This window comes from Triticum urartu, chromosome 2 (assembly GCF_003073215.2).
Source record: "Triticum urartu cultivar G1812 chromosome 2, Tu2.1, whole genome shotgun sequence".
Taxonomy (NCBI): Eukaryota; Viridiplantae; Streptophyta; class Magnoliopsida; order Poales; family Poaceae; genus Triticum; species Triticum urartu.
This window is the reverse complement of record NC_053023.1, coordinates 17,469,819-17,539,640: the sequence shown is the minus strand read 5'-3', so window position 1 is coordinate 17,539,640 and position 69,822 is coordinate 17,469,819. Positions and strand designations below refer to the sequence as shown.

The 69,822-nt window shown below is 47.9% G+C and overlaps 5 protein-coding genes and 1 pseudogene across 5 annotated transcripts; 5 read left to right on the top strand and 1 right to left on the bottom strand.

Annotated features, from left to right (window-relative positions):
- The first annotated feature begins 9,782 nt into the window (after positions 1–9,782).
- Positions 9,783–17,284, top strand: LOC125535198 (protein SUPPRESSOR OF npr1-1, CONSTITUTIVE 1-like). Its single transcript, XM_048698239.1, has 5 exons — positions 9,783–10,053; positions 10,134–10,447; positions 10,525–12,579; positions 13,800–16,066; positions 16,888–17,284. The coding sequence occupies exons 2-5, from the start codon at positions 10,178–10,180 to the stop codon at positions 16,937–16,939; spliced, it is 4,644 nt and encodes a 1,547-aa protein (XP_048554196.1). The 5' UTR covers positions 9,783–10,053; positions 10,134–10,177; the 3' UTR covers positions 16,940–17,284.
- Positions 17,285–28,009: 10,725 nt separating this feature from the next.
- Positions 28,010–31,606, top strand: LOC125535196 (phosphoglycerate mutase-like protein 1). Its single transcript, XM_048698238.1, has 10 exons — positions 28,010–28,432; positions 29,423–29,484; positions 29,577–29,684; positions 29,803–29,882; positions 29,979–30,141; positions 30,244–30,318; positions 30,410–30,498; positions 30,751–30,870; positions 30,963–31,007; positions 31,090–31,606. The coding sequence occupies exons 1-10, from the start codon at positions 28,339–28,341 to the stop codon at positions 31,268–31,270; spliced, it is 1,017 nt and encodes a 338-aa protein (XP_048554195.1). The 5' UTR covers positions 28,010–28,338; the 3' UTR covers positions 31,271–31,606.
- Positions 31,607–33,299: 1,693 nt separating this feature from the next.
- LOC125535193 (phosphoglycerate mutase-like protein 1) lies at positions 33,300–50,323 on the top strand. The gene is made up of 10 exons (XM_048698236.1): positions 33,300–33,601; positions 34,651–34,712; positions 34,807–34,914; positions 35,884–35,963; positions 36,883–37,045; positions 37,273–37,347; positions 37,440–37,528; positions 38,096–38,215; positions 49,831–49,875; positions 49,964–50,323. Exons 1-10 carry the CDS (start codon positions 33,415–33,417, stop codon positions 50,076–50,078), a joined length of 1,044 nt encoding a protein of 347 aa, XP_048554193.1. The 5' UTR covers positions 33,300–33,414; the 3' UTR covers positions 50,079–50,323.
- Positions 50,324–53,240: 2,917 nt separating this feature from the next.
- On the top strand, positions 53,241–57,818 carry LOC125535194 (phosphoglycerate mutase-like protein 1). Its single transcript, XM_048698237.1, has 10 exons — positions 53,241–53,400; positions 53,992–54,053; positions 54,175–54,282; positions 55,254–55,333; positions 55,429–55,591; positions 55,937–56,011; positions 56,104–56,192; positions 56,990–57,109; positions 57,363–57,407; positions 57,493–57,818. The coding sequence occupies exons 2-10, from the start codon at positions 53,994–53,996 to the stop codon at positions 57,605–57,607; spliced, it is 855 nt and encodes a 284-aa protein (XP_048554194.1). The 5' UTR covers positions 53,241–53,400; positions 53,992–53,993; the 3' UTR covers positions 57,608–57,818.
- A 116-nt stretch (positions 57,819–57,934) lies between these two features.
- Positions 57,935–62,031, top strand: LOC125535192 (annotated as a pseudogene).
- A 3,134-nt stretch (positions 62,032–65,165) lies between these two features.
- Positions 65,166–69,154, bottom strand: LOC125534771. Its single transcript, XM_048697881.1, has 3 exons — positions 68,803–69,154; positions 68,395–68,570; positions 65,166–65,301 (listed from the first exon to the last, which is right to left on the bottom strand). The coding sequence occupies exons 1-3, from the start codon at positions 68,872–68,874 to the stop codon at positions 65,166–65,168; spliced, it is 384 nt and encodes a 127-aa protein (XP_048553838.1). The 5' UTR covers positions 68,875–69,154.
- Positions 69,155–69,822: the final 668 nt, after the last annotated feature.

The following is a 69,822-nucleotide window of genomic DNA, read 5'->3' as shown; positions in this document are numbered from 1 at the left end:
AGACAAAACCCGAACCCGAGGAAATAAATATAACTTAACTCCGGAAACGGCAAGAGTTGAAGTACAAATAGGGAAAGTTACATCCGGGGTGTTACATCATATGTCCACTATGTAACCATAATATGTGTCCTTTCCCCTCTTGGTTGCTGCATCAAAGCGGACACCGCTATTTTGGTTGGTGCTCTTTTGATCTTGGGCGATCGTGTAAAATGTATTCCCATTTATCTCGTATCCTTTGTAAGTCAATACAGTCGAAGATGGTCCCCTGGACAACGAGTACAACTCATCACAAACAGTGTTGTCACCTCTGAGACATGTTTCCAACCAACTGCATAAAGTCCTGATGTGTTCACATGTAATCCAGTCGTCGCACTGCTCCGGGTGTTTGGAGCGCAGACTATTCTTGTGTTCATCGACATACGGGGTCACCAAGGTAGAGTTCTGTAGAACTGTGTAGTGTGCTTGAGACCAAGAATGCATGTCCCTGCATATTATTGAGTCCCCTCCAAGCGTGCCTTTTCCATTCAGTCTCCCCTCATACCGCGATTTAGGGAGACCTATCTTCTTAAGGCCAGGAATGAAGTCAACACAAAACCCAATGACATCCTCTGTTTGATGGCCCATGGAGATGCTTCCTTCTGGCCTAGCGCGGTTACGGACATATTTCTTTAGGACTCCCATGAACCTCTCAAAGGGGTACATATTGTGTAGAAATACGGGGCCCAGAATGACAATCTCGTCAACTAGATGAACTAGGACGTGCGTCATGATATTGAAGAAGGATGGTGGGAACACCAGCTCGAAACTGACAAGACATTGCGCCACATCACTCCTTAGCCTTGGTATGATTTCTGGATCGATTACCTTCTGAGAGATTGCATTGAGGAATGCACATAGCTTCACAATGGCTAATCGGACGTTGTCCGGTAGAAGCCCCCTCAATGCAACCGGAAGCAGTTGCATCATAATCACGTGGCAGTCATGAGAATTTAGGTTTTGGAACTTTTTCTCTGGCATATTTATTATTCCCTTTATATTCAACGAGAAGCCAGTCGGGACCTTCATACTAAGCAGGCATTCAAAGAAGATTTCCTTCTCTTCTTTGGTAAGAGCGTAGCTGGCAGGACCTTCATACTGCTTTGGAGGCATGACGCCTTTTTCGTGCAAACGTTGCAGGTCCTCCCGTGCCTCAGCTGTATCTTTTGTCTTCCCGTACACGCCCAAGAAGCCTAGCAGGTTCATGCAAAGGTTCTTCGTCACGTGCATCACGTCGATCGAAGAGCGGACCTCTAGGTCTTTCCGGTAGGGTAGGTCCCAAAATATAGATTTCTTCTTCCACATGGGTGCGTGTCCCTCAGCGTCATTCGGAACAGCTAGTCCGCCGGGACCCTTTCCAAAGATTACATGTAAATCATTGACCATAGCAAGTACGTGATCACCGGTACGCATGGCGGGCTTCTTCCGGTGATCTGCCTCGCCTTTGAAATGCTTGCCTTTCTTTCGACATTGATGGTTGGTCGGAAGAAATCGACGATGGCCCAGGTACACATTCTTCCTGCATTTGTCCAGGTATATACTTTCGGTGTCAGCTAAACAGTGTGTGCATACATGGTATTCCTTGTTTGTCTGTCCTGAAAGATTACTGAGAGCGGGCCAATCGTTGATGGTTATAAACAGCAACGCGTGCAGGTTAAATTCCTCATGTTTGTGCTCATCCCACGTGCGTACACCGTTTCCATTCCATAGCTGTAAAAGTTCTTCAACTAATGGCCTTAGGTACACATCAATGTCGTTGCCGGGTTGCTTAGGGCCTTGGATGAGAACTGGCATCATAATGAACTTCCGCTTCATGCACATCCAAGGAGGAAGGTTATACATACATAGAGTCACGGGCCAGGTGTTGTGATTGCTGCTCTGCTCCCCAAAAGGATTAATGCCATCCGCGCTTAAACCAAACCATACGTTCCTTGGGTCACCTGCAAACTCAGCCCAGTACTGTCTCTCGATTTTTCTCCACATCGACCCGTCAGCGGGTGCTCTCAACTTCCCGTCTTTCTTACGGCCCTCACTGTGCCATCGCATCAACTTGGCATGCTCTTTGTTTCCGAACAGTCGTTTCAACCGTGGTATTATAGGAGCATACCACATCACCTTCGTAGGAACCCTCTTCCTGCGGGGCTCGCCGTCAACATCACCCGGGTCATCTCGTCTGATCTTATACCGCAATGCACCGCATATCGGGCATGCGTTCAAATCCTTGTACGCACCGCGGTAGAGGATGCAGTCATTAGGGCATGCATGTATCTTCTGCACCTCCAATCCTAGAGGGCATACGACCTTCTTTGTTGCGTACGTACTGTCGGGTAATTCGTTATCCTTTGGAAGCTTCTTCTTCAATATTTTCAGTAGCTTCTCAAATCCTTTATCAGGCACAACATTCTCTGCCTTCCACTGCAGCAATTCTAGTACGGTACCGAGCTTTGTGTTGCCATCTTCGCAATTGGGGTACAACCCTTTTGTGATCCTCTAACATGCGATCGAACTTCAGCTTCTCCTTTTGACTTTCGCATTGCGTCCTCGCATCGACAATGACCTAGCGGAGATCATCATCATTGGGCACATCGTCTGGTTCCTCTTGATCTTCAGCACCTTCCCCCATTGCAGCATCATCAGGCACATCGTCTGGTTCCTCTTGATCTTCAGCAGCTTCCCCCGTTGCAGCATCACCGTATTTAGGGGGCACATAGTTGTCATTGTCCTCTTCTTCTTCGCCGTCTTCCATCATAACCCCTATTTCTCCGTGCCTCGTCCAAACATTATAGTGTGGCATGAAACCCTTGTAAAGCAGGTGGGTGTGAAGGATTTTCTGGTCAGAGTAAGACTTCATATTCCCACATTTAGGGCATGGACAACACATAAAACCATTCTGCTTATTTGCCTCAGCCACTTCAAGAAAATCATGCACGCCCTTAATGTACTCGGAGGTGTGTCTATCACCGTACATCCATTGCCGGTTCATCTGCGTGCATTATATATAATTATGTGTGTCAAAAGTAAGAAAATTACACAAGTATCTATGTAAAGTAAGAATTTTTTTCTTTCAGAAAGAAGATAAGAACAAGAGGCTCACCACGGTGGTGTCGGCGACAAGATCGGCGCGGGCGATCGACGGCGGTGAAGACGGGGACGGGGCGTGATGGACCGCTAATATAAACCTAGACAAATCTCGAGAAAAATGGAGCTCGAAGGTCGAGCTTCGAGAGGAGAAAGCTTAACTAGTGTGGCTCGGGCATTTCATCGAACACCTCATGTGCATAGGAGGTGAGCTAGAGCACCCAAATGCCCTCCCCCTCGTCGGCCAGCAAAAAACAGAGCACTGTGGAGTGCTCTGCTGCGGCGATGGGGTATATATAGGCAACTCATTTGTCCCGGTTCGTGGCTGGAACCGGGACTAAAGCTCCCCCTTCTGTCCCGGTTCGAGCCACGAACCGGGACCAATGGCTATGGGCCAGGAGCGAGGCCCATTGGTCCCAATTTTTTCCTAGAACCGGGACAAATGGGTCCACACGAACCGGGACCAATGCCCACGAGGCCCCGGCCGGCCCCCTGGGCTCACGAACCGAGACGAATGCCCCCCATGGGTCCTGGTTCGTGCAGAACCGGGACTAATGGGCTGGCCAGGCCCGAACGAAAGCCCTGTTTTCTACTAGTGTGAAGGAGCAAAGCCATGCCCAGCAAGATCGAGAGGTTGCAGACGAAGAGGTCAAACCCGTTGGGAAATGGGTGGTTGTGCGCTTCTTCGCGTGGGATAAGGGAGAGAGATAAGCGACATGTCGGTGTTGGAGATATGCCCTAGAGGCAATCATGTATGATGATATTTCCTATGTTTTTATGAATAAAGATATTCTTTGGACATTATCAATGATGTGTATCAACAAGTACGTGACTTGTTTGTGGGACTATGCATTGTATGATGACTGTCCTAAAAGGTCCCCGGTCAAAAGGGTTGTGTGGACACGTAGCCGAATAGACTAGCATATGACACGGTCGATGGCTTGGTCTCACTAGCCATGGAGCATTGGATGCTAACCGGATAATATGGACTCGGAAGGATTTGGTCGTGAGTCGAGATAAGGTCCGAGTCGGACAGACCCAACTATGAGACACAGCGATATGTCATTTGTGAGTCTCTAGTACAAATACATTCTATGTCCTAAGACCTGAGCTAGCGCATGTACTCGCGATGGTGATAGACTTGCTTTGGGCCAACCAAACGCTACTCCGTGACTGGGTAGTGATAAAGGTAGGTTCCGGGCTTGTCCAAACCCATGCTGCAAGACATGGTCAAGCAAGATGAGATTTGCCCCTCCGATCAGGAGAGAGATACTCTGGGACCTCGTGTGATCCGACCAAGATAAGCATGGCCATGCGACAAGGATTATGAGATAATTAGGTTTGTGGTCGGCATCACTGGAACAAGAAAAAGGTCGTGCTACCACAAGGATGACAGACTCGCCTTGAGCCCAACAATATATGGCCAAATTTCGTGTTTCGACCCTTTTGTGGTATAAAATCGAGATCTGACCCCGGTTGGGAAATTTTTTGGGATCTGACCCTTTCGCTACCGCCAGGGTCCCTGGCGGTAGGGTGCGACGGAGGGCGACGGCGACCATTTACCCGAGCTGACGTGGATAAGTAGCCTACCGCCAGGGTCCCTGGCGGTAGCCTGTCTAACCCTACCGCTAGGTCCCCTGGCCGTAGGGTGTGGCTAGGTTTTTCCCTCGCAAAGTTTCTGTAACGAAATATGAAAATGCCCTGGCGGTAGGTTCGCCCTACCGCCAGGGGGTTTGGCGGTAAGCTTGTGACCCTACCGCCAGGGTCCTTGGCGGTGGAGTCCTGTGTTTTATGGTTTCCAAGTTTAATTGTTTGCTTTTTTCAAAAAATAGTATCACATCGATTGTTTTATGGTTTACGGTTTAGGTTTTCACACATTAATAAAACCTGGGTGATTGTTTTATGGTTTAGGTTTTTACAAGTTTTAGTAATTGTTTCTTTTGTAAAGTTTTATCACATAGTTTCACAAAGAAAGAAAAATATGAGCTCACATATTAATAAAGGTTCCACATAGCAAATAGCAAATAGTAAACTTGTCCACATAGTTTGACAACCCCAACTAACGCAAGTAGTTTCGCAATAAGCTTTCGCAAAGCCAACAAATGGTGCAACAAGTTCTTAAGACAAGTTTATAGAGCGGGTAAACATCTTCCCTTCGTATGTTAGGCCTGGCCGTGGAGATAGATACGGCAGCGGATCCACCGGTTCAGGCGGAGGCGGAACGCTGGTCGGCATCCGACCGTTCAAGCACTCCCACATTGCCTTGCCCGCTGGAGTTTTCGCCTCCGCCCTTCCCCAGCTCATGATATCGAACGCTGATGCACTTGGGGGTGGCATCCTGGCTCTCTCCTCCGCATTGCTTTCAAAGTAGATTCTCCGCTCTAAATTGCGCAGCTCCCAATTGGAGTGCTGCTTGGCAGCTTCAATGGTCCCTTCCCGACGGACAGTGGAGATAGTTGGATCTACCTCCATCTCTGCAATCACTCTCTTCCACTCCTTCACACTCTGCGACCAACACTTGACATCATCGTTGATCCGCTCTGCCCTCTCCTGCCACCGCACTGCCCTCATCGCCTCTTGGACCTCGTCTGAGACAGATCCCACCGGCTGCAGCATCTCGAGGAAGGACTCGTACACGTACGGGAGCGGCATCTCTGACGGGTCGTGTTGGAGATGAATGGGCGATGGTTGCGCCATGGTTGCAGACCTAAACATATGGATGCATAACAAAAGTTCATCATTAACTAAATAAAATACATATATCAAAATGGGTCAAATGCAATATCATATCATATTTCTCCAACCAAATCCACTACTTGCATCATATAAATTTTGCTTACTCCAATATTCATCATATCATAAATTTTGTTAACAAAAAAATTGAGAAGTTGAGGGTTCAACATTTGTTCTCCAACTATATCCACTACTTGCATCATAGCATATCAACATGCATCATCATATCACAATAAATTCATCCAACATGCACCATATAAAAAAAATCCTCCCAAAATAATATGAACTAGGGTTCGTCTTCACATAACCATACCAACTAGTGACTAGAGTTCATATCTAACACAATATAACATATATAATCAACCTAAATCAATCCTAGGATTCAAATTTTTTAAATCTAGTTCATAAAGGGGATTGATTTGAATCAAGTAATGCGACGAATCGGAACTTATTTGACTAAAACTAATTGGAGGGATCGAAGGAGCTTACTTTTCTTTCTTCGGGGCCATCTCGATCCGCAAAAACGGTGAAGAAACGACGAAGATCAGAGGTGGGGAGTGGAGGAGATGAGAGAGGGGGCAGGAGGAACAACTCTGTTCTTGGGCGGCTGGGTGGGGGAGAAGGGGGTGGGTCGGCCGGCCCGCGACTTATAACTGCCCACACCCTACCGCCAGGGCCTCTGGCGGTAGGATCACACAGGCTATCGCCAGGACCAGCGGCGGTAGGATGGGACGGAGGGGGGACGGAGGCCGTTACCGGTGCTGACGTGGATAAGTTTCCTACCATCAGAGGTTCTGACGGTAAGCTGTAGAAACCTACCGCCGGGCCTCGTGGCGGTAGGAAAAAGGATCAAATCTCGAAAAAAAATCAAACGGGGGTCAGATCTCGATTTTATACCACAAAAGGGTCAAAACACGAAATTTAGCCACAATATATATTGTGTGGCAAAAGGAATAGAAGTGTGATGTACAGGTTCACCAACCTGCTTCATTGTCTACTTGGTGGTCGGTACGCCTTGCTAGAGGCCGCTACCAGCTGAGCAGGTCGGGGGTGATCCGACCTGTGACCAAGCCGACTTGAACTTAGGGATCACGCGCTTAAGGGAAGTAACCTGTGAGGCCCGATCCGACTCCACAAGTCAGATATGATCCTACTCGGACTCGGATCCCGGCCGAACATATTTTGGGCTTTAGGTTTCGTGCGAGGCCAAAGTGTTGAACCCGCGCCGGATGCCTATATATAGTGGAGGTGCGGCACACTCGTGCGATTGATCGCTTCGGTGCCATCACTAGGGCTTTGCATGTGTTGGGAATAGCCACCTCCACTCGCCGTCGGGTTGTCTGATCGGACCTAACAGTCCACCGCACGACGTTCCTCCTGCACGCACGGATACGTTAGATGCGGTGCACTTGCGCCGCTCGGGAAAACCTGTTCGTGGGATCCGATCGGCTACGTGGGAGATTGACGAGGAGGAGACGACTCCGGAGACGCGCTGCCCCAACTCTATTTTCGCTGCACGGCACTGCACATCTAGTGATAACGATATGTGATCCATCTCCGTAACATGTTCTTAGTTGTTTTGCGTGTAGGAAAATTTAATTTGCAATCTACGCACCCTATCGTAGAACCCAACGATCGTGCCCAGCACAGGGGACACGTTTGAATCACTCAAGGCGGCTTACAAATCAGACTAGCCACAATGAGTAGTAACATAGACTAGTAACATGTGAATGTTACTAGTCTATGTTACTACTTCTATAGTGGAGAGTAACATATATGTGTGGTAACATGCAACATTTTATTTATTAGGCTATAGACTCATTTTGCCTTGATATGCGTGATGTTACCCATACTACTAGTAACTAGCTATGTTACCACTTTTCTCCATTTCTTCATTTATTGCTTGTCACATCATCTATTTTATCTAGATATGTGTGATGTTATTATTTATGTTACTCCCACTGTGAGTAGTCTCAGACAAAAAAGCATTTTCCATAGGGCGATGCTAGGCCCGGTCAACTGACCCAAATTTTGGTCGCTTGCCATGCATGCGTGTGTTGGATCAAAACGCCATGCGCTGTGATCGTCTGCCTCGTCTCGACCGACCAAGTCAACAAAAAAATCCCTTCAAAAAAGTCGTGCCACATCGACGATCGCCGGTGACCGTTGCCGCCCTCGCCCATCCTCGGCACCATGGTCAGCATTGAGGAAGTGTCGGTTCTAGCACAACCGTGGCTGCCAGTCGGCAGCGGTTGCAGCGTCTCTCATCGAGCGGTCCCACCATCACTGGTTGGGGGCCCATTGCCATCAAGTGGCTGCAGCCTCCTGGCGAGATAGTTCCAGCATCGTCGTCCACTAACACTGCAAGTGGTGACCATCGCAGCTCCAGGGAGTAGCATATCCGCCTCGCCACACCGGTACTAGCATATCCACACCGGTTCCAACATATGAACGCGTTGGTTCCAGCATCGATCTCGCTCTGCCGGTCCACGTTTGCAGCATCCCCAGCCGACAGATCCGTCACCTCGTGGCTCCATCGGACCGCGGTTCCAGCCCCACCGGTCCACGATTGCAACATCCAGCCGCAGGGCGTCGCCTCGCAAGTCCACTAGACCATGGTTCCAGGCTCTTCTGGGCCATAGTTGTAGCTCCCTCGTGGCTGTTCCAGCACGCCACGCCAGTGGCCGCATCTCCCCTTGTCATGGTTTGCAGCACGACCATTCGTCGGTTGTAGCACAAATGGTTGCCTGTTGTAGCACAGCTAGTCGCCGCTCATAGCACGACTCGCTGGAGCGCGCGATGACCATGACAGAGGAGGGCGGCGGGGGTGGGTACCACACGGCCATGGTGTCATTGTGGCGACAGGCTGTCCGCTTGCCGGTGTTGAAACCCTTGATTCCAGCATCCTCTATGGCCGTCGTCGCAGCTCACCGTCCCGGTGGCCGGCAAGGGGCGTAGCGCACGGTCCCTGCCGCTCCGATGCTGACGGCTTCGCCTGCCAGTCAAGCAGGGGTGTGCATGCGTGCAGCACACGGCCGTGTGCGGGGGGTGATGATGGGCATCGCCGGTGAGCTACCAGTTGTGAGGCGCAAGACGAGCAGGAGGGAGATGCCGGGGGAGATGAATGGCTGAGACGCTTTGTGTGTGTAACATGATAAAAGCAGAACTGGTAAAGCGGTGCGTGGGCCTAAACATGTGTCCAATGCGGGGCTGCGAGGCACACGATCGAAAATGATCAGACGGCGCGTGTGTGACCGGCTAGCATGTCGCCCGGACATAAACATTTCCTTTTTCCATATGACATTGTTATCCAATATTTTTTAAACGAAAAAAATAAATCATGAATGCTCGGATTTTAAGCATGGCAACTTAGTGTCAAGAACGCTCTTATATTATAGGACGAATGGAGTAGCGTTTTTATCCGCAAAAAAAGGAGTAGCATTTTAGTTACCAATTTACGGTCGCAAGGTACAGGTGACACCAAGATTATTCATAGAGCAAGAATAATAAGTTCTGCTCAACAAGCTATAAGACTTGCCATGTCACAAAATCCCTACATGAAAGAGAGAGAGAGAGAAAGAGAAGTGAGGAGAGAGAGCAGAGCCGGCGCTTCAGTAGTTGCCCGCCTATATGCACGTTACGCGGCACAAATAGCGGGCTTGCAGCCTGAGCTGCTAGCTGTAAACTGGCGCTTTGCCTTTCCTCCCAATCCCAGCATGCAACATTAATCGTTAAATCCAATCCAACAGCCAACCTATAGCTATCTTACTACATGGTCTAATAAAGCTCCCAGATTCGATGGAAAAGAAAAAGGTAAAGGAACGTGCCAGCGAGGAGCCATAAAGTGATCCACCTACCTTCATGTACAACTAGTACGTTCCCAGATAAAAAGAAAGAATGGTTATTGCGACGAGTAGTAGAACGTAGGGTCTCTTTTCGATTCACCTTCCCGTCCGTGACCCCCGTCTGGCCCTACCATGTGTCGCCCCTTGTGTTCACCACACCCAAACCCCAACCACGCCGACGAACCATCAGGCCAGAGCAGATCTCGCGTCATAGGCCGGAGGCCGCCTGGTCGATCTCCGCTCCGCTGGACGCCTTAGCGCCACCGTCCGCCGAAACTGAGATTCGGCGGTGCCGCGCGGTTCCTGTCCCGGTCAGCCGCCGAGTTTGTCCACGGGAGAAGCAACAAAACCAAACCAGTTGGTGAGCCATTGATTTTCACAGTTTGTCATTCTTCTCACCTAGCTGATTTCTACCCACTCTCTGACGGAGCACCACCACAGAGCCTCCGCTCCAGACAGATAAGAGCAAGAAGAAGGAAGCGGCCATGGCCCAGGCCATCGTCCACAGGTCACTTACAAAGCTCAGATCCGCCATTGGAGATGAGAATAACATGATGTGCTCCAAGTTCGACGGTGACCTGCGGGAAATGGTGGGGGTGCTGGAGGACATAGAGCCGGTGTTGGAGGACGTCGAGATTCAGTCGTTATGGAACAAGGACTCGCGGGAGCGGGTGTGGTTGAGAAGGGTGAGGAACGCCTCCTACGGCATCTCCGACATGGTCGACGAGTTGAAGGACACGAGGCCTCCTGGCAAGGCATGCACTCGTACCTCTATCCTTCATACCTTTAATTTTTACTTGCTCGATTGACTTCACGTTGATTAATCCCGCAGGTGGCATGTATTTCCATGGTACTCAAAAGGAAGACCATGTCCAACAAGATAGAGGAGATGAAGGGAAAGCTTAGGATGTTACTACAGCAGGAGTGGCATCGGGCCTCTGTGCCAGAATCTACTGGCGTCCAAGTCCAACCACCGTCTCCACCACCACATCCACTTTCAGAAACTGCTGGTGTTCAACCACTGTATCATCCACTGCAACCTCCATATCCACTTTCCACACCATGGTATACAGCATTGTGTACACCTCCACCTCCATTTACATGGTATCCACCTCCACCTCCACTTTACACTCCACCTCCATTTACATGGTATCCACCTCCACCTCCACCTCCACTTTACACAACACCTCCATTTTCACCAGTATTCAGTCGAGCTCTACCTGTACCCCTGCGACCACTAAATAGAATAGTATGGGGAAGTGACGCGCATAAGTGGGTTGATAAAGAGAACATTGTAGGGAGGGGTGAAAATAAGCAGAGGATAATTGCTACACTATCTGCCACCGACATCATAGAAGGCCCTGTCATTCTTCCCATATTTGGTCTCGCCACAATAGGGAAGACAACTTTGGCAGCAATGATTTTCCAAGATACTGGGTTCAGAGAATACAAGCTACGGATATGGGTGGATGTCACTCCAAAATTTGACTTGCCTAAAATAGGACATTATATAATCTCTAAAATAAAAGAGATCAACTTAGAAACGGAACACCAGAGAGGCTACGGTAATCAAGTTTCGGAACAAGAGGCCAGCAAAGGTTCAGATGGGGCTTCTCAAATATCAGAAGATGAGACCAGCCAAGGTTCAGATGGGGCTTCTCAAATATCAGAAGATGAGACCAGCGAAGGTTTAGATGGGGCTTCTCAAGCATCAGAAGATGAGATTAGCAAAGGTTCAGATGGGACTTCTCGAGTACTACCAGAAGAGAGCAAGGAAGGTTCATACGAGACTTCCAATGTATCAGAAGAAGAGATCAACAAACGCTCAGACGGGACTTCTCAAGTAACAGAAGAAGAGATCAACAAAGGTTCAGATGGGTTTTCTCAAGTACTAGCAGAAGAGATCAACAAAGGTACATGTGGGAGTTCTAAAGTATTAGAGGATCAAAAGATCAGCAGTGGTACGGATGGAAGTTCTCAATTATCAGAAGAAATCACCCAAGGCCAAGGTACAGATGAGACTTTGGAAGTGATAGAAAATGTGAGCCATGGTTCACATGTGATTTCTCAAATACCAGACGAGGAAAGTAAAGATGGTTCAGATGAGACTTCTCAAGTATCAAAAGAAGAAACCATTGAGTGCTCAAATTGGTTATCTCCAGTAACGGAAGAAGAAATCCATCAAGGTTCGGATGATATGGACTACATAACAAAGCATCTTCATGAGCTACTTAATGGTATGAAAGTGCTCATTGTCTTAGATGGCCTATGGGAGGAGGATGCCGATGAGTTGGAGCGGTTGAAGCGTATGTTGGGACAAGGTATTAAAGGGAGTAAGGTGACTGTGATCGTAACCACATGCGACGAAGGCATCGCGAGAAAAGTTTGTACCGTTACACCACACAAGGTAAATCCTTTGATGGATGACATGTGCTGGACAATAATCAAGCAACAAAGTGACTTCGAATACATACCCTACTCTCACAAACAAGAGTTAGAGCGGATTGGTCTGCAGATTGCAAGTAAGTGTGGGGGTCTACCATTAGCTGCTCAGGTACTTGGGCGCAATCTATGCAATCAAGATTCTAAAAGTTGGGCAGAGAAAATGAAAGGAGATATCTGGAGTACTATGAGAAGCAACAAGGATGTTATCCGGTCTTTGGTGTTAAGCTACAGAAGTATGCCACCAGATTTGAGATTATGCTTTGCTTATTGTGCCATCTTTCAGCAGGGTTACATTGCAGTCAAAGATGACATCATTCACCAATGGATTGCCCTCGGTCTTGTTGAACGATCCAACACTCTCTCTGTCACACAGGTAGCTGAGGAGTATATTAGGAGGCTTCTGGACATATCATTCCTTCAAACTGCAGAGTCGGCAGCTTCGGTGAGTTGCTAGATACTACTACTAATTAGTAAGACTTCTCCTCACATTCTGTTGTTCCGCAAAAAGATGATACATGCCTCGATATAAAGAGTCCAGGAGGTTTGTTGTTGTGTGTATGTAAGAATACAAATCTAACTAGAGTTCTACTATTCGCAAAAAAAAGAGAGTAAGTTCTATTGCATGTCAGTTCAGATAACTAAAGTATAACCAAATACCAAAAGACCACGCTATTATAGGCAAACACGTAAATTCAGTCACACATATGCATGAACCTAAAAGAAGTATATTTGGTTTTTGGTAATTCATTCCAGTTAAGGTTATAGCTAGAAAATGTTTGAAGACTGCTATTAGAAAAAACTCATGTGTAATATATCTAGCACATCTGTCTTTTAAGTACTTCATATTGCAGTTTTGGGGTAAGAAAAATAAGAAAAGTTATACACCATCTCCAAGGAAAAATGGACTTTCAAAAAACTTGAACCAAAGGAAAATTATAATGTGAAAATTAAATGGTAATTCTTTTTAAAAACTTGGAAAATTTGAAGTATGGAAGAGTCTAAAAACAAAGGAAACGTGCCAGCGGTTTGAGGATTTGTACATATTGTGCAATGTAAATCATAGAGTAAATGAATGAAAATTATTTAAGAAGAAAAATAGTTGAATGAATTAAATTACGGAAGTGTCTAGAACCAAGGAGAAGTGTCTATGTTTTGAGGTTTGTGCATATTATATATGTGCTTAAGTCCAACCATGGAATCTTTTGGTATATGTGGTAAAAATTTGTGTAATGAAGAGGATATCCAGTGACCGACAAGGATTTGCTACCTAACTACTATTGGATCAGCTTCATTCAATAGCCAATCTTCCTACATGTGCGGCAGTACCTATTTGGATCCACTTAGTCCTTTAGCCTGAAATTGAACGAACGGAGCAAAAATAAACAAAAAATGACAATGAAGAGATAAAACTTAAAAATGAAGGGACATAATTTTCATAACTTGAATAAAATTACAAATATAATGTGAGGAGTGCAAATACCTGGCACTAAACTTCCACTTTCTTCATATGTATAATACTAGAAAGTGCGACTTCTGAGTTGAAAAATCAAACAAGATTATTAAAAAAATCTAGTTGACTTACAATTAGCAAAAGCGGATGAATAAATGAACGGGACATAATGCAATGCAAGTACAACTTATGCATTTCTGGCTTTGTTGCAGACTAGCGGAAATGGTGATACGGGTGCAATCTTGTTGACTATGCACGAAATGGTGCACGCCCTCGCAAGATCACTTACTGGCGAACTCATTGTTCTGGATGATAGAATGGGTACATCTGATCAGGATAACTGTTGCCGCTATGCACTGCTTACTGATTTTGGCGCCAAATTATCCAGTAGATTGCCTAACCAGTTAAGGGCGCTACATTGTGTGGGCTATAGCAAAATAAACGTCGGCGATGATGCATTTTCATTTACCAGGTGCCTGCGCGTCTTGCATCTAAACGAGTGCTCCATGCAGAAGCTACCAGATTCTGTCTGTCAACTGAGGCAGTTGGGGTATCTTAATTTATCAGGTTGCTCTTGGCTAATGACACTACCAGAATCATTTGGGGGTCTATTAAACCTACGGTATATCAATTTATCACGCTGCTCTCGGCTAATGACTTTACCAGAATCATTTGGGGCTCTATTAAACCTACGGTATATCAATTTATCAGGCTGCTCTCAGCTAATGACTCTGCCAGAATCATTTGGGGGTCTATTAAACCTATGGTATATCAATTTATCACGCTGCAATAGACTTGCAGAACTGCCGGAATCATTTGGAAAGCTAAAAAGTTTGACTTATCTGGACTTATCATTCTGGTGCTGTTGTGAAGGGATCTGGTTTCTTGGTGGCCTTACCAGTCTCGAGCATTTGAACTTGTCACACCCATGCTGCTATCTTCCTCAACACCGGGAACATCTGGTAGGGCTAAAAGATGTATTGTGCAAGCTCGTCAATCTCCAGTATTTGAACTTATCCATGTGCATGAATCCAATCTTTTGCTACCTGTCAGAAGAGGAATGCCGTCAATACATACAATCATGCACTAGTGGCCTTTCCAATCTGCAGCATCTGGACTTGTCTCATAACATATTTCTTGATGGTCTACCTGAAAGTCTAGGTGAGCTCCAGAAGCTGCATACACTGGATCTCACAGGCTGCACTAGACTGGAAAGCGTAGCCAATGAAAGTGACTCTTTGAACCTGGTAGTTATTAGGAATTGCCGGGGTCTGGAAAGTTGCTCTTTCGTGGTTCGCACTGATGACGGAAGGTTTAGCAGCAACCTTGTTCAGCTCGAGAATGTAAACTGCCAAGATCTTGAGATAACTTGTCTTGAGAAGGTAAAGTCTAGAGAGGAAGCCCAAAGGATAAGGCTAGTGGAGAAAAGAAATGTCAAAGAGTTGACACTTGGATGGACCGTGGGCTCTCATGGATCTGTGGAGAACGATGCTAATTTGTTAGGAGAGCTGAAGCCACCACATGATCTGCAGCGCCTTAAGCTGCACGGCTATCGGGCCACATGCCTCCCGGACTGGATGTTGAGCATCTCTTCCTATCTCCCTAATCTTAAGAAGGTCACGATGGAGGACTTCCTGAGGTGCAAGAAGCTGCCACCATTCGGTCAATTACCAAACCTGCAAAGTCTGGTTCTCAGAAGGATGTCCAGCATCACAAGAATCGATGCTGGTGAGCTCAGTGGCAATGACACAGCAGCAGCTGAACTCAAACCACTCTCCGAATTCACCATTGAAGATATGGAAAACCTGGGAGAGTTCAACAGCACATATTACAGTGCTAGCGGTGAGCGGGTCATGTTCCGCGCCATTGATAAATTGGTGATGCGTAAATGTTCCAAGTTGAGCTTTCGGTCTCTCCCGCCTAGAGCTCGGAGGTTAGAGATATCAGACTGCGCCCAAGTGCTGTCTTCTTCGAGGTTACTGCTATCAGATTCCAACGAAGTGATTGCATTGCAGAGGACTGCAGGAGGTGCTCCAGTAGCTGAACTGGTAATCCACGGCAGCATAGCTGACTGGAGTTTGTTTCGCTACCTTGCTGGCCTCCAGACGCTGTCTATCTCTCAATGTGAGGGCATGACCTCACTGCCACAAGACATGAATCACCTCAACTCTCTCCAAGACTTGAAGATTGTGTGTTGCAAACAGCTGAAGTCATTTCCAGACAGCATGAAGCACCTCACCTCCCTCCACTCAATTCATTTGACTGAGTGCGACAGCATTAAAAAACTTCCCACATGGTTCGGATGCCTCACCTCTCTTCAGGAACTCTGCATTTGTAAGTGCCGTGTCCTTAAATATTTGCCACGGGGCATAAAAGGACTCGACAACCTCAAGAATCTGCAAATTATCGAATGTCCAAGATTGGAGAACTGGTGTAAGGAGAACAAGAAGAAGTTGGGACGCATTCAACCAACATACGGGTAAGCACCTTCGACCATAGTGCTCGTTTATTCCACATTCAGGAGTACTGTTGCAGACTATTTTACCAATCCATTCATCCACTGCTAAATACTCCCTCCGTTCCTAAATATATGTCTTTTAGAGATTTGAAATATGAACAACATACGGATGAATATTGACGTATTTTAGAGTGCAGATTCACTCATTGTGCTCCATATGTAGTCCATATGAGAATCCGTAAAAAAGACTTATATTTAGGAACGGAGGAAGTAGATGGCATTTTAACAGTGCCGGATCTAGCAGGGATGCCACGGTACCCCCTAAAAAAAGCAAAATAGTATAGGTATGCCATCTTAATATTAATTGTGTAACAATTTAGTGATATTTCAGACTATTTAGGCTAAATTATACTCCCTCCGTCCCAAAATAAGTGTCTTAACCTTAGTGCAATTTTGTACTAAAGTTAGTACAAAGTTGAGACACTTATTTTGGGACGGAGGGAGTACTATTTTAGTGTAAATTTTATATGTTTTGTACAGAAGTATTGAAGTTTGGCGCCCCCGGTACTTGGACTCTAGGTCCGCCACTGCATTTTAACCATGGCACTCTCTTCGTAACGCAAGTTTCATCATTATACCTAAGTGTGTTAGTAAAAAGTGGCAACTGTATTGAATCATTTTGATCTCAATAGGTTACTTTTGGTATGTTTCTCCTGATGCCATTTTGAATCATCTTGATCTCAATAAATTACTTTGGGGATATGCGACCACATCCAGAATACATCATCTTAGCTAGCATGGTGTTGCCTTACATCTAATACGGTACTCCACTCGATTTTCAGGTGCACTTCCATTTTCTCAGATGAGGATCCAGGTTCTTGTTCTGTAATGTAACGCTTGACACTTCTTTTGAGGTGCACATTGAGCCAAGAGTTGCAATTTCCTTTTTAGAAATGATGGTAGATCCACTCAACGAAGTTTTACACAATTCATAGGCTTGATATATTTGCATAAACATGCTGCCCATTACAATGCTCACTTATGTGTGTCGGAATTGAAGTGTGAAAAGAGTAAAGTACTGCTTGGCACATTATGTGGCCACTCCCAGCAGAACCCTATGCCACTGAAATGACCACAAATGTTGTAGTATGATCCTTGCTGGTGGAGAAGGGAGAGACATGCGCTGGTATGATCTTCCGTGCACATTGTGGAAAAGTAATTTTCGTGCCTATGCGAGTACTATTCGGTGTGCAATGGACGCGTTTGCCTATTGTGGAGTCTGATTGAGTGGAAGTGCTGAAGCCGATCATGGCGAAAGAGAGAGATCAATCACGACTTGTTAGGGAGCTGGCCGTCCTCCCACAACCAAGAGTGCATTCCGTCCATGGGGACAGCAGGACATGCATGGTTAGAAACGTGTTGTGTTCATGCTTTCCTCTGTTTTCATCTACCTTCAGTGCGTGCAGTTTCTTCAGAGAAAAATTCAGATAGAGAGAGCTAGAGTTCAAATCAGCCCTGATTTCTAATAACCACTAGCATTTTCAGAGCTTTAGGGTTAGGACCTTGGGTGTTTGGCGGCGGTGGCGGTGGGGGATAAGTCTCCTAAGAAGAGCAGCAGTGGCGGTGGCCGAAAGTACATGCCGGCGACGGCCAGGAGATGGAGCACAAGAGGCAATGAAGGCGTCGTGGTGCTGGCTGCTCCGTTGAGGGCCATCAACGTGCCCGATGCTGACAGACACAAACTACTCTCTGTGGGCCATCAAGATGCCCGTGCAGTACCTGAGCCGAGAGAAACCTACTAGCTGCCGGTGGGCCTAGCACCCTACCCATCCCTCATCGCTCCTCGCCGCCGCCGGAGTACACCCCCTCTACAGATGTCATTTTTATTTTGATCTGTTTGCGTGGATTTCCTCACCACTTTATATTCAGTTCAACTGTTCGGGCAGGCCGAGCATAAGCGTGTTTGAAGTATGCATGGCTCTAGCGAAGAGATAACAGGGTTTACTGTTTTTTTTTGTTTTTTTTTTTGCGGGTGAGACAACAGAATTTAGAGGCGCTGAGAAGGGAGGTGCTGGGAGGGATGTACGCTGACACTGGTGTCTTCTTCGTTTTTTTGATTTTTTTGATTTTTTTTTACATGGATCAGTCCGGTGTTGATACGTTCCAACAGACAGCTTGGTTGGCTGCGATTAGCTTCTCTCGTGTGGCCGTGGACCCGTGGGCAGGTCACATGAATGCGTACTTGCCTAGTTTGGATTGGATCATTGGGCAGCTTCCAAGAAAGGGCAATCAAAAGGTGACAAGGAAAAAAAGCGGCCTGCCCAACTCAACATACCAGGTTGTATACTTGCTATGAGGAAAAGCAGCGGCGGAAAGGCTCGCACCAGCTATCCAAACGGAGGAGCGGAAGGAAAAAAAAGAGATTGACAACGAACGAACCGAACAATCTATGATGGGGGGAGACCCGCCCACCCCCTTCGAGCATCATTAGAGCAACTCCATCCAATGCGCCGACCCAAACAAATGATGATTTTGTTCACTTTTTATCTGTTTGGGTTGACCGCCCGCTCGGCTTCCGTCTTGTTTATGATTTGGATCGACAATGCGCCTAACACGCCGACCTATATTCGCTCGCTTGGCCGGCTTGCCACCGTTTTTAACAAATATGTAAACATTTTTGCATAGTTTCACAAGCAAACAAAAATAGCATAATTTCCATAACCAAATAAATTTAGCATAGTTTACAAGAAGAATAAAAATTAAATTGTCTCAAATGCATTAAAAAATATACATCTATTGGTTGTTAACATGAGTCCACATATGCTCAACCAAATTATTTTGCAGCTGCATGTGAGTTTCTCAATCACGCATTTTATGATGAAATTGAGTGAAATATGCAAACGTTGCCGCTTCTCCTCCATGCTCAGGCACAACATTCTCACCCCTGAAACTAAAACTCTTGATCGTAAATACGTTCCGGGGCGCTCATCATCTACGATCATATTGTACATGATCACACAAGCAATCATCACCTCTCACAACTTCTTGGTGCTCCAAATTCTAGTAGGATACCGAACGATGCCCCATCGAAATTGCAGAACACCAAAGGCACACTGGACATCCTTCCTAGCACTCTTTTACTCTTGGGAAAATATTTTCCTTTTCTCTCCGACAGGGTTGGGGATTGTCTTCACGATAGTGGTCCACTAAGGATAGAAACCATCACCTAGATAGTATCCTCTGTCGTAGTTTGTGGCCGTTGATGTTAACATTCACTGATAGGTTGTTGCCTTCAGCAAGTCTTGCAAACACCGGCGAGCGTTGAAGCTCGTTGATGTCATTGTGCGATCCGGCCATGCCGAAGAAAGAGTGCCAAATCCAGAGATCTTGTGAAGCCACGGCCTCAACTATGACAATGCGAATTGTCGAACAGCTTGCGGGCATCAACGAAGGAGCTGCCTGGCGAAGAGACGCGCGCCTCCCCTAGACCAGTTGGCTGGCCTGGTGGCGTCAGCGGGGTGGTGTCGGACGAAGGAGCTGGCCGAGGCCGCAGGGGCGACTACATGATCGTGGTGACGCCGGAGAGGGAGTGGCTGCGGGGGGCCGGCAACGAGGCGGTGCGGCGGCGTGGGTGGTGGCGGCGTGGGAGGTGTGGCGACATATGTAGCTAAGATGGTGGCTTTAGACTACCTGATGTATTACTTTGTGAAGTGTTTGTGAATAATTAATAAAAAAGCTGCATGCATCATCCAGATGCAGAGGTCGGTGGTAATTCTCCTTTTGAAAAAACTAAACTCTCAGGCAGATAAAAAGGAAATGTGTTACGAGACAGATCGAGATGCTCTAGAGCAGACTGTCCTTTTGTGACTGATTGTAGTAAAAGATAGGATCAGGGGCACATAGACAAGTACAGATACCGGAGTTTGGTGAGCTTGCCTACGGCATTCTTTAGCTTTTTAAGATTAGACCGGTGTTGAGCAAGATAACAGCAAGGGTTTGACAAGTTGAGATGCTGGAATTGCAGAGGACGGCATGGCCATTCAGGATACCTCCAAAACAAGACCAGAATGATAAATCTAGGTTGTATCAGTTTGCCAAGCTTCTGGAGCGGTTTGGGAAGTTCTGCCAGTTCATAGCAGCGTGATAGATTGACATGGGACAAGTTTATGAGAGCCCCAAATGATTCAGGAAGAGTTGTGAGTCTAGAGCAGCCTGATAAGTCGGCATGGAACAGATTTATCAAAAAAGAAAAAGAAAAGAAAAATTACCCCTAGCCTCTACATCGGAGTGATGCATGCAACCCTTTTGTCAGATACTCTAAGTGCCTTAGTTGACAGATGGAGTCCGGTAGCTTCTGCACGGAGCTCTCCTTGAGTCATCCTTAAACTCGAGTTTGCTACAGCCGACACAGAGTAGCGCCCTTTGATAGTCATCACACTTGTCATCAAGTTCCCCATGACAATAGGTTGCTAGCTACAAAAATAGATCAAGATGTCCACAACTACCAACAAAATCAGCATGCGGCTGATCTTGACGGCGCGTCTATTTCTCGTCTTTAACGAAACGCACATAAGTGTCGCCAACAGCATTCGAGCCGGACCAAGCGATCGTCTACATGACGAAACACATGGGCCGGGTGCAACATAGCCGCAGGGCATACAACATTCCATATACACCGGAATGCATGCAACAGCGACGCAATGTGTAGCATGGCACAAGCACGAGCGACTACAATTTTTTTCACGGACACTTTGGAAATTACGTAAAAATGTGACTAATTTTCTTTAAATTACATAATATATTTTTAACATGTGAACACCTTTTAAATTACACAAATATTTTTAAGATATGTAACAAACAATTTTTTAATACACACAATAACATTTTTATATTACATGATGAACACTTTTTAACTACACAATGAATTTTTTTTATTACACAACGGGCATTTTAAAAATACAAGATAAACATTTTGTAATAAATAGTGAAGATTTTAAAATACACTATGAACGTGTTAAAATACACAACGAATATTTTAATACTTGATGATCATTTTTTTAGTACACGATGAACTCTTTTCATACATAATTAACATTTTCTTAAATACATAATTAACATTATTTTAAACGAAATAAAAATATTAAATATGCCTAGAACTTCTTTTGAAATATGCGATGAACATTTTCTTAACAAAGAGAACGTCCTTGAAATACGTGATAAATAAACTTTTGAACCCAGCATAAAAATAAGAACCATGTATATTGAAAATAAAAAGTGAAATATATGATATAAGTGATAAACAGGAAAATAAAGTAGAAAAGAAAACAAGAAAATAGAACTGAAAACTATTTAAAATAAAATGAGTTTATGTTATGAAGGAGAAACAGCTCAAAGTAAACAAAAAAACAAAAGGAAACCAAAAAAATAACGAAATAAAAAACAGACAAACCAGGTTCCCAAATAAAGCAAAAGAAAACCGCAAAGAACAGAATCAAAGAATAGACAAGAAAAGTGACCACTCCCACTGTTGGGCCATACACAGCACGATCATAGGCGAGCGCGAGTTATGGCTCTTCAATAAAAGATATATCACTACGCTCCTCTGCGCCATCCTTTCTAGTTCCCATAAACTGGCTCAACATTGAGGGATTGCAAAACAACCAGGTTGTATATATCCTCTCACGGAGTTTCTCTAGATGATCAAAATGTACTCGTTTCCTAACCATCTTTAGATGTTAGGCCTTGGACCGGTGCAATGTCTATTTGGTATTTGGTTCATACAATCGGCACTCTTCATCAAGTGAATAGGAGTAGTGACAGATGTTGCCAAAATGATGGCCTCAGACTTAGCAATGTATTATTTTGTAAGGTTATATGAATAATTAATAAAATAATTGCATGCATGCAGAGGCCGGAGTCATCCTCCTTTAAAAAATGTGATTATATACTCCCTTCGTTTCAAAATAGATGACTCAACTTTATGCTAAAGTTAGTATAAAGTTGAGTCATCTATTTAAAACAGAGGAAGTGGTACGGAAACATGGATATTCGATCGGAAGGATACCGTGCCCATGAAGCCGGCCAGTTAGCCTCCGGCATGCCAAACCCAACGTACCAGTTGTAGTATGAGAAAAGCAGCGGCGGAAAGGCTCATGCCAAGTATCGAGACGGAGGAACGGGGAAAAGGAGATGTTGACAGCGAACGAACTACGATGGTTATGGATGGAGGGAGATCCGCTTGTGCTCGTCCTCCCGCTTCGAGCATCATTAGCACCAGCAGTACAACGTGATGGGAGGCAGAGAGAAAGCGGTCAAGAGCGGTGGAGAAGAAGTTGGAACCGGCAAGGCACCGGACAGATGGACATCCAGGACAAGATCCAATTTGCATCTAAACGAGTTGATAAATACTCCTTCCGGCACATAATATAGATGCTCTTGTATTATAGGACGAGGGAGTAGAAGCCACGGAACATGGTATGGCCGTGTTCCAACACCTTTCCTCCTTGTAATAATAACCTTGTCTACCAAATGGCGCATGCATGCCCTCTCTCTTATCCCGAAAATCCTATATTTACTAACAGCTACGAACTCGTGTTACGTAAATTTCCTCTCCCATCTCCAATCACAGTTTGCCATCTGCATAATCACGTAAGACTTAGGTGGACTCGTTCGTAGGTGTAGCAAAGGATCGGTTCTCTTGTGCATGCATGCACGCGGTGCCGCCGGCCAGCGCATCCCTACCTTGTGTTGATCCTTCCTACTAAGCGTTCTATGCTTCCTTGTCGTCTCTGTCTCTCTTCGCTCCGGCTTTCCAAGCATGCGCATGTGCGAGTATCTGTCATGCGTGCGGCGTCGAGCGGCAAGATTGACAGACCACTAGCTTGAACTAGGAACCCACGGGGTTAGTTAGATCACCAATGAAGTTTCATATTTCCATCTTGTTGCACATCATCACATATATAACGCTGTTTTTATCTGTGTAGGCGTCTGCTCTTCTTTTTGATCATTGATCAGCACTTTTGTTCAAGAGAAAAAAGAATCATTTCAACTATTTATTTATTATTTACTCAATATAAGGGGATCTAGCTTGTTGGCATTCGTTAGATGTGATGCTGACGTGCTTGGCCACATTCTCACCCCATAATGCATGATCCTAATAAATCTAATATGGACTGAGAAACCAAATGGTCCCATCCGTCGTACATTGGAACACTTTGTTTCATGTCAGTTCAGAAGAATATGATGATGATGATGATGATGATGATGATGATTGGATGCTACCGGCCGGGTAGCATCTGATCTATAAGAAAGGCATCCTACATAAACAACAGGATGAATATGAAAACCACCGATGGAAGAAAGTTGAGCGGTGCAGTGCACTGTACCGGGGAGAATTAGGGAAGCTTCTGCGATCCAGGCCGGTTGCTTTGGTCCGTTGGAACAGACAGACAGACAGCCTGGCTGGTTGACCGCGATTTTATTCTCTGATGTGGGCAGGTCACCTGTGAGTTGTGATGACTAGTGTGGATTATTGGTCATTCAGTGGGCACCATGCATGTTAGTTCTACTTAGTAGCCACAAGGCCTACAACCTCCAAGAAAGAAATAGGAAAGACAGAGAAAGATAGAGAACCAAGCAGCTCCTCAACCCGATGAGATAGAAAAAAAGGAGGAGTAAAAGATGAAAGAAGGAGTAATAAAAGCAGAGTAGTTCCATTGTTTGCTTTGTTCCATGGCGGTTCAGTAGTACTAGGCCAAAAAACAGAGTAGGAATACACACTGCATCCCGGCTGGGCTGGGCTGTTGTTTTTCTCTATCGGAGAAGGTTCGTTCATGTGATCATGTTCTTAATTCTGTTAATCCCACAGAAATGGATATTCGATCTTGGGGGTGGATGCCATGACGCTGCCTCCCTCACGCTCAACAGCCTCGGCCTGCGAGCGAGCGTTTACTCTACTTGTGCAACCCTTCCCAACGTAACCAGCCACTTGCAGTTTGCCAAAAAACCAAACAAAAAAAAACGTATGCTAACCAGTACTAGTTGTACTACTACTGTCCCCTAAAACATAGTTGTACTACTAATGTAGTCACAAATCGTAGTATCGAGAGTACTCTAGTATCGAGAAAGAAAGCAGTTGCGTGGCGAGAAAAGCTATTCTTCCATGCACGGGAGGTACCATGCATGCATGCACCGTTGATTCAATTGGCAATATGAGTGCATGCATGCGAGCCTCTCTTGTATACACATAATATTTGCTATCCCGTGCATTATTATAAACCCTGTATAGTGTCAGTCATCAATGCACGTTATGCCATGCCGTTCAAGCTTTTCCATCAGCAATAGTGTCTGTACTCTGTTATGTACATAAAAGAGTCATTGTAAGTACTGTTGATTTGATCTAAAAAAAAGAAGGTACTATTGATCGAATTATTTTTTGAGGTAAAGTTCTCTGTAGCAATAGTGTGGCATACTGGAATGAGTTGAGCAAAATATTACTTCTAGTACTAAATAATCTTAGTACAACACCCCACCAACCTAGTCAAAAGAAAAAAATTAGAATAGTTTAGGCTGAAATCCAGACGGGCATTTCTGCGCCACAACGAACGGCGAAAATCCATTCTCGTTGCGTGGCGGCGAAAAACGCTCACGCCCCCGCCGCGGTGACTGAAGGAACGGCGCAGGAATATCCAAACGGAGAAGCGAGCGGGAGAAGGAGGAGGAGGTCAGCCCTGTACTCCTCGTCCTCGCCTCCGTGATGCGCGACATCAAGCCGTACAACGTGACGCGAATGGAAACGAAGGAGGTCGGCAGGCCGAACAGGGCTGACCTGGATTGAGGACAAGATCCAATTTACTACACCTGCCTCGCAGCAGCAGCAACTGGCAAAGCCTGAGCGAGTAGTAAATAGAAGCGAGGCGACACAGGATGGACGCATATCCCCGCTGCTCCTTCCTCCCTTCCTTCTCCTATTTTTACCGCCGCCGCCTCCGTCGCCGGCCTACCTCGCCCCCGCCCGTCGCCTCCTCCTCCGCCATCGCTCCTCTTCCTTCCAAGGTACGGCCGCGCTCCAACCTCCTCCAACCTCTCTCTTCCCTCACCCTTGACAGAGGAAGGGACCTTGAAAGAGAGATCGATCGTCTTCTTCCCGCATTTGCATGGCATGCCGGAGAAATTGGATATTTTGGCCCCAAATCCCCTTGGCATGCCGTCACACAGATGCTTCCTTCTCATCCCTTTCCCTCCTCGCTTTAGCTTTAGGCCTCCTTTGGTTCATAGGATAGGAATGTTATAGGAATAGAAAGATCATAGCGAATGAGATGACATGTATCTCAATTCCTATGGAGAAAGAGATGTCATTTGATGCATAGGATAGGAATTTTTTCATTGAGTCTTATTAGCTAATGTTTTTTTCCTTCAAAATGTGAAGGATTGATTCCTATCCTACATACGAATAGGAATCCATTCCTACAAATCAAAGGGCTTTAAAGAAGAATTTCCTATGCAAATCCTATTATATAGAAATCCTATGAGATTTTTATAAACCAAAGGAGGCGTTAGCTTTTGATTAGAGGATCCGCCTCTACACGGATATCCTTATTTATCTATCTATCTGTTTTATTCTTTATTATACCATAAGATAAGAGGGTCTGTCTTGTTGGCAAGCGCTTTAGCTTAGATCCCCGATGTTGACCTTCTTCCCCACCTTCTCATCATCATATAGTACTAACAATCCGATGTAGTATCATGCTCCACCGCATCGCCGCCGAAAATGGCCCCCTCCATCACCAAAAGGAAGAAAAAAACAGAGTATCTTGAACAGGTTTCAGGGTGTGGTTGGACGCAGAGTAGTATCGTCAAAACAGAGTAGTAGTAGTTCCATTTGTTTGCGTCCGAACGGGGCTGTTTTTTTCCCCTTCCCCTTGAGACTTGAGAGGGGGTTCATGTTTTTCAAGCTTATTACTCCTCCCTCCCGCTCCTTTTTCTTCACCACCATCCACCGCCGCCGTCTCTTTCTCTCTTCGCTTTGGCTTTCCATGCATGCACCGTCGATGATTCACACTGCATGTGATCCACAGACCACTTGAACCAGCGCTACCTGTTTAAGATTTCCATCTTCTTGCACACGTAGTATATAACCGCTGTTTTGCTCTGTGTGGCCGGCTACTCTGCCCCCTTTGATCAATGAACAGCATTTTTTGTCGAAGAAAAAAAAACATCTATCTGTTTATTACTGTATTTGTTTAATAAAGGGATCTAGCTAGCTTGTTGGCAATCGCACGGTAGTACTGCTACGTACTAGCATATCTGCGCATGGACGGGCTAGCAGGTGCAGTGTACCGGGGAGAATTATTAAGGCCTTATACAATGAAAGGTGCTTAAAGAAATAAACCAGGCTTTTCTTAAGCATCGGTGCTTATTTGTACAGGATAGACGTTTAACTAAGCGTCTCTCCTGTAAAAATAGGCCCCAGTGCTTCAGAAAAATTCGGTTTATTTTTCTAAGCATCTCTCTAAGCACCTTTCATTGTACAAGGCCTAAGGAAGCTTCTGGCTGGGGTTTAGGCTGGTTGCTTTGGCCCGTTGGAACGAACACGCCGCACGCTGGCTGGGGTACGTCCATGGAGGGGTGACTTAACGGAACGAACACGCCGCACGCTGGCTGGAACATCCAGACGGAGGAACGATGAGGCGCAGGTGGGCGGCGAATGGACGACGGAGACGTCTCCCGGCCTCGTGAGCCGTACAGCGCGACGAGACGCGAACGGAGCGGAGGTCGGCCGAAAGGAAGGAAGGGAGGGAGAAAGCGATGGACAGCAAGCAAGCTGGAACCGCAAGCAAGCAAGCAGGCCGCCCCGGGCATGCAGACGGACGGACAGGCCAGCGCCAGCCGCGTGCCAACTCGATCGCGTCCTAGATAAATAGAGGCCGTATAGCGCATACTATGCCCCCCCCCCCCCCCCCCCACTTCTAGCTTTTGCCGCCGCCTCATCCCTCGGTCTCGCCCCCGCCCGCCCGCCGTCTCCACCGTCGCCGTCCCCTGCACCTACCGCAGCCTCAGGTACGCCTGCGCTCCAGCCTCTTCCTCCCTCCAACCTTGCTAGTCCTACTATTACCAAATGGCCTCTGCATCTGCATGGCATGCCGCCGGCGCCAGACATCGCCGCGACCTCTACCTGTCGTCGGCGTTCCTATCTATCTGTCTGCCTCCGCCGCGCCGCGCAGATGGATGCTTCCGACTCCGAATATGCGCTTTCTGCTGCCCGGCGTTATGCATGCCTTTCTTCTCGTCCCTTTCTCTCCTCGATTTGCCTCCTTTGGTATCTAGTACATCTGTTTATATTATTCATTACAAGGGGATCATAATCTTGTTGGCCAGCGCTAGATCCCCTCTCCATGTACGTACTTTTTAAGGGCCGATGTTGACGTTCTTCGCCGCCTTCTCGCTCGTCGTATACTCACAACCGCCGACGGTACTCCTATATAATACTCCGCCGCCTCTCGCCGCCGGACTGGCCCCCTCCGCCGAGAGAGAAAGGGAAAGGAAAAAAAGACAGAGCAACCTGGGCAGGTTGAAGCTGGATGCAGAGTACTAGACTGCTGTAAAACCAGAGCAGTTCAATCAGAGAAACCTTTAATTTGTTTCCGGATACCGCGGTGTCAAAGAGAAAAACTCTAGGAATACTTTGCGTCCCGGCTGGGCTGTTGTTTCTCTCTTTCGGAGAAGGTTCTTTCATGTGATCATGCTCTTATAATAAGTTTAATAATCCCACAGAAATGGATATTCGATCTTGGGAATGCTCCCGATGATAGTGCCTCACGTTCACCAGCCTCGGCCTGCGAGCGTTTACTCTACCCGCGATCGTCATCGATGACCCAACGTGACCAGCCAAATAACCAGTTGTACTAGTAGTGTTACACAAACAAATCCTAGCTAGTACCGGAAAAGCAGTTGCGTGGCGACGGCAAACCGACGATGGCTGAACGGAGACGCCCGCACACTGGAATATCCAAACGGAGAAACCAGGAGGCGACGGCAAACCGACGATGGAGACGTCCTCGCCTTGGATCCGGCTTTGTGACGTGAAGCATCAAGCCTCACGGTCGGTCTAGGTCGGCAGCAGGAGAGAAAGCGATCAAGGTCCAGGTCGGTCTAGTCTAGGGAAGAAGAACAAGTTGGAACCGGCCAGGCAGGCAGGCGAGCACAAGATCCAATTTCCACCTGTCGCCGCGTTCTCTACCAAGCGCATACGATACGAGCGAGACGATAAGTACGGGACACAGACACGGGACGCCATGCCGCATACATACTCGTCCCTCCCGCTACCACCGCAGCCGTCGTCTCTTCCCGGTCTCGCCGCCGCCGCCGCCTCCTCAGCCCCAGCCTCAGGTACGACCGCGCTCCACTCTCCTCCTCCTCCTCCTAACAACCTTCCTTACCGAATGGCGCCTGGCAAGCGGCCATCGCCTGCCTTCTCCTTGGCCTTCCTCGCCCACCTTCTCGTCCTACACCACTAATCCGACGGAATATACTCCCTCCGTTCCTAAATATTTGTCTTTCTAGCGATTTTAACAGATAACTACATATGAAGCAAAATGAGCGAATCTATGTCTAGAAAGACAAATATTGTGGAACGGAGGAAGTACTACTTTAGTAATCAAAAAATACTCCGCCGCCGCAATGGTCCCCTCCGTCCCGAGACAAGAAAAACAGAGCAACCGCAACAGGTTTCAGCCTTTCAGGGGCGTGCTTGGATGCAGATGCAGAGTACTAGTACGTACTAGCGTGAAAACAGAGTTGTAGTCCCACTGTTCGTTCGTTTTATGACACTTGAGATGATACTAGGTCAGCCTTTAATTTTCTTCAACAATAAGCTCCACGAATACTCTGTATCCGAACAGAACAGGGCTATTTCCCCCCCTTGAGAGGAGGTTAATGTTTTAGTACTACTATTAGTTTAGTCCCACAGTAACTTGCTCTAGTCACAAGTTTGGTCTTTGGCAAATCACCGCCTTTTTTTCCTCTTCTCTGGATCCAGTTCGAACTACATCCTCTAGTTGATACTAGCATACTACTACCATTCGGCACATTACCAAGGGACCGAGAACCATCATTCATCAACACCTGTTGTTACCATGACATTCTGTGGCGGCCCAAAATCGTCACCCATACGTACCATTTCCACCTTCTGAATGTTCCATTTTGTTGCCTAAATCAACATGTGTCTTTCGGCAAACAATACAGTACATGTGGGAAAGTTGCGAGTTTGCCCAACTACATCCGGCAGCAATGCAACCGTCTCTTTCAAGTGTTGTTATCTGTCTAACTCCTCAGCACATAATAATATGATGCTAATTGTAATTGATTCCCGTTGGGCAGAAATGGAAGCCAGCTCTAGCACTGCTCTGTATCCTCAGCGCCGCTGCAAAACCATCTACCTGGTACTACCACCCCCTCCTCAGTTTTCGGCAATGAACCTGCACCAAAGATGCAAAGGATGTTCCATCTGATTAACCGTAACTAATGTGCGCAGGTGAGGCATGCTCAGGGCATACATAATGTGGAAGGCGACAAGGATCACAGCGCCTACAAGTCGCCCGCGCTGGTCGATGCTCGCATCACCCCTTTGGGCTGGAGCCAAGTATGGTTTCTTGTTTCCTTTTTCCTTTCTGGCCCTGACAAATAATGTTGTTATCGCTCAAGTTTTTGTCATGTGGCATTTTCAAGTTCCATGGGTGCTGATTAACATGCGTTTGTAGGTTGATTGCCTGCGAGAGCATGTGACGAAATGCGGACTAGCAAAAAAGATTGAGTTGGTTGTTGTTTCCCCTCTAATGAGGTATAGTTCTCCTTGACCTTCTGACCTTCATGTGCATGATGCAGTGTTCTGGATCTTCTTCTAAGCTTTTTATGTCCACTTGAATCAATCTCACAGGACTCTGCAGACTGCAGTGGGGGTCTTTGGCGGTGGAAACTGTACCGATGGAGAAAGTGCATCACCACTAATGGTGAAGGGTGCTGAACACAGTGGACGTCAGGCGATTTCAAGTTTGGACTGCCCGCCGTTTCTCGCAGTTGAGGCCTGCAGGGAGCGCCTGGTAATTCCCTCTCCTGAAGAACACGAATAAAACATGAGCAATTGTTTTATTAACAAATACTCTTCATTTAGTGCCTCGTTTTAATTTTAATTTAAAATGCAGGGTGTGCATCCCTGTGACAAGAGGAGCAGCATAACAAAATATCGCACTCTCTTTCCAGCCATTGATTTTTCCCTGGCAAGTACCTAGTGTTGCTACTTCACTAGTTCAGTTTCAGAGACAGTGTCACAAACAGTGTTTTAACATATGTGTGCTTGGCTCTTTACAGATAGAGAATGACGAAGATGTTCTTTGGGAACCCAATGTCAGAGAAGCAATTGACGTTGTTGCTGCCAGGGGCATGAAGTTCCTTGACTGGTAATTTTCCTTTCTATAAGATTGATTAGTCTCTTTTCATTAATTTCTTGAAAATACAAGCCTAATGATCTGTTACCAGCGAGTTATCACTGAGCGACTATTGGACATTAGAAAGTCCTGGATGCCGGAGATTTATGTGTAGCATGTATTGAGAAAGAAAAACCTCAGATTTTAGATGACATGTTGAGTCAACCAGTAACTTCATTTTGGCGGCCGGATTAAATTAAAACTAATCTCTTGATGTGCTTGCAGGTTATGGACAAGGGAAGAAAATGAGATAGCTATTGTCACCCATAGTAGCTTCTTAGATTTCACTTTAAACATGTACAGTAAAGAGTGTCATCCAACTATAGCAGAGGATATGCGCAAGCGGTAAGTGTATTTTTTTCCTTGGTAATTATCAACCAATCAACCCACAATATTCTGCAAGGGCCTATTGCTAACTCTGTCTTGGTTATATGCAGCTTTGCGAACTGCGAGCTTAGGTCGATGGTGCTGGTCGACAGAAGGTCAGTTCTTGTTTTGCTTCAATGATTATGTTGCACTTGTGATGACCTTTTTATAATGTGGATTTGCTTTGCAACGTTTCAGTAAGCTTGGATCAGATACCCCTACATGCGATTTCCCTGGGAAGATACCGGCCGGACTTGATCTGCCTAGTGATGTGGCAGACAAGAAGCAGATTGAAGAAGCTAGCAATGGGAACCGGGGAGCGGTTGGTTGTCTAGAGCACACGCACATGAGCTCGCCCACTCGCCTCATTTCTACCTAACAACGTAGAGTGAAGGGAGGGAACTTCCCCCTTTCTTCACATTTCTCTTGAAGAATCTAGAAAGAACTGAGACTCTTGACCTTACAATGGCCAAGTTTCAGTTGCATGGTTGATGTTGAAGCGAATGTAAGCGGCACCTACGGATAGGATTTATCATCTGTCACTCTGGAGCATGATTAGAACAGTTCACTATGTTCGTTATTTGATTTGTTGTCTGCACACATACCTAAATTCATGGGTCTAAGGATGATTTATACATGTACCCTCTTTTGTTCTATGACATATTTATGTCAGATTTAGTTTCCAACTCTTTTCGTTTTCATATTTTTCTCAGCAGCTTAGAGCCTCTTTGGATTGAAGGAATTTCGAGATTAGAATCCATAGGATATTTTTTTTTTCCTATGGAGGCCATTTGGATCAAGGATCATAGGATCGGGGCCACCAAATATTATTTGATTCGTCGGTTTGAAATCGTAGATAGATTGGTTAGCTGTGATTCGATTATCTCCTGACTGTGGCTGTGGGCAAACCACGGGAATGCCTTGATGTGGACGGGTATCCACTGAAAAATATGGTGAGAATCTAGTAATGTGGTGGGAGGGAGGAGGGATATGGAGCACGGAATATGGATGGATATTCGGCAAGGATGCCGTTCCAGGCCAGGCCAGTCGTCCTCACTCTCGTCGTCAGAAGCCTCGGCCTGCCAGCGTTTGCTACGCTGCCCAACCCATTGTAACCACCAGAACACCATTTTGCACGTCCCCGCGCGCCTACAGATGATGTAAAACAGCGGTCGTGCCTAAAAATCAACTCTAACGGATGAAGTAGAAGAGGCGCGGAGTATCTAGCGCGAAGCTCATATGCTCCCTACTAAATGGTAAAATCGAAATAAATAAATAAAACAATTAAAAAAATTCTGAAATGCTTTTGGTGCAAACTTGGACAAATGTTCTCAGTGCTTGCAAATTTTTATCCCGAAATAGCATTTTTGGAAGTCATGGTAAAAAAAAACAAAATCGACACTTCAAAAACAAAAATTCTATTTTTGAAATCATTTTGGACTTCTATTTTTGTTTTATCTTCCCATGACTTTCACGAATGTTATTCCAGGATGAAAATGTGCAAGCACCAAGAACATTTGCCAAAGTTTACAAAAAAATCAGATTATTTTGTGTTTTTTTTTCAAAAACAATCAAGTTATTGTTCATCTCGAGCTCAAATGAGCTCGGGAGTAGAAGGGCACTTTCGATACTTGTATCTCTATTTGATGAAAAAACAACGCAACAGCTCCGAATGATGTAGGTTGGCAGCACCACTAACGGCTGCCCTAAAACAAAAGGCAAATGTGGTGGGAACCAATCACATCCACGTCGGTAGATTCTGGCCGCCGCCACTCCACCGGCCATCGTGAACCCCGATGCCCCATCCAGCCCCTTGGCAACCTCCGCTGCGGCCTCCCCGACCCCTCTGAGCTCGCAGCGTGGCCGCCCCGTCTCTCCTGAAGCCCGGTCGTCGTAGTTCGTCGCGGCCACCCATCCCCGTCGAGCTTGCGTCGCCGTCCACACGAGCATTGTGCCGCCGTCCTTGAACTTCCCCGCCACCAGATTCCATCGTCACCGTCACCACCCCCGCCGAGCTTGCGTCAGCATCCATGAACTTGCCCGCCGCCAGATTCCGTTGTTAGCACCTTCGTCCCGCCGAGCTCCCCTCTGCCGCTGGATCCGCCTTCCACCGCCCCTGTTACAAGATTGTCATTTTTCGTGTGGTTTTTAAATTTTAAAGCAAAATAGTCAGACCAGTGTTTGAAGATCTTCTCTCTTGCCCTATAATTATTTTTAGGCCACCAAAATTTTACAACACCTGCTGGATATGCCTTTGCTGGCGCCACACGGACGGTAATTGAACGAACGAAGGGACGAAACAAGCGGCGGTAGAAGGGGGACCGACGAGGCGAAAGCAGGTCGACAGAAAAGAAAGAAAGGGAGAAAGCGATGGAAGCGGTGGAGGAGGAGAGGAAAAGAAGGTTGCCAAACTGCTGTTGCCCTCGACGGGACGGGACCCGTCGAGGACAAGACGCGATTTGCAGCTGACTCATTAGCAAATTGAATCGAATAAAAATTAAAATCGAGCTGACACGAGGCGCGATGCTGCCGATTACTTTTAGTAGCGCCACCACCCTCTCCCTCCCTATCTCGCCCCCGGCCGTAGCAGCCTCTGCCTCATCGTCCTCCTCGCGCTCGCACTCCTTCGCCGTCGGACGGGTTTCCCACCGCCGTCGCCGTCGCCGCGCTTCCTTCAGCGGCTGCCGCTGCTCCTCGTCCTCCTCCCCAGGTACGCCCGCGCTCCAACCTCCCCCTTCTTCTTCTTCTTCATCCCCCCGTTAATTAATTCAACCGAACGGCGCGCTCTCTCTCCCCCCTCCCTCACCGGAAAGTAAAATCGACCTTCCTCTTCCTCTTGGATGGATGGAATCTCAATGCCTCCTCCTCCGTCCGACCCCTCCCTCGCCCCTCTTCTTCCCAGCACTTCCACTTCCCCTCCGCCGTTCCGCCGCAGCGCCAGATCTCGCCGCTCCCGCATCCGTCCATCCATCCTCCTCCGCCACCCACACAGATGCTTGCGAATATGCGCTCTCCTTATTTATGCGCCCCCCCCCCCCCCCCCTTTAGACTTTGACGCGCTTTATTTATGCTCCCCCTTGCGACTTTTTCATACACGAGTATTTATTTATTTATCTACTTGTTACTTAACCATATTTTGTTGGCACGCTTAATACTGGTTGCCGACGTCCTTCACCGCCCTCTCGCCATAGACTAATCCGATATGCAATTTAGTTTAATATATCTGCCGCATTGCACCGCCGAAAATGATCTCCTTCGTCACATAAGAAAAAGAAGAAAACAAAACAGAGTAGTTGGAGCAGGTTCTTGTTTTTTTTTTTCCATTCCAGAGGAGGTTCATGTTTTCAAGTTTATTAGCTTGACCCCGCATAAAAATGCTCCTCCGGTATGCTTTAGTTCTTGGCAATTCATTACTTCGTTTTTTTTCCTCTCGTTCCGATGGGAATCAACAGCGTTTAGCTCATATAGACACTGCCAGCACGGCGCACATGCTCTCTGACCAATGGGGAAGAATCAACGCCTTTTACTACCATGTGATGTGATTCTTTGGGCACGCACCAATACATCAACATTCCTACCATGTGAAAATGTTCCATTTCGACAAATCAGCATGTGTGCCATTCTGTAAAGCACGAGGTGCAGCCGGGAAGTTGTGATTTTGATTTTAGCTTAACTGCATGTGGGTCCTGCAACTGCCTGTTCACGTTGTGTTCATCTGTCTAGCTCGTCAGTGGATAGTAATTTGTTCCTTTTGGGCAGAAATGGAGGCCGGCTCTGGCACGGCTCTGTACCCCGCGCACCGATGCAAAACCATATACCTGGTACCGCACTTCATCAGTTAATCGGCGACAAACCTGTAAGACAAGCGCGAAAAATAAATTGTTCAATCTGATTCACTGTAACCAATGCGTGCAGGTGAGGCATGCCCAGGGTGTTCACAATGTGGAAGGCGAAAAGGATTTTGCAGCGTACAAGTCACATGCGCTGCTTGATGCTCAGCTTACCCCTTTGGGCTGGAGCCAAGTAAGATTACTCGTTTCCTTTCCGTTATCCCCATGCATTTTAATTTTAAACACTGCTGTTAGCATTGTCAGTTCTATGGCCAACTAAGGTGATGCTTTTTGTCAAATATTTAAGGTGAAAATGTGCCTGTGATGTTGACACGAACATTAGAAATGGAAGCACTAATGCTCTCTCTAAAAAAGAAAAGGAAAGCCCTTTTCCCATTCATTCTGCCTTTGTCTTTCACTGCAACAGGATTAGATGGTAGCCTGTATCCCACTATCACGTGTTGTGCTCAGGGTATCAAGCCATCCATGGTACAATATTATCAGGCATTAAGATTTTATATAAAAAATGTGTATATATGACATCAGTCATGATGCTTTAGTGATGGAAGTTTAATTCTATAATTCAAGTGTTCGATACTCAATTCATTCACCTCACATACTGACAAATCCTCATTGATGATCTCCGACCTCTATTTGGATGATGACATCTTCTGTCAAATGCATTTGTGGCAGTTAGCAGTATTATGGCAATGTTCAATACTTTTGTCTATGGTTATTCTGTCAAGCTTTCATAGCTGAAATCCTGGAGAATACCTTTTCCTTACAAATGAAATCTTCACAACTTAGCAGCCATGTTATATCCAAAACCTTTGGTTGTTAGTAGTTCACATGGTTCTTACTGTCACCTTAAAAAAATGAAGTCCCCTGTGTTACCATCATCGTCTGACTAAAGATATCAACCCCAACCGTAGTTGTATCAAAAAGCACAATGACACCACCTTGTTTAGATGACATTCAGATGCCTTTAGTTGATTCCTTTATGGTTGCAATCCAAAATTATTCAAAGTCTTTTGACTGCAGTTGTGTGATTAGTTGACTTTCTTTCTGGCCTTGACACATAATGTTGATTAAAATATCACTCAACTTATTTTTCATGTTGCATCTTCAAGTTCCATGGATGTTGATTTAAACGCATTTGTAGGTTGATACCCTGCGAGAGCATGTGACAAAATCTGGGCTGGCAAAAAAGATTGAGTTGGTTATTGTTTCCCCTCTACTGAGGTATAGTTTTCCTTGACCTTGATCTTTTTGTATGTAATTTCAGTCCTCTGGATCTTCTTCTAAGTTTTTTATGTTCGAGAAATGGTCTTCTCCCAGTGTTGGCATATGCATTAATGTTCTTTCGAGAATGCATCCTCTCAGGCTTTCAGCTACTAGTATAAATTGTAGGACTGCTTAATCCTAGACTAGGTTGATCTTCTAACAATATTTTCCTGAACTGAACGTGTTAATTGTCTTTACAAAAAAAAACATGTTATTTGAAAGGCCTGTAAATTATGTCAGTTAAGCATCTCCATGTACCAGTTATTGCTTGGGCCACGAGTCTATCAATTTTACTTTGGAAAGTTTTTATTATGCACATTCAGTTATTGGTAGTGCATACCAGAACATGACTTCAGTCAGAGAAGCACTCAACTAGAGTCAGAACTGTTCAGCAGTTGCTTCATGGTTAGTAAAATATGCTTTACATGACCCATGTGCATAAAGTCTATAGTACTAAAAAATATCAGTTTGAGCATCTTTTTTTTTCTGAAGGTCACCAGGGGAGGGCGAAGCCCTCCACCTGAATCTTTTTTCTTTTTTCTATTGCATCATACCCCCAGGTTGGGGGAGTTGTTTACACATGTGGGGGGGGGGGGGGGGGGGGGGGGGGGAGGAAGAGAGGTACTGAGAGAGGGAGGGCGGGCACAGGCGGCACACCCTAATACTAAGGCTAATTCTCCTGAGAGAACGCGCGCAGCCACCTATCTGAGCATCTTTTACACCCTTAGTCATTCACCTCATGTCAATAGCTCTCAATCTGTTTATCTATCAGGACTCCTGTGCTAAGGCATGATACAATATGACAGTGCATTGCCGTAGTATGTGATTACTAGTACTAAATGAGCCTCACAGTATTTCATTTCAACTAATCTCACAGGACTATGCAAACTGCAGTAGGGGTCTTTGGTGGTGGGAACTATACTGATGGAGCTAGTGCATCACCATTAATGGTAGAAGGTGCTGGAAACAGTGGACGTCAGCCAATTTCAAGTTTGAACTGCCCACCGTTTCTTGCAGTTGAGGCCTGCAGGGAGCACTTGGTATTTCCCTATCGTTTGTTGCAAAATAAAAATAAAAATCTTGTCATTCAGTGCCTCATTTGTGTTGGTTTGTAGAATAACTTGTTCATCTTTGTTTTGACTTCTAAGTCGAATACCCTCGTTTGAGAAATTTCATGCCTCTATTTGTCTCTGCTTTTTTCGTATCAGTAATGCTCTATTGACAAATATTCTTAATATTTCATTTTGTATTTGATTATAAAATGCAGGGTGTTCATCCCTGTGACAAGAGGAGCAGCGTAACAAAATACCGTACTCTCTTTCCTGCCATTGATTTTTCCTTGGCAAGTACTTACTGTTGCTAATTCACAAGAACATGTCATGAGACAGTATCTCGATGGTGTTTTTAATATATGTGTGCTTGCACTCTTTACAGATAGAGAATGATGAAGATGTTCTTTGGGAACCCGATGTCAGAGAAACAAATGAGTCTGTTGCTCTCAGGGGCATGAAGTTCTTTGACTGGTAATTTTCCTTGCTAAGATTACTTAGTTCTTTTCATTAATGTCTTGAAGATATAAAAACCTGATGCTCTGGTTTTATGAACATGAAACACTAATACCTCAATAAATATTCATCTGCATCCCCTATATCACTTTTGGTTATTTTTTCTGCGTCATTCAAAATAATTTGTTCACCCAAACAAGCAATTTATTGACCACTCCCGACCTGACAGGGTCCCATGTTCCTAGCAAATCATGTTATTTGCCTCACTTTCATGCATGGACTGGAAGGCTTACTATATATGTTACTTTATCCGTGTTAACACTTTCTGCATAATTTAGAGATAAACTGGAACTGGTGATGAAGGATTGTGCCCCCACAAAATGCTTCCTCTGATGCTTGTTTCTCATACACCAGTTTGTTACCACTGAGTGACTTATTTGAGATTAGAAAGTTCTAGGTGCTGGAGATTTATGTGTAGAATGTAGTGGGAAAGACAAACCTCAGATTAGATGACCCTTGAGTCGACCAGGAACTTTATTTTTGGTAGACGGATTAAATTAAACTATTCCTCGGATGTGCTTGCAGGTTATGGACAAGAGAAGAGAAAGAGATTGCTATTGTCAGCCATAGCGGTTTCTTGTATCACACCCTAAACATGTACGGTAAAGAGTGTCATCCAACCATAGCAGAGGAACTGGGCAAGCAGTAAGTAATTTATTCCCCTTGCAACTGAGCAATCAACTCACCATATTCTGCAAACTTAGAGCATCTCCAATAGCAATACCTAAAGTTTGGCTACCCAAATCCATTTTAGGCAGAGGATAGAGAAGATTTGGGTAGCCAACAAAATAAATTCTCCTCTTACAAAGTACCTAAAGTTGGATACCCATATTTTCAAAACCAAATAAAACATAGAGATAACACATAGTTCATCCATAATTAAGCATCAGTTGCACATTAAACATAGCTAAATTGACACTACTACCATCAGAATTAATCACCCCTACCACTACATTGAGACTAAAACTAGCTACATTGCGATTAAAACTAGGTGCCGGAGGGGCCGGCGTCGTCGTCATCGAACATCTCCTCGGTGAGCTCGTCGAGCTCCTCGAACATCTCCTCACACTCAGCGTTGAGGCGGACGATCCGCTCACGCTCGTGACCGATCTTGCACAACTCCTCCAACTCAAAGAACGTGCGGTTCTCGGTTCTCCTTGATGAGAGCTGCCATGAAGGCAACATTGGTGCGCTTGGCCCCAAGTTGTGCCTCGCTCGGGCCTTGCAGTGTTCCTTGTCCTCGGCCCGGGAGACGACCCTAATGGGAGGGAGGTGCGACGGCGGTCGTGGCGACGGTGTCGACGCGGAAAATTGAGCCTCGCCAGGCTCCCGAAGAAGCGAAGCGTCGTGGCGTCGTAGGCGCGCACCGCCTCCTCTATGGTGGCGAACGTGTGAAGCCACACACGTGCCTTCGTGTCCGGGTTATGGATCTCAGCTGAAAATTTACACCATGGCTGAAGCCTCACGCTGCGGTGCTTCGGGGTCCGTGGTGGTGGCTTCAACATGTTTGGTGGCGCAGTGATCGGGGATGGCGGCAGCAACGGCCGAGCTCGAGCTGAAAAATGGTGGTGCTGAGCTCGGCGACAGGCGACAGGGAGTTGTGGGACGGCCGGAATTGTGGGGCCCGGGCGACGAGGGTCGCAGTGGTCGGCCCTGAGCGGTGGGGCCCGGGCAACATGTTTGGTGGCGGGGCGGCGGCTGGGCTCGGGTATAGAACGGAAGTAGCGGTGGCGGTGGCCGGCGCAGTGGCGGCGAAGTTTCACAGGGTGGCCGTTTTTGGTGGTTTGGTTAGCATGGTAGGTTGGTGTCGGTGTACTAAAGTAGGGGTACCCTTAGTACCCCGAACTTGTGCACGGGCAGTCGCAGCGGCCCGCGGCAAGGCCTGCCAAGTCACCGCCAAGAACCTCCGTGGTCCCTTTGAAGACCATTCAAGAACAAAGTACTCAAGACAGACCCCGGCAAGAGGAGCTTGCCGGGAAGAAGTCAAGACCCCGGCAAGAGGAGCTTGCCGGGAAGGCCATCAGAAGCGTCCCAAGGCCCCGGCAAGAGGCGCTTGCCGGGAAGGCCGTCCAAGGCATTCCAAGGAACTTGTCGCGGCGCGCTACGCGCCCCGACAAGGCCCGGTGAGCGACAAGTCCCGGCCGTGGCAAGTCGCTTGCCGCGGCAAGCCCCCACTCCACGCCCGCGCTCCAGCACATCCACCCACGTGTCGCTCCGGGGCCCCTCCCAAGCGCACGTGGCAGGAGCTGTGCAGCTAGGGGCGTGCGGTGGCACGCAGGCGCTGACAAGACAACCATCGTGGCAAGACGGTGGCGTCCCTAGCGGTCCCTTTCGGTGCTGTCTAGGCGACACAGACGGGCATTTAATGCCCTTGTCCCCTGCCGTCAGGGTTAGGTATGATAACACTGTAGCCAGCTAGCTGTGCCTACTACAGCACCTAGTTGTGCCTACCCACGGCACCCTTTTCCACTTTTTGCCCCTCCGTTGCCCTATGTCGGTAACCCCTTGAGCATATAAAAGGAGGCCCGGGGCAACGTAGAGAGGGGTTCAGCAATTCCACACACCCACGCTCGATCTCGCTCCCGAGCTAGAAATCAATACCAATCCACAAAGCAGGAGTAGGGTTTTACGCATCCGTGCGGCCCGAACCTGGGTAAATCGCTCGCGTGCTTCGCCTCGATTTACTCCTCGCACGACCAACCGCCCGCGTGCTTCGCCTCGATCTGCTCTTTGCGGAACCTCCGCCCCCCGCCGAACCAAAAGGGACCTGTCGCGCGGTCCCATAGGTGCCGTGGATCAGAAACCCTGCATCTCTGGCGCGCCAGGTAGGGGGCGTCGAAGTTGTGTGAATCAGATCCAGCGTTCTTGCGGGCTAGATCTTCATCTTCTTCATCGATCTTCGCCATCTTCGTCAACATGCCATCGAAGAAGAAAGTTTCGGAGGCAGCTGCTCCGTCCGCGCCGAGCCACCCACCGCCGGAGCAAACGGATGGTGGGGCAGGCGCCGGCGGAAGGGCACGCATCGACGAGGGAACTCACGGTGCTGCCAGGTCCCAGGGCAAGGCTGCGCTGCCCATCGGCGGCGTGGCCGGCTCCCACAACGACCGGGCGCACTCCAAGACCTCGGCGTCCGTGCATGCACCGCGCCCATCTCAGGAGGTGCGGGATGGGCAGCGTCATGGTGCTCACGGTGCCATGCGCTCGCTGGATCCGGATCGAGCTGGTGGATCTCGGAGCGCCCAGGGCCGCCATGCACGTCAGCACACCCAGAACAGATAAGTTGCCAAAGCCTGAGCAACCAGATCTCTAATTTTTGAGCTATCTCCCCTGGATCGGCTCACTTTGTATGAGAAGCCTGTGCGCGGAGGAGCCAACTCGTAGCTGGCTGCGCACTTGCGTTGTTTCGAGCTCGCTCAACAACATTAGGTAAGCCGCGACCAGTTGCTACACTAGCCGCGCCCTTGCGTTGTTTCGAGCCTGCTCAACAACGTAAGTTAGCTGCGGCTAGTTGCTACACTAGCCGCGCCCTTACTTTGCTTCGAGCCCCGCTCAGCAACTTAAGTGAGCTGCAGCTAGCTGCGACAAGGTTTCTTGCCGGTAGCGGCACCGCCAACAGCCTGCTGATGTTCCGCACTCAGCGCTCACGGCCCTGGTGCCTGCGCCGGCAAGTTCCCTAAAAGCGTGGGGTAAAAACATGCAAAGTTGACGCCGAAATGGGAAGGCCCTTACCGGGTGAAACGAGTCACAAGGCCTGGCGCTGTCCGCTTTGAGACCGAAGATGGCATCCCAGTGAGCAATTCCTGAAGCATCGAGCATCTTCGTAAGTTTTACCCGTAAGGCGCGGTTGTCGGAACCCGTTCCGGCAACCACCTCTTGTACAAAGTTTTGCCGCTGTTGCATGTAATCCTTTGTACGAGGCCGGGCGCAGATCCCGTGCGCAGCGAAGCTCGCGTGCTCCGCGCATTTTGTCGATTTTATGCTTTCTATTTTCTGGCATATATGATCTGACATTTGTGCAGCACCAGCCCCGCGGTAAGCGATAACGAGCCGCAAGGCTCTATATCTTTATTTTCTCTTCTTTCTTTTCTTCCTTCTTCCAAGGAAAGAAAGAATCCCTCGCCCACAAGTTTGCCGGGGGGGAAGGGAGAAGAAAAGGGTATGGACCAGGCGTCGTTCAAGAATTTCGTCTTGCCGGGAAGCAAACGACAGAAAAGCTAAGTTGCCAAAGTCTGAGCAGCCAAATTTTTTAAATTCCAAGTTATCTTCCTTGAACGACTGCACTTTGTATGGAAAACCTGTGCGCGGAGGAGCCAACTCGTAGCTGGCTGCGCCCTTGCGTTGTTTCGAGCTCGCTCAACAACATTAGGTGAGCTGCGGCTAGTTGCTACACTAGCCGCGCCCTTGCATTGTTTTGAGCCTGCTCAACAACGTATGCGGCTAGTTGCTACACTAGCCGCGCCCTTACTTTGCTTCGAGCCCCGCTCAGCAACTTAAGTGAGCTGCAGCTAGCTGCGACAAGGTTTCTTGCCGGTAGCGGCACCGCCAGTTCCGCGCTCAGCGCTCGCGGTCTGGATGCCTGCACTGGCAAGTTCCCTAAAAGCGTAGGGCAAAAACATACAAAGGGAGGAATCAAGTAAAGGGAATAACATTGCAATGACTACCTAGAAGAAAGTTATATTACAAAACAGCTTGTCGCAGCTCTAATAAATGTTTTCTATGACATAGTTAGCAGCGACAAGGAAAGAAGGAAGCCGGCGGCCTAGTCGACGCGGTCGCCCTCGACCCTCTTGATCCCGCTCACCTTGTCCACAATGGGTGCGACAAGGGCCTTGAGCTCTTCCTGGTCGATATCAGGCGGCAAGGATCTGAGGACGTTGTGGAGGCGGAGGCCTGGATTGCGGAAGGCCACCTTCATCAACACCTTCTGAAGGGCTCCCGCACAGATCTCGCGCGACTCGTCGGCCAGTCGCTTCGGGATCCCATCCCGGAGCCGCTGGAGCGCCGTCGCCACGCCTTGGAAGAACATAGTGAGCTTGGCGCTAGGTTGGAGGTTCTCGTCGGAAGAGTACCCGAAGTCCTCCACCCCAGCTGCGCCAGCTCCTTATCGATGTCCCCGGCGGCGTTCACAAGGCTCTCCGTCCAGTGCTCCACCGTATCCCTAAAGGCGTTTTGGGTGGTGGCAGCACTCTCCAGCAACGCCTTGTCGGCATCGATCTCCTTCTTCAGGGCCGCCTCCCGCTCCTTGGCGCCGTCCAGCGCCTTGGTCAAGGCGACCAGCCTCGACTCGAGGGCGGCGTTGGAGTCCTTGGCGGCGCTGAGCTCTTCGCCATATGCTTTGCGGTCGGCCTCCAGCTGCACCGCCTTCATCTCCAGCACCTTTTTGGCGGCCTCGGCAGCGGCGGCAGCGTCCTCCGCTTGCTTGAGGGCTCCGCCAAGCTTCTCCTCGCGCGCGGCAAGTTCCTCCTCGTGAGCGTCGAGGTGGACCTTCCGCTGCGCCTGCTCACCCTCTTCCGCGGCTAGCTTCACGGCGGCCAGTCGCTGCAGCTCTTCGGCTTCGGCCTTCTCGAGGAGAAAGGCCTTCTTCGCTTCAGCGAGCTGCTCCCGCTCCTCCGCCAGGGATCGGAGAGCTTCTCGGTGAAAACCCCCGAGCTCGTCTGCGCGCTTCTCAATATCTGATCCCGCCTTCGCGACAAGCGCCTCGCGGGACTCCAGCTTGGCTTGTCGCGCGCGGTAGAGCGACATCAACCTGCGCAGCAGCCGCTCCTCTTCGGGCTCGTTGCTGCTGCTGCTCGGCGCGTCGACCAGCTTCAGACCCGCGGAGGCAAGCACTTCCCCGTCGAAGACCTCCCCCTCGACCGGCGCCCTGGAGCTTGACGCCCAGGGGAGGTTGATGAAGGCGCCTTCGCCGGCCTTCAAGTAAGCGCCCGGTTGGGGCTCCTCGGTACTTGGCGCTGCGGCTTCGGCGGATGGATCGGCGGTCGGCGTAGCGCCTGGCGCTCCTGCGGCCCCAGGGCCGTCAGTACGATCGCCAGATTCCTCGCCAGTTGCTGCGGCACCAGCCTTGGCGGCCTCGGCGCCGGCGGCGTCTCCAGCACCGGCAGCTTCGTCGGCGGCGACCTCTGTCTCCATCTGCTCCGCAGCGGATGGATCTGACGGCCGGCAAAGGGGGGAAGAGTCAAGCAAAATCCAGCCAGAAACTCAAGAAGATCAGAAGAAGAAGAACCCAAGGGAAGTTTTGAAGCAAGAAGATTACCTGCGCTGGGCTCGGTGGCCATGGTCTCTGCCGCTGGGGGGATGCTGGTGCCGTCCCTTGGCGGAGAGCTTCCCCTTGCCGGAGAGCCACCCCCTGCCGGAGAATCTCTTGCCGGAGAATTTTCCCTGGGCGGCGTAGTTGAAGCAGATGGCATGCCGGGGGCTGTCTCCGGACGCTCCTGGTGAGGCTGCTCCGCTCCTACACAAGGCAACAAACAGATATCAGCAAAGATAAGTACCCATTCGCGCCTCACCGCGGCAAGTAGTTCACACACTTACGCTGGGGGCTGCCATGGAGGAAAGTCGCCAGGTCCGGCAAGGTTGTCTCGGGCGCGCCACCTGTTGTCGCAGTGGGCACGTCCTCGATGATGACCACCGGGGCCTTAGCTCTCTTTGCCGCTCTCTGGGCCAGAGTCCTAAAAAGGAGCAGGTTCAGGGAAAAGCAATTGAGAAACAAGAACAATAGCAAAAACCGAAGAAATGTGAGTGCAGCAAGAGAAGCTTACTCTTCTTCATCCTCCTCGTCGGAGCTCAGCGCGGAGAAGTCGAAGCCCGGCGCGCTCCCAGAGCGAGGAGGCGGAGGAGAAGCTTCCCTTGGCCGCTTAGCGGGAGCAGTGGTGGCGGTCTGAGAAGACCCCGCTCCGGCTGTCGGCGCGGCACGGGAAGCAGCAGGGACCGAAGCGGCGGTCCGGCTAGACCCCGCTCCAGTTGCCGTCGTAGCATGAGGCGCTCCCGCGGCAACGGTGTTTGCCGCGGTCGAGCGCGTCACGCGGCGTGGCGACTGTTGACCCGCTTGCCGCTCCGCCTCGTCGCCAACCTTGCGGAGACGCCTTCTGGGCGGCGTTGGGGGCTCTGCTTCTGGTGGGCTGTCCGGAGGCAAGGAGGAAGAGGAGTCGATTTGCCGCAAGCTGCCCGTGTCTTTGGCAGGCTCGCCCGGATCGGCGTCTTGCCCGGCAAGCCCCTCCTTGCCGGCAGGCTCCCCTTGCTCGCCACAGCTCGCCACTTCTGCCGCGTCTGCTTCCGCGGTGGTGAACCCAAACTCGCCCGCGGCCGCGGCTTCCGCCGCCTCCTCCAGCCTGGTGGCGATGCACGCCATCTCCGCGTCGGTGGTGTCGCGGGTAAGGCCGTCCTTCTCGTCGGGGCGGACTGCCACTTCCACCAAGTTGTCGAAGAAGTGCTGCACGACCTCGTCGGCAGGCTCCTACCAAGTTGGCACAATCCCGTGCGAGTCGCATTCCGGCATCATTGCACGGATGCGGTCGAGCGCGGAGTTGTTGCACAAAGGCACGACGCCCCCCGGCAACCTAAACACCTCGGGATGCTGGGGGTCATATCTGAACAGCTCCTGCAGCATCGCATGGAGCTCCAGAACTGTGAGGTTGAAGTTGAGGCCCGGCCGCAACCTCATAATGTCTGCCGCGTTCTTGAACTCCCAAGTTGGCCTCCCCCGCTCTTGCAGGGGGGCGATGTGGCGGCAGAGGAAGTCTGCGCAACCGCGCCGACAGTGAGCCCGGCATTCCGGAGGCGCAGGATCCTGGTGACGGCGATCCCCAGCTGTCGTCCTCCGGGGCCAAGACGCTCCAGTCGTCGCCGCGCGCCACCGGGGTTTGGCGTCGGGCGGTGAAAGGCTGCGGACTCTCCTCGACAATCCAGCACCAATCAGCCCTCCACTCCTCCCACTTGCCGCGGAACTCTCCCTCCAGATAGGTCTCCTTCTTGCCGGTCCTCGAGGTCCAGGCGATTCCGCCGGATAGAGGCTCTCCCCTCTCTACTCGAGGAGTGAAGAAATGGCTGAAGAGGGCTACGTTGGGAAGAACTCCGACAAAGTTTTCGCACAGATGCGCGAAAACTGCCATTGTCAGAACGGCATTGGGGGTGAAGTCGAGGAGGTGGAATCCATAGGTGTTCATGACATCGCAGAAGAAATCAGAGAAAGGCGGGCAGAGCCCGCAGTGGAAGAACAATGCGAAGAAGTCGGAGCCTCCTTGCAAGCAGCGGCGGGGAGTACCTTTGTGCGCGGATGCGCGCGCGTCTCCGCCGACCAGAACAAAGAGTAGTCCTCCCACAGCTCTTTCGCGCCGAGCCTGGGGGGGAAAACAGCCCGCGTCTTCCGCAGCGCCGCGAGCCGATGCGCCTCGGTCGTCTTCACGGTCTTCCCCCTGTCGGCTTTCGGAGCCATGGCGGAAGCAGTGGAGGGGGTCGACGGCGTTGGTGGTGCTGGCGGCGGTGGGGGGCGAAGCGCTGCCCTCTCTTTCTCTCTGCTTTGTGGAGGCGAGGGAGCGGCGGAGATTTCTGAGATTGGGAACGGCAACGGGCGAATGGCCCGACTGCCCCTGTTTCCCCTGCTTATAAGGGGGGAGGGGGGGCGGACGTTCCACATTTTGAGAAAAGGAACCCCCACGACCTCTCCCACGACGCCGCATTCAACGCGTGCCGTTCGGGGGAGGGCGCGGGGAAGCGGAGGAAGATTCGGCGTAGCCTAGGCCGCGTGTGCCCGTGCACTGTTTTGGGCCTGGCCCAACAGCGCTCGGCACCGTGTCTGGCCCAAGCCCGGGGGCTCCCGTCGGTGTACTAAAGTAGGGGTACCCTTAGTACCCCGAACTTGTGCACGGGCAGTCGCAGCGTCCCGCGGCAAGGCCTGCCAGGCCACCGCCAAGAACCTCCGTGGTCCCTTTGAAGACCATTCAAGAACAAAGTACTCAAGACAAGACCCCGGCAAGAGGAGCTTGCCGGGAAGGCCATCAGAAGCGTCCCAAGGCCCCGGCAAGAGGCGCTTGCCGGGAAGGCCGTCCAAGGCATTCCAAGGAATTTGCCGCGGCGCGCTACGCGCCCCGACAAGGCCCGGTGAGCGACAAGCTCCCGGAAGCGACAAGTCGACGGCCGCGGCAAGGCGCTTGCCGCGGCAAGCCCCCACTCCACGCCCGCGCTCCAGCACATCCACCCACGTGTCGCTCCGGGGCCCCTCCCAAGCGCACGTGGCAGGAGGCTGTGCAGCTAGGGGCGTGCGGTGGCACGCAGGCGCTGACAAGACAACCATCGTGGCAAGACGGTGGCGTCCCTAGCGGTCCCTTTTCGGTGCTGTCTAGGCGACACAGACGGGCATTTAATGCCCTTGTCCCCTGCCGTCAGGGTTAGGTATGATAACACTGTAGCCGCTAGCTGTGCCTACTACAGCACCTAGCTGTGCCTACCCACGGCACCCTTTTCCACTTTTGCCCTCCGTTGCCCTATGTCGGTAACCCCTTGAGCATATAAAAGGAGGCCCGGGGCAACGTAGAGAGGGGTTCAGCAATTCCACACACTCACGCTCGATCTCGCTCCCGAGCTAGAAATCAATACCAATCCACAAAGCAGGAGTAGGGTTTTACGCATCCGTGCGGCCCGAACCTGGGTAAATCGCTCGCGTGCTTCGCCTCGATTTACTCCTCGCACGACCAACCGCCCGCGTGCTTCGCCTCGATCTGCTCTTTGCGCGAACCTCCGCCCCCCGCCGAACCAAAAGGGACCCGGTCCGCCGGTCCCATAGGTGCCCGTGGATCAGAAACCCCGGCATCTCCAGCGCCTTGGTCAAAGCGACCAGCCTCGACTAGAGGGCGGCGTTGGAGTCCTTGGCGGCGCTGAGCTCTTCGCCATATGCTTTGCGGTCAGCCTCCAGCTGCACCACCTTCATCTCCAGCACCTTTTTGGCGGCCTCGGCAGCGGCGGCAGCATCCTCCGCTTGCTTGAGGGCTCCGCCCAGCTTCTCCTCGCGCGCGGCAAGCTCCTCCTTGTGAGCGTTGAGGTTGACCTTCCGCTGCGCCTGCTCGCCCTCTTCCGCGGCTAGCTTCACGGCGGCCAGTCGCTGCAGCTCTTCGGCTTCGGCCTTCTCGAGGAGAAAGGCCTTCTTCGCTTCAGCGAGCTGCACCCGCTCCTCCGCCAGGGATCGGAGAGCTTCCCGGTGGAAACCCCTGAGCTCGTCTGCGCGCTTCTCAATGTCTGCTCCCGCCTTCGCGACAAGCGCCTCGCGGGACTCCAGCTTGGCTTGTCGCGCGCGGTAGAGCGACATCAACCTGCGCAGCGGCCGCTCCTCTTCGGGCTCGTTGCTGCTGCTGCTCAGCGCGTCGACCAGCTTCAGTCCCGCGGAGGCGAGCACTTCCCCGTCGAAGACCTCCCCCTCGGCCGGCGCTCTGGAGCTTGATGCCCATGGGAGGTTGATGAAGATGCCTTCACCGGCTTTCAAGTAAACGCCTGGCTGGGGCTCCTCGACGCTTGGCGCTGCGACCTCGGCGGACGGGTCGGCGGTCGGTGCAGCGCCTGGCGCTCCTGCGGCCTCTGGGCCGTCAGTACGATCGCCAGATCCCTCGCCAGCCGCCGCGGCGCCAGCCTTGCCGGCCTCGGCGCTGGCGGCGTCGCCACCACCGGCTGCGTCCTCAGCGGCGACCTCGGTCTCCATCCGCTCCGCAGCGGATGGGTCTGATGGCCGGTAAAAGGGGGAAGGGGGCGGACGTTCCGCATTTCGAGAGAAGGAACCCCCACGACCTCCCCCACGATGCCGCACTCAACGCATGTCGTCGGGGGGGAGGGCGCGGGGAACGGAGGAAGATCGCGTAAGCCTAGGCCGCGCGTGCTCGTGCACTGTTTTGGGCCTGGCCCAACAGCGCTCGGCACCGTGTCTGGCCCAGGCCCGGGGCTCCTGTCGGTGTACTAAGTAGGGGTACCCCTTGTACCCCGAACTCGTGCACGGGCAGTCGCAGCGTCCCGCGGCAAGGCCTGCCAGGTCACCGCCAAGATCCTTCGTGGTCCCTCTGAAGACCATTCAAGAACAAAGTACTCAAGACAAGACCCCGGCAAGAGGAGCTTGCCGGGAAGAAGTCAAGACCCCGGCAAGAGGAGCTTGCCGGGAAGGCCATCAGAAGCGTCCCAAGGCCCCGGCAAGAGGCGCTTGCCGGGAAGGCCGTCCAAGGCATTCCAAGGAACTTGCCGCGGCGCGCTACGCGCCCCGACAAGGCCCGGTGAGCGACAAGCTCCCGGAAGCGACAAGTCGACGGCCGCGGCAAGCCCCCACTCCACGCCCGCGCTCCAGCACATCCACCCACGTGTCGCTCCGGGGCCCCTCCCAAGCGCACGTGGCAGGAGGCTGTGCAGCTAGGGGCGTGCGGTGGCACGCAGGCGCTGACAAGACAACCATCGTGGCAAGACGGTGGCGTCCCTAGCGGTCCCTTTCGGTGCTGTCTAGGCGACACAGACGGGCATTAAGGCATTTAATGCCCTTGTCCCCTGCCGTCAGGGTTAGGTATGATAACACTGTAGCCGCTAGCTGTGCCTACTACAGCACCTAGTTGTGCCTACCCACGGCACCCTTTTCCACTTTTGCCCTCCGTTGCCCTATGTCGGTAACCCCTTGAGCATATAAAAGGAGGCCCGGGGCAACGTAGAGAGGGGTTCAGAAATTCCACACACTCACGCTCGATCTCGCTCCCGAGCTAGAAATCAATACCAATCCACAAAGCAGGAGTAGGGTTTTACGCATCCGTGCGGCCCGAACCTGGGTAAATCACTCGCGTGCTTCGCCTTGATTTACTCCTCGCACGACCAACCGCCCGCGTGCTTCGCCTCGATCTGCTCTTTGCGCAACCTCCGCCCCCCGCCGAACCAAAAGGGATCCGGTCCGCCGGTTCCATAGGTGCCCGTGGATCAGAAACCCCGGCAGTTGGGCCTAAATATGGGTCCTTGGTAACAAATTTTTGGTGGCAACCCAATTTTTTTTGATCCCCATGCACATATAGGTATGTTGTTCGAGCCATTTTTTGGGGCAAAAAACCCCCCGAAATTTCTGTTTTTAGGTCTTGGGGTAAAATTTAGCTATGCCGGGAGAGCACAATATTTGCCGGATGTAACCATTGGAACTTCAAACCATAGAAAGTATACGCAAATTGCAATCTCAGTATGATGATTCTTGTGCTAGACCCTAAAATCTTCAACAGTTAAATGCTGAGCATGTTTCTAACTTTTGACTTGGTTATATACAGCTTTGCCAACTGTGAGCTCCGGTCGATGGTCTTGGTCGACAGAAGGTCAGTTCTTGTTTTGCCTCAGTGGTTACGTTGCAGTTGACGCTTTGCTTTTTTATAACGTGGATTTGCCTTGCAACGCTCGCTGCAGTAACCTTGGATCGGATACCTCTAAATACAACTTCGCTGGGAAGGTACCGACCGGGCTTGATATGCCCAGCGATGTCGCAGACGAGAAGCAGGCTGAAGAAGCTAGCAAGAACTGAGGCTATCGAGCACATGGATGTCTTTGATTCTTTTATCAAACCTTGGTTCTGGCTCACAGTGAACTGAGAATAGATAAGCGACATCTAAGGATAGGACATGCCGTCTGTTGTTCCGGTGTACGATGGGCACGATTGGTTATGTTTATCTGATTTGTTGTTTCAACAGATACCCAAATTCATGGGAAATAAGGACTCAAACGCATTCCCTTCTTTTTGAGAACGAAGACAATACATTGGACCTTAAATAGCATGTTAATAATAGGTAAAATAACATCACATTTAGATTCTAGGCATTTTTTAATCAAATTTCATATATAACATGTTAAATTGGAGTCAGGGTTTCAAAGATAGGGACATATTTTAAATGCATTTGATATAGACAGTGGGCTGATTAACCCAAATACGGAGTATTATGGGTTTTTTTTGCAAATAGCAAAACATTTTTCTGGACTCAAAAACTGAACGCAGGTTAATTTTAAGAAACAGCAGGAGATTTTCTGCAAAAGAAAAATGAAACATTGCTTTCTGCAAAAAACAGAAGTGACGGACTTTCTCTCTTTATTAGTAGGTGTATACTTACAAGTTATAACGGCTATAAATATGTAAAAAAAATTGTTCTTTGCATATAATTTCAGCATGAATTTCAAAATTGCATTCAAGAGTTGTGCTCAGATTTTAAATTCATATACGTTTTTTTAAACCCAAACGCTACGTGACATAAAAAACAGAACACGCAGCCCCTCTACTTGCTTGTTGGGACAGAAAAACAGGTAGCTCGTCACATAAAAAAAAGGCCCAGCTAACTCATGAATAAGGAGCCTAGAATAGCTAAATTCACTCCTCCTAATATCTGCACGGGTTCTGTCCCTGAGGCTGCGATTTCACTAATTGTAAATGATTCTACGATCGATCCTGATGAATGAATGAATGAGGTGTTGATTGTAAATTGTAAAAAGAAGAAGAAGTTCCAATGTGGGAATATGGTTTAATCGGCCTGCTCCAACGGTCCAACCCGTTCGACATAAGAGCAACTGCAACCGGTAACTTTAGTTTTGGCTCCTAAACATTTAACCAAAAAGGGTTTTCCCCCGCTTTATATTATAAAGCAAACATCACCGAGTATATCCGAAATACCGAACAATGCACACATCGCACACACCCAAGACAAGATACAAAGGTGCCAGGCACCGACACACCACCCCACCGACTACCAATAGAGAGGTGAACCGGACCAAAACGAAGCCAGGCCTCCAAAGCGGCGCCTCCAAGAAGGATACGACCATGGATAGCCGCCACCGCCCGATCAGCGAAGATCAGGTTTTCACCCGGAGCAAGACGACAAGAGTGGAAATGCCGCGACGGAGCCTTCAGGAAGGGTACGGCGGCAAAGGCCACTGCCACCGTCGGCCAGTCAAAGTACTGGACAGGTGGTGTACCCCGGCACTCACACCCCACCGTTGAACCTGAACTCTGCCAACCACCCGCAACCACGCCACCCACGCGGCCATGATTGCCTGCCCGCACCTGAGACGCACGCTCCGCCCATGAACGTCGCGCCTCCCGCCGCCAGAGCCGCCGCCCTGCAACCAGACAACCCCAAGACCTACACAAAGGCCCCAGCTTTGGACCAACCGATGGCCCTCGACCGACGGAACCACCCACAGACACTCCGCTGGTAAACCTGCGCCAACCCGCCCGCGGCTGAGGAGAGGGGGAGAAAGGGGAGCGGACGAATCCGGACCGGCAAACCGTGCCGGCGACGGGTGACGCGACCGCATCGAGGCCACCCATCCCTCCAACCAAGCTCCCCGCCGAACAAGGGGAAAGGGGAAGAAGGAGGAGCAGACGCATCCGGACCGGGAAACCGTGCCGGCGACAGGTGGCGCGACCGCATCGAGGCCACCTATCCCTCCTACCAAGCTCCCCTGCGAGCACCCCCATGTCGCCCGACCATGGTAGCCGACACACATCTCCGCGAGGCCATCGGCAACCGCGAGCCTGCCGACGAGGGAGACCAAACCGACCCGCAGCTGCAGCCATGAGAGCTCACCGGAGATGTCTCCTCGCGCTGTCCGCCGACGTCCGAACGCCCGACCAGGAAGAATCGGACGCGGACTCGACCAACACGCCCCGCCAGCCACCACCACTGCGCCGCCACCCCCACCAGCCCGAAGCCAGGGCAGGGGCGGCCGCCCGCAGATCCTTGTCGCCCGCGACCCACACCACCGCAGCGCCCAGCCAGGAGCCGGCCCAGGCCACCGGAGCCCGCCACTGACGCCCTGCCTCAACGCGACCGCCGTCACGCCAGATCCGCCCGCCGCCAGGACCGCCCGCACCAGCCGCTCGCCGCCCCCGCCGCTCCACACACCGGCGCGTCCTCCAACGCCCAGCCCGTCGCGCCACCGCCACGCGCAGCGCCATCACCATGCCGCCGCGCCGCAGCGCCACCTCGCCCTGGGATAGCGAGGCACCCCGATCCAGCCGCGTCGGCCCGCGCCAAGGCCGCTGGGAGGGGAGACGAGGAGGCCTCGCTGCCGCCGGCACCGGCCAGGCTTCGCCCGGCCGCGTCCTCTGGCGGCGGCGAGGGAGGAGGAGGGGGCGGGGAAGGAGTTGGCGGCGGCGCGCTAGGGTTCCTCCCGTCGCCTCGCGGGGGGCGAGCGGGAGGAAAGTGTCTCCGCCAGAGGGCGGGTCGGTGTGCGGACATGTTCATTTTGAATCGTTGTTTATCCGTGGGACACAACCATGTTATTATTATTTTTATATGTCCATCTCTAGTCACATGCATGTGATTAATTGGGATGAAGAGGGACAGAAAAAAATAAAGAAAGAGAAAAGATGACCCAGTGTAGGCCAAATCCTACGTGGGGTGCTGCCCAAACACGTCCGCAATCTTTCATAATGCTCTCATATATGAGATGAGTATGATAAATGACACACAACTCAGATGTTTAAAGAGGCATTTTTTAGGGTTAAAAGGCATTTTCTTTTAGGGCTTTTTTAGAGGAACTACCACATGTTCATTCACCGAATAACTTACAGGGTGTACACACATGGTCGCTCCATAATAAGACGAACACAAAGACAATTGGCATCTGAATAGGAGAAAGAGAAACCCAATCAGATGCCTATTTTAACCTTAAAATATCCAAGCTGAGGAGAGACGATGGCGATGGGGCAGCACGCGCGCGTGCTCGGCCTCCGGCTTTGCCAAGCAAAAATCAAGCAGCTGAAGAGGACACGGCTGACGGCTTCCTCCACCTCCACCACCACCGCCGACGCCGCCGCCACACTTGGTTTAGCTCCTCCTCCTCCTCCTCCTCAGGTACGGCCGCACCATGGAAAGATCGATTCCCTGTCCTGTTTCTCGCAGAGGGTTCTTCCCAGCACTTGACCTTCTCCTCCACCATTCCGCCGCAGCGCAGCGCCAGATCTCGACCGCGTGTTTGGCAATATTATAGAAAGGGAATGGGAGTTTTCTAGGGGATTAGGCATGGGAGGTGGTTGATTTTTACCAGTCCTAAACCCATGTTTGGTGTGCGGTGAGAGTTACTAGTGGGAGTTTGATCTCTCGGTCCGATTGGAATCACCGCGTTTAGCTCATACTACTATAGCACTGCCAGTACAGCGCATATGCTCTCTAACCAATGGAGTTATGGAGAGTCGACGCCTTTTAGTACTATGTAACTGATTCTTTGGCTGATTCAAGCACGCGTCGATGCGTCAACGTTCCTACCATGTGAAAATGTTCCATTTCAACGAATCAACATACATGCCATTCTGTAAAGCATGAGGCACTGCCAGGAAGTTGCAGTTTTAGCAAACTGGATGTGCCTGCAACTGTCTGATTACATTGTCTTTACCCCGTCTAGTTCGTCGATGGATGATAATATGATTATTCGTTTATGTTGGGCAGAAATGGAGGCCGGAGCCGTCGCAGCTCTGTATCCCGCGCACCGATGCAAAACCATATACCTGGTACTGCACTTTGAGCTGCTCTTTGAGTCTACCTTTTACCCAAGGATGTGGCATCAATTACCGGTGACAAACCTGCAAGAGAAGTGTGAACAATCTGTTTCCGTGTAACCAATGTGTGCAGGTGAGGCATGCCCATGGTTTTCACAACGCGGCAGAAGAGTCGGATATTATAGACCACACTTCACCTACGCTGCTTGATGCTCAACTTACCCCTTTGGGCTGGAGCCAAGTAAGGTTTCTTGTTTTCTTTACATTATCCCCATGCATTCCAACCACTGCTCTTAGCATTCTCAGTTCTATGGCCAACTAAGGTGGTGCTTTTAGTCAGATATTTAAGGCGAAAATGCGTCTGTGATGTTGACACGAGCACTAGAAATGGAAGCACCAATGCTCTCTTAGCACATTAGAAAAGCCCTTCTCCATTCATTTTGCCTTTGTGTTTCACCGCCACAGGATTGGATGGTAGCCTGTATTTCACTATCATGTGTTGCGCTCATGATATCAGGCCATCCATGGTACAATATTATCAAACGTTAAGATTGTTTATATCGAAATGTGTAAATGTGGCATCATGTCATGATGCTTTAGTGGTAGAAGTTCATTTCTGTAATTCAAGTGTTCGATACTCAATTCATTCACCTCACGTAGGAACAGATCCTCATTGATGATGTTTAATCTTTATTTGGAAGATGGCATCTTCTGTCGAATGCATTTGTGGCAGTTAGCAGTATTATGGCAATGTCCAATACTTTTGTTTATGGTTATTCTGTCAAGCTTTCATGGCTGAAATCCTAGAGAATATTTTTTCCTTACTAATGAAATCCTCATAGAGTAGCACCCGTTTTATATGCAAAACCTTAGGTTGTTAGTAGTTCACATGATTCTTATTGCCGCCTTCAAAAAATTAAGTCCCCTGTGTTAGCATCAACCTCTGACTAGAGATATCAACCCTAACCCCAGTTGTATCAGAACACAATGACACCACCTTGTTTTGGATGACATTGCAATGCCTTTAGTTGATTCCGTTAAGGCTGCGAATCCATTTTTTGGGCATGTTCATTTGAAAGTCTTTTGTCTGCAGTTGTGTAATTAGTTGAGTTCTTTTCTGGCCCTGACGTATAATGTTGATCGAAATACCACTCGACTTTTTTTATGTGGGATTTTCAAGTTCCATGGATGTTGATTAAAATGCATTTGTAGGTTGATTGCCTGCGAGAGCATGTGACGAAATCTGGACTAGCAAAAAAGATTGAGTTGGTTATTGTTTCCCCTCTAATGAGGTATAGTTTTCCTTGACCTTCTGGCCTTCTTGTACATTTTCAGTGTTCTGGATCTTCTTCTAAGCTTTTTATGTTCACTTGAACCAAGCTCACAGGACTATGCAAACTGCAGTGGGGGTCTTTGGTGGTGGGAACTATACTGATGGAGTAAGTGCACCCCCATTAATGGTAGAAGGTGCAGAAGACAGTGGACGTCAGCCGATTTCAAGTTTGAACTGCCCACCGTTTCTTGCAGTTGAGGCCTGCAGGGAGAAGTTGGTATTTCCCTATCATTTGTTACAAAATAAATAAAAGTGTCTCATCATTTAGTGCCTCATTTATGTTCGTTTGTGTTAAATATTAACTAGAACAGGCTATTTTCGCAGTTGCTAGAATAACTTGTTCACCTTTATTTTAACCTCTAAGTCGAATACTCTCATTTGAGAATTTTGTGTGCCTCTTTGTGTCTCTTTATTTTCCATACGCGTCCCAAACTGGGAGCCGGGTTCCATTATATGCATAATGGAACAGAAGCCCCTGTTTGTGTCTGCTTCTCCCGTATCAGCAATGCTCTGTTGACAAATATTCTCAATATTTGATTTTGTATTTGATTATAAAATGCAGAGTGTTCTTACCTCCGACAAGAGGAGCAGCATAACAAGATACCGTACTCTCTTTCCTGCCATTGATTTTTCCTTGGCAAGTACCTACTGTTGCTAATTCACAAGAACAGTTCATGACACAGTGTCTTGATGGTGTTTTTAATATACGTGTGCTCACACTCTTTACAGATAGAGAATGATGAAGATGTTCTTTGGGGACCTGATGTCATAGAAACAGATGAGTCTGTTGTTGCCAGGGGCATGAATTTGTTTGACTGGTAATTTTCCTTTATAAGATTGATTAGTTTCTTTTCATTAATGTCTTGAAAATATAAGCCTGATGCTCTGCTTTTATGAACATGAAACACAAGTATTCCCTCTGTAAAGAAATGTAAGAGTGTTTAGATCACTAAAGTAGTTATCTAAACGCTCTTATATTTGTTTAAGGAGGGAGTACCTTGATAATATTCATCTGCACGCCCTATATCACTTTTACAGGAGTCCCATGTTCCTAAAGAATCATGTTATTTGCCTCACTTTCTTTTTTGAGGAATCACCGCCGGGCGGAGGTTCCCCACCTGTATATTATTATATATTACTCGAAGTGACCCAAGGGTCTTGGTGTTAGAGAGAAGTTACAAGGCCTCGGAGATCTGTGAGGTGGGATAGTTGCGACTGGGCGGCCATCTTATCACTCGGTTCTTTAAACCGATGAGTCCAAGGTTCAAAGTCACTACAGATACTTCGAACAGTTGTCGACTTGCTATGATTTTTATTCCCGAAGACGGTCAAGACTCCCATATCTTCCATAGAATCGGTTAGCTAGTTAGTTATTTGCCACACTTTCATGTATGGACTGGAAGGCAGAAGCTGACCAGATATGTTACTTTATCTCCGTCAAGACTTGTTGCGTGATTTAGAGACAAATTGGAACTGGTGGTGAAGGATTGTGAAGTGCATTTAATTTGACATTAGGAAGTTCTAGATGCTGAAGATTTATGTGTAGCATGTATTGAGAAAGACAAACCTCAGATTAGCTAGATTAAATTAAACTATTCGTCGGATGTGCTTGCAGGTTATGGACAAGGGAGGAGAAAGAGATTGCTATTGTCACCCATTGTGGTTTCTTGTATCACACCCTGAACACGTATGGTAAAGAGTGTCATCCAACCGTAGCAGAGGAACTGGGCAAGGTGTAAGTAATGCATTCATTCCCCTTGCAACTGAGCAATCAACTCAAGAGAGCACACTATTTGCCAGATGTAACCGTTGGAACTTGAAACCATAGAAAGTATAAGCAAACTTGACAGTTTTTCTTTCCGGGAAAAGGAAAAAAAATCTTTTGTACTCTGTCTTGGGATATCATATCATGACCTGATAGAGTTGCTTGTTCAGAGAATTTTTGTCTTGCAATCTCAGTAATCTAACTAGTACTTGGTTATATACAGCTTCGCCAACTGTGAGCTCCGGTCGATGGTGTTGGTCGACAGAAGGTCAGTTCTTGTTTTTCTTCAGCGGTAACGTTGACAGTTAATGCTTTGTTTTTGTATAATGTGGATATGCTTTGCAACGCTGCAGTAAGCTTGGATCGGATACCTGTACATACAACTTCGCTGGGAAGATACCAACCGGGCTCGATATGCCCAGCAATGTCGCAGACAAGAAGCAGGCTGAAGAAGCTAGCAAGAACTGAGACTGCCGAGCAAATGTATGTCTTTGATTCCTTTATCAAACCCTGGTTCTGGCTGACAATGGTCAAGTTTGAATTGCATGCCTGAAATCGAAGAATAGACGAGCGGGTAGGACTCGCCATCTGTCTCCGGAGTGTATGATCGACATGATTCGTTATGTTTGTTATCTGAACACGCACCCAAAAATTCATGGGAATAAGGATGGTTTATACACGTACCCCTCTTTGGGAGACTTCGCAGATAGACTTGGTCAGATAGATAGCACATAGTTTTCCCGATAATTCACGTGTAGACATGCAGCCACGGGAGGTCGTTATCATCACCACGTGATTCGTGCTACTCCAATACATCGATGCCGTATAACGTTGCTTCAGCTGGCTAATTTGTTCTCCTTGTCCATCCCTCCCATTCTTGCCGGAGTTCCATAGCATGTGTTCGCCCCTGTTCCGGAGTAGTTCAACACCGCCTCCATCGCACCACATGGCCAACAAGATGCCTCCACTCCCTCTTATCCGTTGCCTGGAATGCAGTTTCTGAAAGTGGGAGAACAAGTACATATAGTACTTCAGCGCGCGTTGGGGACACCTGATTTCGCACGCGTTGGTCCATCTCCACGTCACACTTCTCGAGCAGGAACCAGGCATTGCTGAAGAACATTTTCATGCTTGACCTCGCGAGCCTGCTGGTCATGGCCATGATCTTCCTCCACAAGCTCTGAAGTTTATCCCCTTTGCGTAGGGAGTGCCGTGGTATTTTATACGTATCTTTTCTTGTGCTCTGTGCAATGCATGTATCCGCCATGGCCATGATCGTTCTTCCTTCACAAAACTCTGAAGTTTATCCCCTCTGCGTAGGGATTGCCGTTCTTTTTTCATATGTTTTTTTGTGCTCTTCAAATTGCATGTACTCGCTAGTACGTTATGCTTGCTCACGCAGGCTTTTTTGAACACAGTATAGATGCAAGCACTCATACATACACACATACACTCACCCTTATGAGCACACACGCACACTCTACCTCTATGAGCATCTTTTTGAGAATGAGCCGGCATGTCATCTTTAGATTTACGAAGTCACCGTAGGTGCCTCGTCATCGAAGGGAACGTCTTCTTCCACTGCAAGCACCAGAACTTGAACCCTGGTGGACTGGGATACCACTATCCCTCTAACCAACCAACCACAGGTTGGCTTGCCTTGCTCACGCAGGTTGGGAGGTGGTCCATCAGTAATTTTTTCTAGGAACCGTTGTGTGCATGCGGCAGCGTTTTAGCAAGTTTGTAATCGACCCGCACATAATTAGTCCATCCATAATAATCACAAAACAAATGTAAACACATTGAAACAAACGTAAATACACCAACATGAACCTCTCGAGCACACAGATCCAGTACATGCCCCCAAAAAATGTCGACATCCTATGAAGGACAGGTAAGAGCGGGTAGATGATTAAAGGTTGTCTCGTTCATTCCTACCAAAAACATGGGGGGAAACAACGGATAAAAACGAAGCTTTGATAGGCTAACCCGACGATCTCCATTTCTGCGGAAGCCATATCCTCTTCCGCTTTCTATTCTTCCACGGGTCCCGGTTCGAGGAAGATGTACAGTAAACAATCGGGGACGGGGGAGGGTCCCCCCCCCCCCCCCAAGGAGCCGTGGGGCGGATCGCTAGCAGACAATCCTACAAGCGTAAATTTGTTGTGGCCCACTCACAAAGGGGTATAGCGGGGCGTATTTCATTTCGTAAGCAATTATGCTGTGCAGTATTGCACGTGGGGCCATATTAGGTATCAATCACGATTGTCTCAAAACAAAACAAAAAAGTAGCAATCATGAAGTGCTTGCAGACGCACGTGATTACGGCATCGCGTGGCCGCATGTCCCGGAAATCCACGTCATAGTTTTCCTCGCCTGTATATTGTTGTCATTTGGTTTATTAACCCTCTATGTTTGACGGACATTGCCAGGGGCAATTTCATCGTCAAGCTAGAGTATATAAAAACTCAACCCAAGGGGAGAGAAATCCCGAAGGCGAGCTTGTTGACGAGCTTCCAATTCCAAACAAGACGCTGCAGCAAATGGCCGCTACCGTGAGCCTTTCCTACCAAATAGTACTACACATCTTCATGCTCCTCTGCTGCTGCTCCATATGGTCTCCACACCTGCCTCGTGCCACCTCCTCCATTTCTTTCACCTCCAACTTCTCCCACCCCGACTACGACGGCCGGGACCTCAGTTTCCAGGGCGACGCCTACTACGACTCCCGGTCTCGGACGATCCAGCTGACCCCAAACATCGGGAACAGCGTAGGCCGGGTGTTCCTCGCGGCGCCCGTGCCGCTATGGGATGCCGTCACCGGCGAGCTCGCCCGCTTCACCACCTCCTTCACCTTCCAAATCAAGGTGAACAATACAAACACCGGCGACGGCTTGGCATTCTTCCTCGGGCATTATCCTCCGTCCGACATTCCCAAGTCCGAGCGTGAGATGGGCGGCGGGAATCTCGGCCTCTTCAACAAGAGCGTTGGCACGGTCGCGACCGGCGACGACCGAGCCGTGGCCGTTGAGTTTGACACATACTTGAACGATGGCTTCGACCCCAGCGGCAGCCACATGGGCATTGACACCAACTCCATCGTCTCACGGCCTACACCAACGCCACCGTGCCTGGCAGGAACCTAACGTCTGGCCTCCCAATGACTTGCAACATCACCTACGGTAACGATACAAAAATCCTGGCAGCTCTTCTCCAGATCGGCGACACGACGTATCGCGTCAACACGACTGTTGACCTCAGGCAGTTCTTACCTAATCTAGTGGCCATCGGCTTCTCCGGTGCCACTGGCGTGGCGGTTGAACTACACCAAATAGTTTCCTGGTCATTTGACTCCACCCTGGATCCGCCGCGTGAGAGCCCCGGGAGTCGCCCTCCTGCACCTAAGACCCTGTTGCTAGTAGAGATAATAACTGGACCAGTTATTGGAGTCATTGCAATGTGCATCTTTGTTGGCATCCGTCGATGGCAGCTATTCATGAGAAAAAAGCGTTACAGAGCTCTTGCCAGAGGCCTTGGGCCTATTGGTTATCATAGGTTGGCATGTGCAACCAACCAATTTGCAGAGGAAAACAAGCTTTGGGCAAGGAGGTTTTGCTTCTGTTTATGAGGGCCAACTGGCAAGTCCAAGTAGACCGGTGGCAATAAAGATATTCAAGCAAACATCATCACGCAAGTGGAGGAAGGCGTTCAAGGACGAGCTCAAGATTGCGAGTCGGCTCAGGCACCGGAACCTTGTCGAATTGATAGGCTGGTGCTGCGATGGCCAGAGGAGCCTCGTTGAGTTTATATGTTGGTGGCGGGATGACATGTGCACACGTCTCTTTCTTGTGTATGAGCTTGTGCCACAGGGTAGCCTCGATCAACACCTACACGAGGGCAAGAGTTGGTTACCATGGTCCAAGAGGTATGCATTGTAATTCCAGCTCGACAGCATTTACATCGCTTCATTGAACTCAGTTTTTCTCTTACATAACATAACACATGGTTACATTCTTTGAAAAAACAGGTACGAGATCATCCTCGACCTAGGCTCTGCACTGCAATACCTCCATGTAGATTGCGAGCAACACCAACAGTGTATTGTACATGGTGATATCAAGTCCAGCAACGTGTTGCTTGGGTCTTCAAATGGTGCCAAATTAGGTGATTTTGGATTGACAAGATTTGTTCACCAAGAAACCGGGTCAAAGACCACAGATCTTGTGCAGGGCACTTGGGGATATATAGACCCTGTGTTCCTTAACACGAGCCAGCGGAACAGGCAATCAGACATCTACAGTTTTGGCATTGTCCTACTAGAGATGGTCTCTGGAAGGGACCCAACGGCGAGACTCGATGGTATGCCTCCGTTATCGTCATGGGTAACGAGTTTGTACCACAACGATGCGATCCTTGAGGCTGCAAATGACAGGTTGATAGGCGGCGAGTCCAGTATTGGGCGACAACAAATGGAGCGTGTGCTACTTGTCGGGCTCTTGTGTGTGCACCAGGACCCGAGCAGCCGGCCGTCCATCACGCACGCCATGGATTCCCTGCGATCGGAGGAGCTAAAACTGGACATCACTCCCCTGGCACCGGTGACACTGTCCCTACCATAGCCTTTGTAGTCCAAAAACCACAAAGAAATACCATACATGTATTCAAGGGATACAAATTGAGAACAGGAATCATGTACTAGAAAATTGGATTTGTGCGTCAAATGATGACCTCGCACACTTGAGAAGTGGCTAGATTTCTTCGATGATAGTACAAGTGTTGTTTTTAGTTTTTATATGATTTTAATGCATATTTTACCTATTTTTTATATTGATATGCTTGAACCGGGATGTATCGGGAATAGGAATCATGTACTAGAAAGCTGGATGTGTGCGTCAACTGATGACCCCGCACATTTGAGAAGTTGCTAGATTTCTTTGATGCTAGTACAAGTGTTGTTTTCAGTTTTTATATGATTTTCAATACATATTTTATCCATTTTTTATATTGATATGCTTGTATGAAACTATAAATGATAATATCATAAGAAAATATGCAACAGGTATAATAACAATACTTTAGTTGACTAATTTAATTATAAACATGAACATACTTTGCTTGTACATATATTGTGCCACCTCTTTATCTGCCGGCCCCCATATCAAACCATACAGTGTAATGCATTAATCAATCAGCATAGTATTTCTGTAAAATTGAAAGAAAAAAATAGTTACACCTTGAATTAGCATCATTTAGAAATGAATCTACCAATCGTGTTGTTTTTTGCATTTACTTGGCTCATTTGCCTCTAACCATGGCTTGCTTCTACGAGTCATCGTTGATAGTTAGACATCAAAGAAGGAACACCTCAGCTTCAAAAAAAAAAAAAGGAACACCTCATATATTTCTCTTTTATTTGGAGGATCTTCACACAGAAATAAAATATCAATACTGGTGATTGATATATAAATCTTATGTCCTCTTTATTGACCCGCTTCATCATTGGTTGTATTTTAACCATTTTATTCTTTTAGTGGAATGCGATGCATCTGTATGATTCTATGGCACAGACAACTAATTCAAGTATATTATGAAATTCTGCTTTGTATGTAATCTATATGGAGTTCTAACCCGGTTATCAATGTGGCTCTTAAATATCATATAGCCAATACAAACGGCTTTTTTTGCAAAGCCAGTATATTATGGAGGCTTTGTTATTTTGCATGAAACCACCCACGAATTATATAATAATAAGTTGGGTGGAGTAAACAATGATTCTCTTCGATTTTGATATGGAGGCTTTAAAGATCAATTTTGAGAAAGCCCACGACAAGGCGTGCTGGTCATTTCTAAAAAAGCCTGGTAGGGGAAGAGTTTCTCTTTGATTTTGGAGAGCTTGGGTTGATAACGTTGTTTACAAAGGTAGTGTTTCCCTTGAAGTAAACAATGATGTTGAACAGTTGTTCAATCTAGGGAAGGGGGCTAAATCAAGGGGATCCTTTATCACCTATTATGTTCAATACAATGGCTGGATAAGTTAAGTATCTTTATTAATTCTTCGCAAAAAAGTAGCCTATAAAAACGTCTTGCATTTTGAGACGGAGGAGTGTAATTAACCTCCATATTGTAATGTACAGGTGATTCTGCTAATTAACCATTGCATCCTTCCGCTCCTGTCCCTCAGAAAGTATGTGTCGGTTGATGTGTCTCTTAAAGAAGTATATATTGTAAACATCATCAGAGAAAGAATACAAATGTTCATTTGCAATCAGTTCTCAAACATTAATCCCTCCGTCCCATAATATAAGATGTTTTTCCAATCTATTTTAAACTTGCAACAGTTCTCCAACATTAATCCTCTCGTTCCCATAATATAAGATGTTTTTCAATCTATTTTAACTTGCAAAAAACCATTTTATATATACAGAGAGAGTATTCATCACATATAGCCAAGGAGATAGTCAAATAAAAGACTTATCCCGGTTATCCTAATCTGGTTAATGCTGGTCGTTTAGGTCTCAACATGTTCGAATGGAGCCAATCTGAAGCTTGTTTTGTTTATTCCAGCTGGTACACAGGAGTGAGTGAGAACCCGTTGAGGTCAACCAGCCAAAAACTTGATGCAGTCAAGATTCTTTTGTCCGGCTGTATTTTCTGTACCTCTTTATCTTTTGTAGGTACAGAACTTCGATCATATGGACGTGTTTGGAGTGTGATGACTGCACGAGTAGTTATCAAGACTGGATCACTGGGTTTATTGTTTTGTTTCTCTGTAAATGTGACCTCAGCTGTGATGGACTTGTCGATATGTACACATATCTAACTTAATCAAAAGATGTCACACAGAACTGTGATAAACAGCAATAGAACATAAGCACATACACATCTGAATAGCGCAAACAAAATGAGTAAAGTAAACCCAGGCCCGGGATGATCAGAATTCGGCAACCATGTGTGCTTATTTCTCATGATTGAATATTATTGACTTCACACATCACAAGCAAACACGAATGACAATATTCCACGTGCCGTTTCTACTTGAAGCGACAATTTAAAATCGCACAAGGAAATGATAATTATTACATTTATTTTCTTCACCATCTCTTCCACGTCGGAGCTCTACCGCCAAAACCGGCGAATCTGGAAATGCTACACGGCTGTGGAAACCCAAGTAGGAACAAACATTTCAGAACAAACATTCACTCATGCTTAAAGTAATTGTTCAGCGCTGAATTAACAAAGGGAATAGGGGGTCCTCCTACCGTTGTCCCTGGGCCATGATCGAACCAGCAGTTCTTAAAGAGTATATAACTCTGGCCAACAATACAGTCATAGGACCGGCCCAAATAGGCGCTGTCCCTAGCTCCTATCACCAAAACAAATAACAAACATATGAGAAGAACCTCTGCTGAATCCATATTACTAGCACTCGTCATTATAACACACATGTATCTATGATGAGGAATGCTCTATCTCATGTTCATAACTAATAACTAAAATATAAATAACCTTGTCAAAGCAATGCCAACATAATTATTTACCTATTACACTATTATGTACGACACTGTTGCTTCCGCGATTAGTTACACTCTATAGCTTTATGCTTTATGCTTAGTATCTACAATGAGGATGCTCCATCTCATGTTTCCATAACTAATTAATAAATATAAATACTACCTTGCAAAGAACAGCCAACATATATTTACTATTACTAATGATTGTACGACACTGTTGCCTTTAGCGATTGGTTACATCTATACTTTATGCTTTATGCTTTATGTACCTACAATGAGGATGTCCACTTATATACTCATTCACTCAGTCATGTCTATGCTTTATGTATCTACAATGATGATGTCCACTTATCTCATGCTTACGCAACTAAAATATAAAATATACTCTTGGTTGAAACAATCCAATATAATTATTTATACTACTCCATTCCGAATATACGATGTTTGGGATATTTCAATATGATGCATAAGGTGAAATGAGTGAACACCACTAAACCGTTCTAATATACATCCGATCAGAAAAAGTAGAACACTAATAATTCGAAACAGAGGGATATACTTATTCCTTGCACTGCAGCCAGTCGTCGGACAATTAAATCATCGGATTTCTCTGGGTCCTTCAACAAGACGATGTCCCCAACAAAGAGTTCTCTGTTGACACAATTAAATGCATAAACAACACCAATATATCAAGAGATTATTAAAGGCTTAATACCGACCCAATACATATCCTCTTTAATTCTTTGTATTAAGGCAAGGATTTAAGCAATAGAAGATGCCAAACTTGACACAAATACACGATAGTGCTACTCTTGAGATCAATCGGTTGATTTAAAGGAAAGATCAGGTTTCAGTCAGCTCAACACATGTCACATTGTGACACAAATTTGAATGGTAATTAGACTTAATACAATTAGAAAACTATCACATTTTCTAACCGAACAGAAGACAAGATCAATAACAAAAGATAGTATCAAAAATTATCTGCTCATACTGAATCTAAACGCAATAATAGTAAAAATGGAAGATCAGAGAATTATGATACATCTGAATAACAAGGAAAGTGAAGGTATCACATTAGAAAAAATAGCTTATGAATATTGCCGGTAAAAACCTTTTAAGTGGCAATTCCCACAAAGTTGATGTTGTGCCCCTTTAAAACACCAGAGTTACAAGATTGATAAGAATTGTTGTTACTATTGCTAGCATGGAACTTCTTTATGAGATCAGATAAGTAGGCAAACCAGTTATCAGTTCTGTACAGGATCCCAGTATATATTGCAGTTAAACTATTCTTTCGGTCATTCAGATATTTTACAGTTAAAAAAATTAGGACCGTACAGAAATGGAGCCAAATGCTGTATATATGTGGTCCAAGGCTAAGCCTATATCATATCCATTCCTGATTCAAGTCCTTTTTGTCGCCAATGAACGAGCTGTGTACAACATCAGCCTGATCCAAACATCACGTCCTGAATAAATTCACCACATGTATTGCTGCAGCCAACAGCAAGGCAAACAAGAAAATACACTACTATTAACTATTTGTGAACACTAGTTCATTTATGGAAAATTTACCACAGGCAGCCACCTCTATAAATACTCCATCCGTCCCGAGTTAGTTGTCTTAGAATTTTTCTAGATACAGATATCTATACACGTTGTAGCATTATAGGTACATCCGTATCTAACAAATCTAAGACAACTAATTTGGGATGGAGGTAATATGTAAGAAAAAAGTGTTTTTCACAGATAATTTTCAGCCTATGTTAGAGTTAATTTGTGAGCTCAAAATGTATGACTATGTGATGTGTTTTGATGTTTTGTATGTATAAAGGAAAGTGATGTTGTTTATTAAATGTGTTGTTGATGAAGATGCATTATTGTTTATAAGTATGTGTTGCTATTATAATGTCTTGTTGTTTATAAAATGTGATTATATGTTGCTTTTTATGACTGTGAGTTGTTCATTTTGATGCTTTGCAAACACGGGTATTTTTACCCGCGGGTACCCATCTACCCTGTAGGGTAACGGGCATGGGAAAGAATTGTGCCCGTTGGTGGGTATGGGTAAGGGTAATGGGTAAGCTCAAGGGAGGCGAGTAAGGGTATGGGGTGGCTCCACCCGTACCCAAACCCTGTGGGTGCCATCTCTAGTTATGCTCAGATATGTTAATTCACATGATTATTATTTTTATCTTGCCTCGACCTTCCTTTTAAGAGGTTTCTATGTAGAAAAAACAATTAGTACCACAGTAAGGACCACTTTGTTATTTTGTAAATCTGCAATATCTGTACCAACATAAAAAGTACTCCCTCCGTTCCATAATATAAGAGCGTTTTTGACATTGCATTAGTGTAAAAGACGCTCTTACTAGTGTAAAAAAGCTCTTATATTACGGGACGGAGGGAGTACGAGTTAGGGATTCATGCACATCATCTCAGCCATCCAATCTAATCTTACAGCTGAAAAATTAAGTTGAATAGCTAAAAATATATCTCAACTGCACATTTAATCTCGTAATAACAACATATCAATTACCATTAACAATCCATTTTTCATTATATGAGAAACGGCAAATACTCATGACGTCATGATTGCTGATTTTCCTCCCCATATGATGCATTGTTGTGAAATGCCAATGTTGCCATGTTATTCTTTTACTATCACTATAGTCATGCAGCTGCAAAAACAAAATTCAGAGGGGAGTTCTACACCTGGTGGCATTCTATTATTGAAAACGTGGTTTATATATCGGCAAAATGTTCTCTGCACATGCTTGTATTTTTGCTAGTAGTTTGTTAAGATATAAGTATCTTCACTAACTCTAGTAAATTATTTCTTCTTTTGGTTCTTAAAAAGATGTTAACGTGTCAACCAGCAGCAAGCTAAAGTTATTGCTCTGGATAGTTCTTGATTTGTTTGAGGAACATCCAGTAGCAAATTATATGTAGTAATGTTAGTTAACTCTTTAGATAGAGGTTGAACGCCATTACCAGGAAAGTCTTAATTTTGATTCCGGGCAGCATCCACTTGTTACCATGCAGTGCAGAATAGAGGATTTGACAAGGCTAAAAGGTAAAAAAGAAAAGATTAAGCATCCAAACACTGATAATACCTAGATTTTGCAGTGTTCAAGAAAGAGTTTTTAAGCGACGCTTAAGCGCTGAGCAATGGCAAAACACTTCGCTTTGGTCCTAAGCAGTAGATTAAGTTTTTTAAATTTTTTTTTTTTGCTGTTTTTGAACTACTTCTGCTTGGCTGCTTGCGCAATAACGGCAATATGCCATTTATCTTGTTATTAGGATCTGTTCAGCAAACTATTTCCTTCAGACTCTGGCCAAATTCTGGCAACATGATCTCTATTAGGCTATGTCAATTTGAAGTGAAGTGCATTTTAGTTGTTATTTTGCTTACTGTGTGAACCTGATGTGTATTTGCTATGATGTGAATTACATTTTAGATGCTACTGCATTTCACTTAAATGTGTGCTATATTTCCTATTTTCCTTTGCATATCATTCACAAACAGTAGAATTCTGGCCAATTTTTAAAAACGCTTAAGCGCAGGCCTTCCGCTTTCCGCTTTTTCGAACATTGAGATTTTGATCTATGTTCATTTGAACCATTTATGTAGAGCTAGCTTACAGAAGTTCATTGAACAGAAATATAAATCTTAAAGCAAAACAAAGAGTGCTGCTTCTACACAATAGCATGTTATTGATTAACAAAAAAAAGGATTACTTTGGGGATAAAGTGGCGAGCTTTCTGACGAGGACAGTTCCTCCTGTCGGAGCCACGACGGGGGCCATGGCTTCCCCCCCTTTGATCCACTGCGGGAAGGTGAGCTTGCCCTGGAAGAAGCTCTTCCAGATAGCATCAGTCATCTCAGTGCTGTTGATCTGCCCGACGGTGTACTTCTGCATTGAAATGAACAGAAATCAAAATGTAAACCCAAGAAAAGAAATAATCACACACAAAGAACTGCCCTGCATCTAGTACACGATTTGGTCACGGTGCGCAAGACGAGATGCATAGGATGCACTGATTTTGAGTGAGGTTCTTCTTGCACAGGATTTGGTTCTAGGATTGGATGAATTAGCTCTGAACCCGAGGGATCGGGAGGGGGGAGGTTGGTGGGAAAGGGGGTACCTTCCAGGAGAGGGAGATGGAGTACTCGAACTTGTGGGCGGCGTAGCGGAACCACGTCGACAGCGAAACCATCTTCTTCCCCTCTCCTCCCTCTGCGGTGCCTCGCTCGAGGACCTAGCTCTTCCTCCTCCTCCCGATGTCCTGATCCCCTCTCTCCCGCTCGATTGGGACGGCGGCTACCGTTGCTGCTCCCGGCCGGAAATCCTGGAGCGCGGAGGGGGAAGGGAGGGGGGCTGCCTGGCGGACGGAGACCGGAGGGGGAGGGGGAGGGGGAGAAGGCGGCGACGGCGAGAGAGTGGGAGAGGGGACGCGACGAGGTGGGGGCGGGGTAGCTAGGGTTCTTCCTCCTCCTGATTTGGACTCGACGATGACTGTCACCTCATCTGGTTGCGGGATGGGCCTAATTCGCATTCCTATTGGGCTGGGCTCGTTCCGGTTTTTCTCTGTTGGGCTGCAGAAGGCTCGTGTTCGATGAGAGCTAACATTGCGGGGTTCTGTTTTGAAAAACAAAATGCGAGCTAATTCCCTTTAAAAAATGCGAGGAATGAATTCCCTATTTTTCTGGGAAAAACAATAATGCGGAATTCATTCCCTATTCTACACTCGTAGAGTGGAATGTCGAGCCATATTTGACGCACTTTGTGAGTCAATCTGCTGGGGTGACCCAACAGTGTCGGCCCAGTAACGCATGGGACTGTACCGACTCCGGCAAAGCTACTGTAGTGAGCGACGGTCTCGTCTGCCGGAGACTTTGCTGGTTCACCTTGCCTCTAGACTCCGTGCGTTGCGAGGTGAAGACGAACCGTGGATCTTCTTATGACTATCGTTATGGTTTTCAGCGGCAACATCTTGGCGGAGAATGTGATTCCGCGGGAATAAACGTACTCTGGTTTTTCTCTTGTCGTTGAGGTGTCTCATCAGATGGTGTCGCGAAGCCAGAGAGTTTGGGTGTCTGCAGGTTTGGTGTGTCCAGCCTTATACATTTTCGAGTTATGTCTTTGCAGATTTGTTCCTATAAAT

Bases quoted from the DNA above. Each gene is read 5' to 3' on its own strand.
- LOC125535198 (XM_048698239.1), top strand. From the start codon at position 10,178: ATGGCCCAGGCCATCGTCCACAGGTCACTTACAAAGCTCAGATCCGCC. The intron at 12,580-13,799 runs GTGAGTTGCTAG...GCTTTGTTGCAG, and splicing joins CTGCAGAGTCGGCAGCTTCG to ACTAGCGGAAATGGTGATAC. The intron at 16,067-16,887 runs GTAAGCACCTTC...CTCGATTTTCAG, and splicing joins CGCATTCAACCAACATACGG to GTGCACTTCCATTTTCTCAG.
- LOC125535196 (XM_048698238.1), top strand. From the start codon at position 28,339: ATGCCGCATACATACTCGTCCCTCCCGCTACCACCGCAGCCGTCGTCT. The intron at 30,142-30,243 runs GTAATTCCCTCT...TTTAAAATGCAG, and splicing joins AGGCCTGCAGGGAGCGCCTG to GGTGTGCATCCCTGTGACAA. The intron at 30,319-30,409 runs GCAAGTACCTAG...GGCTCTTTACAG, and splicing joins CAGCCATTGATTTTTCCCTG to ATAGAGAATGACGAAGATGT.
- LOC125535193 (XM_048698236.1), top strand. From the start codon at position 33,415: ATGCTGCCGATTACTTTTAGTAGCGCCACCACCCTCTCCCTCCCTATC. The intron at 34,915-35,883 runs GTAAGATTACTC...ACGCATTTGTAG, and splicing joins CCCCTTTGGGCTGGAGCCAA to GTTGATACCCTGCGAGAGCA. The intron at 35,964-36,882 runs GTATAGTTTTCC...CTAATCTCACAG, and splicing joins ATTGTTTCCCCTCTACTGAG to GACTATGCAAACTGCAGTAG.
- LOC125535194 (XM_048698237.1), top strand. From the start codon at position 53,994: ATGGAGGCCGGAGCCGTCGCAGCTCTGTATCCCGCGCACCGATGCAAA. The intron at 55,334-55,428 runs GTATAGTTTTCC...CCAAGCTCACAG, and splicing joins ATTGTTTCCCCTCTAATGAG to GACTATGCAAACTGCAGTGG. The intron at 55,592-55,936 runs GTATTTCCCTAT...TATAAAATGCAG, and splicing joins AGGCCTGCAGGGAGAAGTTG to AGTGTTCTTACCTCCGACAA.
- LOC125534771 (XM_048697881.1), bottom strand. From the start codon at position 68,874: ATGGTTTCGCTGTCGACGTGGTTCCGCTACGCCGCCCACAAGTTCGAG. The intron at 68,571-68,802 runs GTACCCCCTTTC...ATTTCAATGCAG, and splicing joins CCATCTCCCTCTCCTGGAAG to AAGTACACCGTCGGGCAGAT. The intron at 65,302-68,394 runs GTAATCCTTTTT...TTGTGTCAACAG, and splicing joins CTCGCCACTTTATCCCCAAA to AGAACTCTTTGTTGGGGACA.